Genomic DNA, 72089 nt, shown 5'->3' with positions numbered 1-72089 from the left:
CTTCACTTTTGTTCATGCTGACAAGGAAGCTACATGTCATCTGGAGTGAAGCAGATTCGAGGCATCGACTGGGAACTAGTTTACATGGAGTATGCAGTAAAAAACTTACTGAACTTTTGCCTCATTTGGAACATTTGTTTTTGGACAGAGAACTGTTTACAGAGACAAAGGACAGTCGATTATTCGGCTCAAGAGGACAATTGATCCAGAACTATTGATCTACGAGCAGAGACAGCAGTATCCAGAAGAAATAATGATAACAATGTATTACAAAATGAATTTTTGCTTCTTTAGATGATCGAGATGGGAAGCCAGGACAGTAGCATCATTCTCCCCCATGAGGAGAGACATTCATATTGCCCAAGGAACAAATGCTGCAAACTCACTTACAGCTGTATAAATTATACATGCATTGTATTCATTATCATACTGTTGTCATTAACAATTAGAACTGCATTGTTTATAGGCACACAAAGTGTTCAGACCCCGATGCATCCACTTAAGGATGTGAGCATGAGACCTACAAAGGTGCCTAGACCTTACATAGTCATTCCTGTTCCTAGAGAGAATGATAGAGTGACTGAGCTTGAGATGAATGATAGAGTGACTGAGCTTGAGATGGGTGTGGTAAGCAATAATACACATACAACACTTGTGTTAACAAATTAATTAAAACAGCGGAGACATGGTCGGCAAAGTAAATCAGATAAGGGATGATGTAAGTTATACCTACACAGAGAATGAGTGAAACGACACCTGGTCTAGTGTCAATGATTTCAGAATCACATTTCAGAGAATGGGGAAAGCCTAGACAAACAACGACGAGAAGCTTTTTACCAAAAGGAGTTAAGAGGCAAATGGAGAGGACTTAACGTTCAAAGAGACAAAAGGCTAAAGAGCGTGGACAAACCAAGATGACACCTGCAAGCACACCTGATCCTGTGAGACATGATATCAGGATAGTGCCTGGGAAGACAGGAGCAGAAATTCTGAGAGACATTTTCCTGCAACATTTGTATAGTGACAGGATGAAGCATTTTGCACTATGTCCTACTCAAATAATACAGACAGAATTGCCCAGATCAGTGACGGAAATGCCTGAGAATCCTCCAGCAAGAGGAAGCTATGCAGAAGTATTACGAGATATGATGGTGAAAGCTCATATCAAAAGGATGAGAGTCAGAAGGAGCACACAAGAAGACAATAATGAACTGAATGACTACCTGGATAGCGCAGCCCATTTGGGAAACAACATATGGTACCAACATATGAAGGAAGTTGGAAGACGAACTTCAGATGAAGAATGTTTCGTTTGTACACTCCTATCATACAGCATGGGGAAAACAAAAATCTTCATAGCTGTGAAATAGATGTTAAGACAGCATACTGTCTGACACATATAGCAATGTGCACAACCAGAGGTCAGTTTATGGGAAGTGATGCTTCGCTCAAATGGGCGATTGAAGCAACTGATCCAAATGAAGATGATTATGTCCAAGACATAAAAACGAGAAATAATGGCAAAACTAAGAACACTGTGATCAGATATGAAAAGCCTTGAGTAAAAGGAGCAGAGATCAGAAGAGAAGAAAACAAACTTGACATCAAAGGAAAATCTACAGGAGATGCTTGCAGTTGGAAGAACAGAAGACAGATGCAAATCCGGGGAACAGTACTGTCACCAGATGTTTGGGATAAAAGAGTGGTGATCTGCAGAGCATGGATGATCATTGGATACTCTAAGGAAACAATTGAAAATGCACAGATGATATGGAAACCATTATGGCCAAGGCTTGCAAGACTGTTGACATGGGTTGAAGACATTGAAGGACCTTTGCAGATAGTGCCATTGGATTCTCCCAAGCTATGCTTCAGAAACAATGGTAGAAGGAAAATGGGAGAGAATCAAAACTGCGGACGAATATTCGATGCAGCAGGAAATGCATGGAACTGCAGTAATCATGTATCACTATTGGGTGTGTGGATCCAAAGCAAATATCAGATTGCCAAAGAATTGGGGAGTTATATGTACATTGGTGAATGTCCACGTAGCAGCATTGGTGAACCCAAAAAGTGATCTGAATATTGATCATTTCCCAAAAGCAGATGCTCACCTGAGAAACTAGAGATCTGTGCAACTAATAGGTCGAATGAAGAGAGAAAATTACTTCTCTGCCAAATCGATAGAAGCCTTTGATGCCATCCCATATGAACACAGGTTGTGCAGCCTGACCTCATCGGTGTTCGCAACAATCCTGATGCCAATGATTCAAGTTGGAGCAAATACTAAATGTTTGCAGATAACCAGATGAGAGTTACTGCAGACCATCAACACGACCATAAAAGAATTCAATGCAATCAGAGAAGAGCTGAAAGCAATCCGACTGATGACACTCCAGAACAGATATGTCTTAGACATGATCACAGCTATGGATGGAGGTGTGTGTGCAAAAATCGGAGAATCATGTTGCACATTTATAGCTTCACACGACGATGAAAATAGAACCTTAACAGAGGCCATAGGCATGCTAACAAAACTACAGAATCAGATGATAGAGGATGTTGACGAAGCTGACGATGACAGTTGGTTTGGAGCACTGTTTTCATGGGCTCCACAATGGATGGCAGATGCATTCAAGTTCCTAGGAGCCCTGTTGGTGATGATAGTTACTTGGATTCTGTGTGAGCAAGCTAATAATCTCACAATGCCAGAAGACTGCAAAGAAAGCCATAGGGATGAAGATTATGATAGATGTTGAGTCAGGATGGAAGCCCAAGGATCTGACCGATTAAGAAATAAGAGACTTTGTGAAGGCCAGCATTTATGCACCAGACGGAACGAAGTTCCTGTATTCCAGGAATCATAGAAAATATGTGGGAAGATGGATATATTGCAGCCCAAGTAGAGAATGTCAACTAATGACATGGAACAAAGATGAGCACGTAAGAGCAGCAGGATGCTTGAAGGGAGTCATAAAGATATGGACCCCAAAGAAGCATTTCTTCAGACCAAGATGTTTGGATCCAGAGGATGAAATAAATGTGGATACAAAGAAAGAAGTGAGAGTGGTCGATGAATCCCCCAGAGGGGGGAGTGAAGAGGAAGTGTCCAATATCGCCCCCACTCCAGTTGCCCCCCTCGTAGTGCCCAGTACTTTCACACCAACATATGTGATGTATGATGAACAGATAAACTAGCAGAGAGCAGTGCTTGGGCTCTGCTCAGTGCCTATCAGAATGACAGCACCTATTGAAGTACTGACACCTAAGAAAACCTGGACAGTATGGTATCCATTGAGAAAGCCATATTTACAGTCGAGACAAAATTATGGTTGTCAGAAGGGAATACCCAAAGAAGCCAAGAAAATAATGAAGGAAGATGAATGGTGACATCATAAGAAATCAGACTGATGCAAATATAGAAGATGTAATGACCTGAGAATGATGACAAGAGACGAGAGACTATGGATAAATGTCATTTTGAGCCCGCGATGAAGAAGTTGATGTTAAAATAAAGAAACTTAGGGTACATGCATGATGAAGATATTCAGTCAGTTTAAACATGCACAGATGCAAAGTAACCGCAAGAAGCAAAGAAATCATGAAGCTTCCCTATGCTTGATAGTAAATAGATTGCGGCAAACACCAACATATACAAAGATATACCTCCAAAGTACTTCTGACATATAAGTATAATTCCACTATGCACATGAGCAGAATTGAACAAAGGTTACTAAAGGCCTCGGGAGGAGTGTGTCGCAGCAAGAAAATCGAGAATCAAGGCAGAACAAAACCCAGCTGAAGATGATCATGCCAAGAAGCTGAGGTCTTATCTGGCTGGAAAAGGCTGACATTGGATACTATTAAGGAGAAATGGACAGAAGATCCAGTTCAGAAAGGTCAAGATAAGCCGCAGATGGTGGAGGACTGGTAAAAACAAATCAAATATACACACAGAGACAGAGAAAAGCTGATTTCACAGTGTCCAGTCACGTGACAAGGCAGGCTGGAAGAGTGAGACTTTCGCACATACGCATGGATCTCCGCCATGCCCATAGTCCTTAAAAGTTCTCAAGACCACAGAGCACACTCAAGGCCAAACTACAAAGCAATAATTGACACACGGCTACTGAAGGGATGATTGATTGTAACATAATTGGTGGGGAGCTGGGGTGAAGACGAGCTCCTCTGCACCTGGATGTTCTTTCTGCATGCTGCTAGACATAGATGGAAAAGTATGAGTGTGGTTGATGCCAACCCAATCATACTTGGACCATGTAATCTATGGTCCTATAGTGAGTAGAAACAATGGGACGTTGTACTTTTAGTGACGTTCATAGTGGCCATTTTGAAGGGAGGGCTTAATTGCCCCACTTGACATTGATTATCTAATCCCCTCTACCCGTTACCATATACAGATATAGCACCTATGTTAAAGTTAACTTCCTATAACAAATCACATTGCATGTTAGGTTTTTATGAAATGGCGTGAAGAATGATGACAGCAATGATGAATTATTGCTATAAATACTGTGTTTTTTCTAAAAGTAAAGAGAGCTAGAAGATCGAGCGGTTGCTGATGTTCGTTGTACTCCCCGTTTTATGAACTTGTTATTAAACAGATTCCCTTTGCCAAACTATTGAGTTGTCATAGTTATTTGATACATGAGTATGAATCTGCAGCCCCATCTATCTCAAGGGTACTGCTACTCATCTTAAAGGGCTGTTTGGAAATCCCCCAGTCAGAGGACTGGCTGGAGAACATCCAGTTAAATGTTTTCACCTCTTTACCTTTTCTGTTGCATAGCACTCTGGAATGACCTCATGCATACAGGAGATTCTTGGTGGGGACCCAGGATTGGTTCATTAAGGTAGGCTTAGCCTTCACCAATCCTTGTGGTCCATTTGGCTTTAAAAGATGGTCAAGCTCCTCTTTTGGGCAGATCATCTGAAGACTTTGCAAGGAGTAACAAGAAGAGCTCATTGGACCCGTGCTGAAGGTACAGCCTGCCTCACAGCTTCCGCCAGCGAAGGAAGGCCAATATTTCCAAAGTGTGACAGAAGATCCCTCCCCTTAACATCTCTCATGGAACAGAGGGGGATACTGAATCCAGAGGACCCTCCAGCAGTTCCAGAACTGGTACACAGCCAGCACACAGAGTGCCCTGCTAGGCTCTGCAAGCAAGCTTCCTAGGTGGGAAGTGCCAGAGAGTCTATGAACTGAAAGAAGGACAAGGCCGGTGCCGACAACACTCTCCTCAGCTTTGGGCCGTCCGCCTTATAGGATGACATGAGCCCAGTGAAGAAACTAGGTGGAGTGCATCGACAAGCAACAACCAGCGTCCACTTCAAATGACATTTATGAGCCAGTCAAGCCCCTCGAGGAGCAACCGACTGCACTGCTGACTGTTGTCATGCTGCAGTCGCTCACATCTTCCAAAATGCCTTGACCAGTGCTTCAGACCCACCAACCAGCACTGAGACAACGATTCCTGACCCTGAGCCACCATGTAGGCCAGCCCGCAGATGTCCGTCCAGCTTCGCCCACCGAACTGCCTGCTGCCTGATACCCGCAGCTCTTTCCAATCTTGAACTCTGTTGCAGGAGCTGCAAAGGGCCCAGAAACTGACTCAACCCTGTCAAGCACAAGAACTTCTACAAGCAGAAGGTTCATTGTGGGCCTGTCCCCCTGGTCCTTCTACGAAGGCCCCTAGTGACATTTTACAACCCATTGCTCCTCTTGTGCTGAAACCAAGTATCCTTGAACTATTGTGATTAATTACTTTACCGACTACCCCCCTGTCAGTATCCAGAGGACATCCCCTTTCCTTCTTGATACTGTATGTTCTCTGTATTTCTTTACAGGGTGGGTTGTATTTTGTAGTGTGCTAGAACTGTCTGTTGTGATAATAGTACAATAGATATTTGTATACAACCTTGACTGGACAGTCCCTTTATCATTAGGTAATAATTGTATTTTTGCTGTGTTGCAACTAACCAACGATCCACAACCTTGCAGAAATAATCCTGCCGTTCCATCCACGTTCCAAAAATTGGACATGGAGGTCTATCATTTGCTTGGGTTTCCAATCTGTTTGGATCCCTTCTGGTGTACTAGGGGTGTAGGGCTGATTTATGATTTAGAAACCGATATTCATCCCTGGACCACTGGTGCCTCGGAAGTTGATTCATCACTGTCTGTATGAGGATTTTGGTAGAGTTATCAATTAAAATGAGTTGATCTTACTGATATTGAGCAGGTTCATCCAGAAATGCCCAAAAATGGTGAATAGAAAATGCTAAATGCATGTATAGTGTGTATTCATCCTGAAAGAAAATGGCGAAATCCCATTATACCGAATGGGAGTTCCAGGGGTGTCCCCCGCACCCCATGCTCAGTATAGTGGGATTCAGAGGCTGCAGAGGTGTCCTCCAGTTCAGTCAGAAGAAGTGCAGCGCCATCACTAAAAAAGAAAAAAGAAGAAAACAAGAACCCTGCGGCGGAAGTCCTGACCCACTTTAGGGTTGGGAAACTACAACCGCAGGGAGACAGTAGCATCAAGGTTTGGGAGTGATAGGAAGCGGCAGTAGAGGAGCAGGTAAGTGTGGTACAATGGGTAGCAGTTAGGTATAAGGTGTAAGGCAGACCGGGTGCTCCATGTGAGCACTGCATATAGTGTACATTGTGTTTTAATTTTTTAATTCAGTGTTTTGGAACACAAACATTTTATGTAATTTTCATATTGATCCGGTTCATCCTACCGATATTTGAGGAATAAGGAATAAGTAGTGGAGGTTGCGGTTGCTAGCAAAAGGACCTTAATGGTGTGTGCTGTGGAGAGCCAGAAGAAATAGTCAGATGACTTGATGCCATGATTTAGCAGGTTTTGTTTCAATAAAAGGGAAAACGCTGATCCTGCTCTATTTCTAAGAGGAAAATACACCAACTAAAAACTAATGGTGCTTGTTAAAGTCCAATAAAAAGTCTTCAATCCGAATCCCAACTATAAACTACCCCTGCCACTTAGAAAAAAATAAACAGAAAAGAGGAGACCGGAACACAGTCTCAAGGTTAGATTTCTGCCTTGCCCAGCCTTGAAGCTTTCTCAAGAGTTCGAATCGTGCTTCCATAGGCTTTCTCTTGTAACAAGTTCCTTCTCAGGTTAAGGGTGTGGAGTAGGCACTGGCCTACTCAGATTGTTTCAGTTGTCACAATCCTGCCCTTTTCTTTAGCTTTCAAATAAAACAGATGTTCTCATTTACTTCCACTGATTAAAATAGTGCCTTCTCCCCATTCGCTGTCTCCAATTTTCATACCATCATGGATATCCTCAACTAGTATACAGAGGAGATATGCCATTGTTTTTCAGACTTACCAGGACACTTGCCATTATGTGTTTCTCAAACTCCCTTAATCTTGGAGGTTCTTCCAAGTTACAACCAACAAACCTGTATTCCTTCTCTTCTGATCTGTATGGAGCTCTTGCTCTGTCAAGCTTTTCAGGTTTCCTTAAGCCTGTAGTTTCTTTCAACTTTCTGTATTCTTTCTTTCCTCCTTCCAGCCTCACTCCTAGGCTTTGTTCGGTCGGGACTCTCACAGACTTGTGACTTCATAAACTTTCTAATATCAAAGAATTACAACTTTCTTTCCCCAGCTTCATACCAGGGATTTGCCCATTTGGGACTTTGAAGCAAAGGAGAATATGAGGTCACGGATGCCTGAAAGCGTTCATGGGTTCTTTCCCCATCTTTACACTGGGTGCTTGTTCGATTTGGACTCTCAGGCTCCCGTGGCGTCGTAGGATCTCTTAAACTCAATATAAACTGTCAGTTCCCCTCAACAGTATCTTCTCTGTGAAAGGGTTCGCTTACCTGTCACAGCGTCCGCCGACAGCTGCCGTCCGTCGTACGTGGAGTTCTGGTCTTGGCATCTGTAGCGAGGTCCCCCGCATAGCACTGCATCATTGCGTTCATGCCACCAGAGCAAATAAGGACTTCCCCGTTGTCGCCTCCCCTTGCAACTCTGACTGCTCCAGATGGGATGCCAGCGTTCTAGCATTTGGCTACACTTCGGCTCGCTTCCTAGCTCACTGTTGGCTCTGCATTCGGACTTGGCTCTGCCCCTTCCGTACGTCCCTTCCACAGAAGTACATCACTGCATCAAACTCATTCCCACCCAGCGTAGGAGGTTCCCCCCTACACAGTCCTCCCCGTGTTAACCGACTTCCTCGCAGAAAAAAGGGATGTGTTCCTTGATGACAGCAGCGCTGCAATGGAGACCACCATTACTTTGAGGTAAAGGATGAGAAATTGAAGAAGTATCGCTGTTCGGTGGCATGAAGATATTTATAAAGATGGTCTTCTCTGCATCCATATAAGCAGACATGGTGTGCTGGTCTGGGAAGTCCGTCTCGAACTGGAAGTCCTTGCCCCACAACGTAGCTCCCTGTGAGGTCCCACTTGACCAAACTCCTAGAGAGGGTATTGCAGAGCGGGCTCACCTCGTTAGCCTCACAGAGGATGGCTCCCCTCTGGGGTGAAGGGACAAGTTGACCAGATTTGTCACAGTGGCTTGGCTAAAGGGCACAGTAAGTCAGGAGGAAACGAGATTGGTGAAAGAAGAAGATGGTGCGGCAGAATCAAGAAAGCAGACTGCTTCAGTATTGGTAGAGTTAAGCATAAAATAACAATGCATCACCCATCGATGCATCACAAAGAGAATGGAAAATACGTGGACAGAGAGTGCAGGATAGAACATAGGGAAGGAGATGAAGATTTGCGTGTTGTCCACTTAGAGGCAGGAGGAGAGCCCAAATGTGGAAATCAATTGGACTATGGAGGAGGTGTAGTGATGCTAAGAGCAGAGCGTTGGAGGGCACCAATAGGGAGAACAATTTAATCAGAAGTTGCAGAGTTCCAAGAGATCAAGAAGGACAGATGTTTGTGTGCGTGTGTGTATGAAATGTGTGTGCGCAGGAGAGTTGAATGAGTTTGTGTGCATGCCTGTGGGTATGTGTGTGTGTTTTCATGCATGTGTAAGTGTGTGTGTGTGTCTAGGGCCATGCCACGTTTATGTTTAGAGGGGCGGTGCCCTCTCCGGCATCATGATGTTCTTCACAGTCTCATGCTGCCTGTACTCCATCATTACATCATTTTACAGTGACACTGGTATATTTTTGGATGAAGTTAACATTAAATCGTGTTTAGCAGGGCTGATATATTGTGTGGACACAGACATCACAGACATATGCCAATGTTATGGAAGTGTTTTACAGTGGCAATCCTGGTATATATTTGGGCAAGGGCAGCATGAACGACCAATTCGAAAGATAGGAGGGAGCTCAGTCAAAGGCATTTTCCTGGATTTCAAGGTCAGCCAGGCTATGAGAAGGGGAGAGTAATCTACTGTATCAATGGTGACGGAGAGATGCAGTAGAATTAAGATAAAGGATAGTTCAAAACGTTGAATGTTTTTCAAAAGTCATTGGAGCACATCGCAACCCTAACAAGTGCCATAGAACAATTAATGAACAGTACAATGGGCAGTGCACATACAGTAACCGAAATGCTTACATCATCACCAACCTGCATGCCTCCACACATTTATGTGCAGCACTACAGCAAGGTAACACTTCTAAAAGCAACACTCCATTTGAGTGCCTCTGCAGAAATCAAAACCCAGCTAGTCTAGCAAAAATGTAAAACGCATGTGTACTCCATACCACACAACCTGCAAGAACATATTGTGTAACACACATTGTAAAAATATAAAATGAAAAGGGTAACATGAACTTGGAGAGGCATGATGCCCCTTATCATAGAAGGCCAAAGTCCGGTCCCTCCAATGTTGAGGTGGCGTCATTCCACTGACCCCTCAAGGGCATGGCATGTGCCCAATTTGGGCAATATTTACCATTCAGCCTGTCAAACAGAAATGGGACTCACCTCACTCTGTATACATGAAATCAACCTTGACATAAAGACACAGAGAGCATGCTATCTTATCAACTTCAAGGGAGCAAAACAATCATATCAAACTAGGTACTCTCTCATGTGACCACTAGCTCTAACCTTCTGGCAACCAAGACTTAGACATTCAATAGGCAGGCCCGTGAACAGTAATAAAATGCCACTGTGTTGATATCTGTATACGTTGTGACAGGGTCCAGGACTGAGGGGGGCAGGGACACTCCAGACCTAATGCAGGGGACCTATCTGGGCAAACATCAGAACTAGCGACGTCCAAGAGGTGGAGACAGGCATGTGTTGGGCCCTAGTCCCTGAAAGACCCTCTTGTGCATTTAATGTAAATGTCGGGCCACTCTGTGCGCCTCATCATGAGTTGGGCGACGCAGTAAAAATGTGATGGTAATAAGGTTTGGGTGTAAGGTGGAGGTAAACCTCCCGCAAGAAGCTGGAGGTAATTCCTCCACATTACAGCCCAAAGTCGTCCAGTTCGGCAATATTACTACAGGTCGAATTACTGGCAACTGCTGAAATTCCCCATGGAGTCCTCTGGACTCCATTTAATGGGGACTAACTCTGCCTACCACCACTTGTAATCCAGCAGTTAGTAATACCGCCAGACAAAGTGGTGGTAACAGTAATAGTTTGGTGGTATCTTGGCAGATTTACCGCCAAAACCCATAATGAGGCCCTATGTCAAACAGTCTCTCCCAGTACTGTTTTTGGCTAGAGTTCTCTTTTATCTTTTTCAGGACAGTAACTCTCAGAACCAAGAAAACTTGGGCTGGAACCAGGGAACGGAATTGTGAACAGAAATTGAACTAACTGGGATTTTCTTGCCAAACAGAGATGCAACACCCAACCTACCCTACCCAGATGGACCCCTAGGCAAATGATTAGGCAACAGAAAAGAACTGAGAATGCAAAGCGACTGCAGGCAAAAAGACAAGACACAGAAATAGTCCCAAAAACAAGTTGGAAGCACACTCTATTTTTATTTTGCATTTTTAAAGTGCTCACAAAGCCCGTGGACAATGAGGCGCTGTTACAGGAATTGTTAGTTTTTTTTTTTTGTTGTCTTAATTGCTTATTTATGACACGCTTAAACACCCAGAGGTTTCTAAGCGCGGACCCGGGGATCGAACCTGTGTTGCTTCGTGTTGTCTTGCTTCCAAGGCGCGCACGTTGCGCTAAGCTATCCTCCCGGGACAACACACACATGAAGGAAATTAGATTGAATTATAACTCTCCTGGTTACAGATGCGCCAAACTAGGTCAATGGTTTGATCCAAAAGTATTGTTTATTGTTTCCACAAATACGTTTGTGTTTTAATGAGTCATTTTAAGTGAATTGCCCTTTTGTGGTGACACGTGTTTCGGCACACCTTTAGTGCCTTTATCAAACCAGGGATAATTGTGACAAAATTTTTTTTTATAACATAAATAGTAATCCCAAGTTAATACATGAAACAATAATCACGGAGAAGTAAGAAACAAATGATGAAAAAATGCGATTTGATAATCCAAACATTGTCAAATTTCATAATATTCCATGTGTGAAACAAAGAGAAAAAAAGAAAAAATTGAGAGAGAAGATATGGGAGAAAATACGGGAGGGTAATGCATGGCCGAAGGCCATAGGTCATAAGCCATGCACCCAAGACTCTAGGCCCTGGCCACAACCACTACAGCATAACACACCCATAGAATCAAACATCCATCAAATATCCACAAATCTACAGTTTGTGTACTGTTTGATTTGTATAGTTTGTATGTTAAGTTTTGGCTACGTCATGTAATTAAGATTGTTGAGTTTGGTAACAAGCACTGCAATATAATGTATCCATGGAAGTAAACATTTTGAGTTGTGGTGTATGGTTAGATGTTTGCTTCAATGGTTGTTTTATGGAGCAGTATGTGTGAGTTGAATTATGATATACTTACTGTTTGATTTTGTGTGATTGGATATATTTTTTCATGACTTGGGTAACTGGAGCAGATATTCCTTTTCAATTTCTCTGAGAAAAGAAAAGATCATGTTAGTGTAGGTAGTTTATAATGAGTTTTTGCATTGCATAATAGGCATGTCTGCATTATTTCGACCCTCATATTTAGTAGTTTACAAAACAGTGTACTGTGCAATTTGCTCAGTTTCTGTGTTTGTTTCTTAAATCATTGGGACTGTGGGAAAACAATCCATGCTAGATTAAAAAAAAAACATTTTTGTTATGGTACAATACATTTCTTTCTTTCTTTTCAGTGTTTATTTGTTGTTTCTGGCTAATGTTCTATCTGTTGGCTAGTTGCAGACTGTTAGATACCTGTTGATGTATTCTAACTGGTTATAGTTTTTTATTTATATTTTCAAGTTGCTCATTTATCTGTTGGGTTGTTGAAGATTTTTGGGGCGGTTAGATACCTGTTGGTGTATTCTAACTGTTTATTTCTTCTTATATTTTAGTGATATTGATTTATCTGTTTGGTTGTTGCAAAATATTGGGGCAGTTAGATATCTGTTGGCGTATTCTAACTGTTTATAGTTTTCTAATTGAAGTTTCATTATTGTTTATGTACAGATTAGTTATTAATTTTGGTTTTAAGAATATTAAATAAACGTTTATAAGATTTGCTGGTAATCTCTGGTTTAGAGTAATGGTATTATCATTACATTCAAACCATCCACAATACTTTTTAATATATGCAGTGTAGTGACCTGCATTGGTTCTGGCTCCTGTGTGGTAGATTATACCTATTGTTGTGAAGGTTTTCTTACCAAGTGATACTTGACCATGTGTGAATCCAGTCAACTCGCAGTTGTTTTTGGTACCATCTCCATTGTAACGTAGAAGCATTAATATTACGTATTTAATATGTGTTTGTATTTGTAAAGTGGAGAGATTATCTGAATTGCAGGTAGTACATAATCTGCCATAGTTTGCATTTTGTACAAGTTGCTGAAATGGAACGGATTCACAGTTAGGTATGGATACATGCACAAAGCATTCATTAGGGATTTGTTCCTGTGCCATATTGTTGCAGAGAGTGCATGTATGCTTCCACATGTATGAAATCTGGAAGATTTCATTATAGGTATGTTTTTGTTTTCCAGTACTTGTAGTAAGTACATTAGAAATTCTTGTGGCTCTTCTTGTGAGTTTATAGTCAATTTCACCATTCCATCACAGTAGTCCAATTGTTGTCTTATTCCATGAACACTGTATGTGTTGTCAGGATTGTTGCTTGCATTTGTATGAAGGACTATCATTTGCAAACACAATTGACCTGTACTGTGTAAGTAAATGTTGTCAACAATTGGTGACAATTGGAATAGAATATTTATTGCTACATTTATGTAGCAATTTATACCAGTTGTATTTGAAAATTTGAATGGACCAGATAGTTCGGTGTCCAAGTCATTTCTTCGGAGTGTGTGTTGCTTCTTTGAAGAAGTACCTGAGTTACTTTGAGTAGTAGATTCTTCTTTGGTTGTAGTAATTGATGAAGTACAGTTTTACTGCAGAGATTGTGTCTTAAGGTTTTAAAAATAGGTTCACCTTTCACTGGTGTCAATTGAAGGAAATCTCTGAAAACAATAATGTGTTTTCCTCCAAAGAGCTGTTCGTAGTTTGTTTTGAGTACTTCTTGTAATCTGAGGTGAATCAAAGCCAACATTAGGTTGGAGACCATGCTCACTTAATCTATTAGTAGCATTTTCATTTGTTTTAACACTATGCGTAGTTCCATTGCAGCTTCTGTAGAGTAGTAATCGGTGTAAAGTGACACTGCCTATGTTGTAGGCAGCTAAACCTGTGGGGGTAGTTACAAGAGCTGAAAGTTTGTTGTTTGTCAATTGTTGAAGGAACTTGCTTATGATTTTGATTAAGAATGTTTTGCCTGAACCAGCTTGACCACTGACGTATAGTAGTATAGGTTTGTAATTTTGGCAGGTACATTCTTTATTTTCATGTTGTACACCATGTGCAATTTCTTTTGTTACTTCTTGAAAAATGCTACGCTGCTCATTGTTCAGCTTTGATTGCAGTAGAGTTAAGTCTTCTGTATCTTCTTCATAGTGACACATGGTGTTTTCTACTTCTGTCATGGCTAATACTGCCTCATTTGCTATTAGTGGCTGTCCCAGTGGTTCTTGGCTTCCTGTTACAGAAGGTTGACTACTGTCAGGAGTGTCCTTGTTTAGTTGGGCCTGGCGTTCTTCTTCTTGTTGCTGTTCATTGTGCAACATTGTTTTGTACTGTGTAAAGTTTACATCAGTTATAGTGCTTTCATTTGCTTTGAAAGCATCTTCATAGGAGTCATAGATATCTAGTAACTCTTCTTCTTTTCTCCATGGTTTAAAAAGTTGTAGCAGGGACATGTAATATAGTTCTTTATGTTGAGGAGTTTTTAATGACAATTTGATATGATTAATTAAGCTTCGTTTGGTAAGTTTCACTGAGCTGCCTTCACAATTTGTCACTCTGTATCTACCTTTGTTTTCATCTGGTTTTATATTATTTTTGTATGTGAAGTTTCGAGCTATGTGGTATAGACACATGGTTTCCACAGTGGTACTCCTATTTGGGTAGTATGGGTCTAGTAAATTGTTTCTCAAAATATCATGGCTGTTGGGATCATTTTTGGCTATTGTTTCTATGTCGTCGTATGATTTGAGAACTCTTTTTCTAGACTTAACAGGACCAAGACTTAGCCATACTATATTTTCTGATTTTCCATACAAAGCAGTACCGGTTAAACGGTCTGCAGCTTCATAGGAGCCACATTATCTATGAGAGAGCATTTTTATGCCTATACTGTAGGATTTCTGAGATAGTGTTTTGTCTGATGATAGGTCATCCTAGAGGTCTTGAAGCTCTGTTTTTTCTGCTTTGGTTAAGTAGGCTCCAACATATCGTGCAACTGCAGTGGAAATCTCTGCAATGTACTGCACATCTATGTTTGCATTCCATAAGAAGGCAATGATTGCATTGTAATCATTGATATATTTTGCTTCTTCTGTTCTTTTTATGTAATATGTGTTCTTAGGTGATTTAACTTTAACACTATGGGGGTAATTCATAGATTTCAGCACAGAGGCAGCGCACGCGAGCAGCGCAGAGAGGGAGCGTGCGCCAGCCGTGTGTGCTAAACAGCATTCTGGCGCACCGCGTATTCATGGAATTTCCAAGCCATAATGAGCACTGGTGCAGTGTACATCCCACAGCGCCAGTTACGCCCCCAAGAACGCCCCTTGCGCAAGGAAAAGCCATTGAAATCCCCAACGCAGCGCAAATGGCCACGCCAACCCTGGACCAGCTTACAAGGCCGCTACACTGCAATCGCAGAGCGGGGAACGTGTATCCCTGGGGTGCACTGGAATCATCATACGCGATAGGGCTTCGGCAAGCAGGGTACGTGTATTACTGGGTTCGCGGGGAGTTTCACACGCGATAGGCCCTGTGCGAGCGGGGTACATGTATGACTGGGGTTCGCGGGGAGTTACACACGCGATAGGCCCTGTCTAAGCAGGGTACGTGTATTACTGGGGTTCGCAGGGAGTTTCACACGCGATAGGCCTTGGGCGAGGGGGGTACGTGTATGACTGGGGTGCCCCAATGGGAATTGGCAGTTTGTGTCCTCCCAGGTGAGCCCTCACCACCCTCCCCAGGGCCTGCAGGCAACCCACACCACAGGGGACTACCCTGCACCCCTGGCCATGCCCCGCAGGCAGCCCATCCACCCTGGCCATGCCCCCCAGCCAGCCCACATGTCACCATGCACAAGTGAGCACTGACACATGTCCCCCTGTACCCCGCCCACCCAGCAGTGACAGGCACTTGCCAGCAGGCCTTGGCTCATGTCCCCCTGCATCCCCCCAGCAGTGACAGGCACCTGCCAGCAGGCCTGACTCATGTCCCCCTGCACCCCCCCCCCACCAGCAGTAACTGGCACCTGCCAGCAGGCCCCGACTCATGTCCCCCCAACACATCATAAAGATGCACAATCATGGCCCTCATGTCCACCAAAATCACACAGCACGCCACCCCAGTCTTGAGATGCAATGAATTTCCCAATCCACCCCACACTGACTTGACACAAACCAAAAGTCAACTATGTACATCAACACATGTCCATCACACACACACACTGGGTGCCATTTATTGTGGAAACCCACATTTTGACATGCATGAACCCAATGGGCGAATACCACACATGGAAGTAAAATATGAAAATGTATTATGAACAAAATGAATGTAATAAAATGAAAGCATAAAAAAATTTCAAACATGAAATTAAATGCATGTCCAAAACATACTAAAATGAAATGTAGAACCAATCCAAAGAAATCCAAAAGAAAATTCATCCAAACTCTCCGTCCACCAAAGCAAATCCAAAGGAAACGTAAAATGTAAAATCCATTGAACCATGGTGAATAAAAAAAAAAAAAAGCTCTCACAAATCCAATGTTCAACTATGTACAACGAATGTTCAAAGGGTCCATCAGCCCAACGAAAGAAATGAAACCCATCAAACAAACTACCTAAGAAATAACTATATACAAAATTGTGGGGCATAGTCCAATCACCCCAAAATAAAGCAAAACGAAAATGAAACCTAACACTAAAAACTATATACAGTGGTGGGAGGCTAGTCCGATGGCTCACTTTCCGATTTCCCAGGCCAGGGCATCATCGAACTCCTGCTCTATGTCTTGGAGGCGTTCCTCTTCCATGGCTCCGAGGGTTCGCAGGGTCGATGCCATGTTCAACTCCAACTCCCTACGTATTGCCTCAAGGCACTTGGCCCGCCTCAGCGCCCTCCGCATGGAATTCTCTGCCCTGACCATTGTGAGCCATGCATCTTCCGCCCGCCGCCGCTCCACACCTATGGCCTGGCCCAACCGCTGCCACACAGAAAACACTCCCAATCCTGGGTCCTCCTGCCCTGTGGCCGATGCCTGCCCCTCAGATGTTGATGGCCCCGAGCCATCATCGCTCCCACCTTGTTGCTGCTGCTGCTGTGCCTGTGCCCTGGCTCTTGCTGCCTGCACGTCCTCCTCCGGCTGGGGTGCAGTTGTTGTGGTGGCCACCCCTGCTGGACGTCCGACTCCCGACTGTGGCAGGGATGTGTCCTCCACCAGCATGGCCGCTGGGTCAGAGGCAGCCCCACAGGGTACCCAGGTGATACATGGGTGGGAAGATGGCATGGAGTATGACTGGCGCATAGGGGGTTCAGGTGAGGAGGGGGTCGGAAGAAGGTCCATCATACGGAGGAATCCAGCCCTGGTGACCCGTGTCTTCACGAAAACACTGCAGGTCACCTCGCATACCCTGTTGACGCAACGACATCCCAGCCATGACAGGCTCAACCTGGTCCCGGATTGCCACGTCCGCAGGGAGAGGAAGGCCAGTTGTTGTGCGCTCATCCCCTCCCTGAAAACGGGTCTGGACGTAGGCATCCCTGCTGGTGCAGGATGATGCAGTCACAGGATTACACACAGGCACCTCTGCGGCGGCCTGTGCTGCCTCCTGTCCCTGCCCCTGCACTGCACCACTAGCACCAGTGGAATCCCCACCTCCAGACCCTGTGTGTGTCCCTTTCATGGCCTCCTCCTCCACCAAACCCCCCACCAACCTGGATGACTCTGTGCCATCTTCCTCCGTCAGACCCTGTGGGGTCTCAGCTGCCCCTTCTGCTGCCGAGGATTCCACCTCTGACCTCCGCCTCTTGGACCTACCCTCGGCAGCTGTGGCCTGGGACGGGGCACCAGACTCCTCACTCCCTGACGAGATGACAACCTGGGAGGGGAGTCGGGCCTTGCGTCTGCGGCTGGTGGTGCGATCCCTGCCGCTTTGCTCCACAGCACCCTCTCCGCCCTCTTCATCAGTTGACGCTGCAGACAGGGAGAGATAGAACACAGGCATCAGGGCACTGTACAATGGACTGATAAACACACGACAGTTGTACATGAGTGGCAGTGTAAAACTTTAGACATGGCATCACACTCCCCAACACATGTCATTTCAACTCACACACATGAGCAAATCAACAGGAATATCGCACCAGTCAGCACCACCCATACACAAACAACATCACGAGCAGCCGAAGGTGAGCCTGACATCACATGCAACACAGGGAGTGCACAACACATGCACACACGCCACCAGACGTACATGCATGTGTACATCTCCACCAACTGTCGCAGTGATGAGATCGCTATCCATGTCACATCTGGCATTCAGCTTTCTACATGTCAGTTTCACATGCATCCATGTTGCATCACAGTTGCACACTTGTCAAATACACACACATGCACATGTGCATAGTGCAGATACATGCAGCAGGAACCAGCATCCATGTGTGACACCACAACCATGCTACAGTACATACACATAATTTATTACATGTGTGCACCTACAGCATGCTTACCAAAACATACACCATTGTTGTGTCTCACACTTGAGAGGAATCACATGTGGCAGGTTCACGTCCATGCACATACGCATCCATACATGTCCCTACAAAGACATATGTGCAACCTGCACACTCCTGGCACACCACAACACGCACAGCATCCAATCAGTACGCATGTACACTTACCGCTCGACTCCAGACGGGTCTGCCTCTCAAGGACCTGGATGTGGAGTGCTGGGCGTATGCGTTCCAGGACCCCCATTTGGTTGTTGGTCAGGTGGACCCGGCACCCCTTGGCATCCACTGATTTCAACAGGTGCCCGGTCTTGTTGAGGGTCCTGGACCTGAAGTCCTCCCAGCGCTTCCGGACGTGTTAGATCTCGTGGACTGCCACCCCCTCCTCGTTGATGGCAGTCACAATGTCCATCCAGATCCTCTTCCATCCTTCATTGTCGGCGCGCAAACTTCCAAAGAGGGCATCATACTGCCCCAGGACTTGCTCCACCAGGACTCCAACTTCACTGGCACTGAAGCTGGTGGCCCTCTGCCTCTCTTGCTGGGGGTTGCCAGTGGTGCCAGATGGTGTTGTGTCCTGCATGGCAACCCCAGAGGCAGGTGTGGGTGGGCAAATGGGTCCTGGGGCTGGGCTGTGGAGCGATGGTATCCCAGTCGGGAGTTTTCAGTTCCAGAAGGGGTCCCTACACTGCATCCCTACAAATGGCTGACGTGCAGGCAGCAAATAGCAGGGCATGTGTGTTGTTGCGTGGCCAGCTTGATACGGAGTGATTTGGCATGTAAAAGAATTGCACGTCAGCGTGAAATTTGAGGAAAGGCCCTTAGCGCGTAAGCACGTCTGTGACATTACGCGCATGGGCATTTCCCACAACACTGTGCATGTTTATTGTACACATGAAAAAACTGCACGTCTGGGTGTCACTGCGTGTGATTGGAGGAAAGCCCCTTAGCGCTTAGGCACCTAAGTGACGTCGCACATGTGGGCTGGCTTAAAACATACGCATAGGATGCCATTTCCTTGTACTTGCTTTTTGTGGAGAGCGAGCGGGTGATTCTTGTACTTCTTGTCGGTTCACACGCGATTACTTCACAACGGTCCCAGTTCGTACTCCCTGTTTCCTCAGACAGCATTCAATTCTTCTTTCGGCGGGGGTGTTGCCAACGCGCACACATGCATATTTTCACGTTCTTTTTCAAGGCAGACAGTGAGTCGCGCATGAATTTTCCAACTGTGGTTGCCCCCGTGTGCCGCGTACCCCTTCAGAGGTCATTGTAGGCTGTGTGTATCACGCATACGCTTATTTTTGTGTTTCTGGGTGCCACAGCGTAGTGCGGGTTCATTTTCCACGCACGTGGTCTACCAGGGGTTGCATGCACATTTATTTTTGTTTTTGGTGTGCCTGTGCATTGCGTGACCCGTCATCTTCCCCCAGGGGTCACAGACAGCCTTGCTAGAGCACTAGGGTGCGAATTCCATCTAGTACCCTACCCCTTTCACCCCAATTGCCCAGGACAATAGTTTACTGCAACTCCCATACGCACAACAACATCAGTGCCATGGTTGGGAGGTGACCAAGCAGTAAGGGAGGCAAAGTGGCCGAGCTCAAAGAGGTGGGCGAGGTGGGCGCGGTAGGGGACGTGGCCAGGATTTGCAGGGTGACCCTAGAGCCCAGTGTGTGGAGGACCAATGGGGGCCACTTATGCCCCGCCAATGGTTGTGGGAAATGTAGCTGAAACCATCCCAGCTCAGCCCTTGTTAAACCGGCCCATTTTGTCAACTGAACCAGCACAGGATGATTCCCAGGCTGACTTCCAGGTCACCAAGTCTAAGCCACGTGTGGCAGTGAAAGTTGCTGTCACCACGCCACGTGGATCTGGGGCAGCAATGTCATCTGCCGCCCCAAGTAGCCAGGGTGAGAAGGCTGCAGGGGCAGCTGCAACTCAATCCACCCCAGCTCCAAGTCTCCTAGCCGGGACAGTGTCGGTCCAAGTCCATCACACCGACGTTGGTCAGGCCAACATCACCCTGCAGCCAATGCCTGCACCGAGACCTATGGTCATTGTGCCTTTGCATACTTCGAGTACCCAGTCCACCTGCGCTTCTGCCCCTACCAACCAGAGCAGCGCAAGCCACTCAGGATCCGCACCACCTTCCAAGAAGAAGAAGGGTGCTCTTGCACTACAGGCTGGGACCCCAGACACAGCTACACAGTCCGGCACGTCAAGGAAGCTTAGCTTCAATGAAGCCAAACTAGATGCACTTGTGGGCTATGTCTTAGCCCATAGCCACGAAATGGTGGTGACTGCAGGGTGCAAGACTACGCCTGCTCAACATAGGGCCCACTGGCAGACCATCGCAGACCACATTAGTGCCCTTGGATTTGTGAGGCACACAGCTGATGATTGCTACACGCGATGGAATGACCTGAAACACAGAGTAAAGAACAAGCTGGCTTCCAATCATGCCTCTACTGGTGACTGGCGGTGGGTCTCCACCAGAGGACAACCAACTCACTGAACATGAGTCTGTCGCTGGAACCTTCGTCACAGAGGAAATGATCCGAGGCGTGGGAGACCTACCAGATCTTGAAGCATTGTCCAGTGAGTGCCCATGCATGTGTGTGCAATCCATGTGTATGTTGCTTAGGTGATGTGTTCTGATTGAGTGCCAGGTGAGGCTGTGTAGTCATGACTGGTATGGGTCAACCATGTGGTTCCTCCAAACCATTCCCCGGCCTTGGGTTTGGGTATGACAGTATCCCTTCTGACCACAGTAGCCAATTTGCACCAGACTACTGCAGTTGCCCTTCAACCGTCATCTGGCAACAACATTGTTTGCAATGGTTTCCTGTTCATTCAGCCTGATTGTTTCAACGCTTTTTTCTGCCCTACTGATACAAATGTGAAATACTTCTGTCATAGATTACACCCCACAATGGCCCACATTTATTACCTTGTTATCGGAATGATTTAACCATTACCATGATTGAGTAATGGCCAGCACACACAAATATATGGGCCCTGTTTGAATGTTGAACATGACTGTTGTCTTCTGTCATGTTGAAGTGACCAACCATTGATGTATCCATCTGCCTGCCATCACTGTATAATTGAACACTGGGTCTATTGCAGCGTGTAGCACATGCGTGTTTTGTAACACTATTTTGCACGTTGTATCTCATGATGTCCATCTCACATGGATGGGTGACAGTTTTTATTTCCTACCATATGGCTGTACTTCTGAAAAGTACCATGGCTATGCTACGTGCCATCTGTGTGCTGGCATGTGTCATGTATGTGTATTGGACATGCCACTCACAGGCTAATGTGTGATGCCAGTGCTATCCAGCATGCAGCAAATGTGTTGCTTTTCCATCTTGGAGTCCTCAGTGTCTTCTTTTTGCCTCCCCTTCCAACTCATTGATAGTGCATGCATGCCAGGGTTATAGTCATGTGGGACATGTGTAATTCATGTACTGGATCTCTGGCTTGTCAGGCCTATGTGTGTGCCATGGTGCTCATACCTGTTTCCATTTGTTAACTTTAATGTTTTTGTAGGTGATGAGGCACTTGATGCTGTTGAGGTGGAGGAGATGGTGCAGACCCAGGAGGGATCTCAGCCACAACCGGGCACCAGTGGAGGACGTGGGGTGGTGGTGGGTGAAAACCCAATCCTCCTGCAGACCATACTGTCCACGCGTGTCTCTGGGTACACCTCCGCAGACCTTTATGATTCAGGTGCTGAATCGGACAGAGAGACATATGTGCCGTTGCAGGTGAGTGTTTCTGGCAGGGATGCTGTTCTGTCCAACCCACATGCACTGGGGGTAGACCCCTCTATCGGGATGTCAGTGTTGGTAACTCCGCCTTTGGCGGTTACGGATGCAGGGTCACACTCCACAACATTTGCTCCTGTTCCTGGGCCAGCAGATCAAAGGGGGTAATGCAGTCCTGCAGCCTCAGGAAGTGTCAGCACAGCAAGGATCAGATCGCCTTGCCCCAAACAGGTGTGGTGCCCGCCGACGTGGTGGACGTGCACCACCAGGCAATACTGTATGGGAGAACTCCATGTACAGTATAGCAGCACAACAGGGAGCATCGTGTGAAATGATGGCTAAGGCAATGGATAGGGTGGCCACTTCCATTCTCCCCCCTGAAAGGCAGATGGAGCTCCAGCAGCAGGCAACAGACTCCATTTGCAACTCACACAGGGAGGACATGTTGGCCTCCAACAGGGACCGACGGGTGGCACTGGAGACTCTGCGCGAAGCCATATCTGTAGAGTCACAGGGCCACAGGAAATCCCTGAGGTTAGAACACCAGTTCCTCAGGGATGCTCAGGGTGAACTTGAGGCTTCCCGAAATTTTAGATCAGAACAGCAGCTGGAGCAGCTCACGCGTTCACTCTCAGCAGAGCTCCAGGCAACCCGTGAGGAGATCCGGGGATCACGCGAGGCCATGCAGGTAGAAATGCGGGCTACCCGTGAGGTGCTGCATGGGGATCTCCATACCATCATCCTCCAGAACGAAACCTTCCACACCCGCATGCTTGCTGCCATCGAGGACCATACCAGGGCTTTGCGTGGGCTGCCTCCCATATCACGGCCACCTCCTGATGAAGCAGCAGAGGGTGAAGAGAGCAACAGCAGTTTTCCCACTGTAGCGTAGCCGTGCAGGCCATGAGCCCATGGAGGTATTTTTTTTTCTCAACATCCACGCATGTGGGTGTTGGGGTGCACCCTGTCCCCCAACCTCCTGGGTGGCCTCCCCCCCCGGTCCACACATGGCCATTTTTTTTTTTTACAGTTGCTTTGTGTGGCTCCCGTGGGCATCCATTGTGTATTCCATCTGGGCACATGCAGGCTTGTCCTGTCATTGGGTTAGATGCTTGGGTTCCTGACACAGTGACATTGGGCTCCCATGACCTGTGTGAGCAGTCTGTAGTCAAAACTGTGTGTACATCCCTAGTGGGGATTCTTGTTGGATTCAACACTGAATGGTGTATTGATATGTGCTTGTGCATCCATGTCTTTCTACTTATTCACATGTACCTTCTTCATGTCTTCACAAGGCCGTCTCCTTTGCAAATGCAGTTCATGTTGTATGCAGTACACTGACGCATTTGCCTGACAGCAACACTCTGTAGTTGGAAGGGGTCGATGTGCTGGCTTAGTCAGGTTGTGAGACTTGCACTACTTTAATTTTGGACTGTCATATATTGCCACTGTTTCATCCTGTGTTGCTGTTTTGTGGTGCTGGTAAGTATTTGTTCATGTGTGCTGTTTCTTATTGATTACTGGGAGCATATTGTCTGTGGCCTTTTTCCATTAGGGACAGTGCACTTGTGTCATGTGTTGTGCATTCATTTGGTTGCTTTCACATTGCATGCCATGCCATGGTGTGTTGGGTAGCTGAGATGGGAGGGGTTGGGTGACATGGCACTATTTTCATGTGGTATTTTGCAAGGGGGTAGTCATTCATGCTGCATGAATGTGTGTCTTTTTGTCACACAGCATTGGTTGTCTTTAAGTAGGTAGGGATGCACACAATGTAACACTTCCAGGTGACCAATCTCAGGCTGGTATGGTTGTGACAGTTGACTGTCCCTTATGTCATCATCATTGATTGTAAGCTGGTATGTGCAAGGGCTGTGTGCAGTCCACAGGGGTAGGATTTCAGGTGAAGTAATGAGCCACCAGCTGGGTACGGGCTGCCTCACCACGTGCCCTTTCACCTCCCATGCGCAGCGGCCGTGCATGTGGTTGGGGATGTGGGGGCACCACCATGTCCACCGGCAGGCCCCGGCGGGTTGCAACATTGTGCAGGACACATGCTGCCACTATGATCCAGCACACTACTGGGGGCGCATATAGCAGCTGCCCACCAGAGCGGTCAAGGGAGCGAAAGCGTGACTTGAGCACTCCGAATGTGTGCTTCACTATGCCCCGGGTTGCAATATGGGCTGTGTTGTATCTTACCTCAGGTGGTGTGGTGGGGTTCCGAATTGACGTCATCATGTAGGTGCTCAGAGGGTAGACACTGTCCCCTGGGGAGGTGATGATGGGTATCATTAGTGGGGTTGTCACATTACTCAGTATCTGACATGCATGTGCAGAGGCATTTATACTCACCAATCAGCCATGTGTCGCCATGCCGCCCAGCTTCCAGGTCTCGGTTTAGGGGTGACATTCTGAAAATGAAACTATCATGGGTGGACCCTGGATAGTTGGCATATACTGAGGTGATGAGTCCCTTGGCATCACATACTACCTGCAAGTTGATGGAATGCCAGTGCTTGCGGTTTCTATAGATGTGCTCAGTTGCCCTGGGAGGACACATGGGTGCAATCAATGGCACCTAGCACTTTGGGGAAGTGTGCCATCCCGTAAAAGTCCTGGACGGCAGCTTGCCTTTCTGCAGGTGTTCTGCGCATGTATGTGTGCCTGCGGACTGAGGGGCGTGCAGTCATGATGGCCAACACCTGGTGTAGGCAGTGTGACTGTGTGGCCTGTGACACCCCCCCCACTATGGCACTTCTCTGCTGAAATGAACCAGTAGCCAAGAAGTGCAGTACATTGAGCACCTTTTCAAAGGGGCCAGTGCTTGGGAGCACAGGGTGGGTGATGTGAGGTCATCCTCCCACTCACTCACCAGGTCCAGTATTATGTGTGGTGGAAACCTGTACCTCCCATACACCTGGTCATCAGGCATCCCAAAAAGGCTGGTCCTGGGTGAAAAAATGCGGGGCCTGGCTATCCTCCTCCTCCTGCGGTGTCCCACGACCACTGCTGCGAGGAACGGTATATTCATCATAGCGTCTGAGCTTGTTTGTTGTTTGCGCGCACTTTTATGCTGCGCGGGGCCACTTACGCCTGCTTCCTGCTGGCGTACGTGTTTCTGGATTAGCACGTCTTTTTTGGTGCACGCCTTTCCCCTGTTCGATTCTATGAATACGTGTTGTTGGCGGGCGTGTGGGCGTTGCGAGCATTTACCTCCTGTACTTCCCCCGTAACGCCCACATTTTCATGCATTGTTCCCCATTCCGCGTGTTCTGCCCCGTGTTCCACCCACTTTTGTTGTCTGCGCTGCGCTATGTGCGCTTTTGCTGTGCACGTAGCGCATGCCGTTTAATGACGTGTGCACCCACGTGCGCCACCCACGATTTTAGCGCACATCCCAGGATTTACACGTGCACTGACTTCCATGAATCGATGTGCGCGGCTTTGGCACGCTTCCGCTGTGATTTTCACGCTTGTGCTGCGATTTTCACGCTTGAGCTGCCATTTTCGGCGCACATTAATTCCATGAATCGGCCTGGAAGTTGTTTACTTGACCTGTTGTTGTAACTGGTCTAGGGAAACCAAAGTGGCATTTGGTGTAGTATTTCCCTTTGTTTTTGTATTTGCGTCGACAATATTTCCCACATTTGTGTCTTTGAAATTGTAAAATTTGTGCATGAAGATCACTATTTGTTGCTTCTGAAGGAATTTCACAATTGACATATTTTTCGATAAACTGTAAAAAAGTGGTATTACTGTCTTGACCAAATCCAAATTTAGGAGCATCTTTAATCCATAAAAGCATGTGGATATGTGGTGCTCCTCTGGCTTGGTATTCTTTTCTCCAAAAGAAGTGTTGCACTTCTCCGAGGGGAGGAACAGTTTTATTACAAATAAAGAGCAGCATAGCAATGAAGCGATGATGGAAATATCTTGAAACATTAACCGGATCTAGAGAGCAGAGTTCTCTAGGTGTTAGTATATCCATGTTTGTTTTGTTTTTGTTTGCAATGCGTAGGAAATCATGTAAATCTTCCCATGCATATTCTGCACAACTTAATGTAACAAACCAGGTGGGTGGGCCAATGTTTCTTATCATACAACGTACATCCCCGTGACGTCGGAACCAGTACTCTTTAGTACCACGCATGTTTGCTAACAGATTTGTAATGCTTGATTGTAAAACCTCATCATTTTCTTGCACTTTTTGTAGTAACTGCGTAGCTGACATATTTTGAAAATCGTTACCTGATTTCAATGTGTGTGCAACTCTGTAGCATAGAGTTGCTAGTTCACTTTCAAAGAGTAGGTGGAATATGTATTCCACATTTTGTCTAAATCTGAGATCTTCAGAATACATTCGTAACAAGCGGTATTCTGATGCTGATATCTGAGTGGGTCTATCATCGTACCTTACTCCTTTCCCAGTAGGAAAGAGTAGAGGAAAAGCATGTGCTTCTATACTTTTTCCCATATGCTGATTGGTGATCCTTTGGTTTGTTGCATTTGGTACGTTTCTAGTGCATCATCTATGGTGTCTTCAGAGTGGAATGAATGAATCGTAAAATGGTCTAAAATATTGGATACTGTAGCAGGATCTAGAAGTTCAAAGTATTTCAGGGGTTTCCCTCAGGTTTTCATCAATATTAATTTATTTGTAGTATTCATTATTGTCTTTTAGATATTGTAAGGCTTGTCTAACTTTATGTAAGTCTACGAGTTGTTGCCAAATTTTTTTGTCTTTTGTAGGTACACCATTTACTAAGACAATTAAAGAATGCTCTATTGGACGTTGCACTCCTAGAGTGTATACATTTTCTTTCAGCTCTAATGGTAAATAAACTACTTTGCCACGAATGCCTTTCACTAATTCTGAGGGAGGTAATTTTGCTTTTTTTGGTTGAAGGCATATTATGGCTTGAAATGGATGCACTGTTTGAATTATGATGTTCTCATATAAATTGAGTTGTTGCAAGGGTTTTGGTAGTGGGAATAATTCCAAGTTATTTGTGATAGCACGTGAAGGAGTTTGGTTGTTGTCAGGTTTTGCAGTGCAGTAACTGCAAAGTATTACGGGGTCATTTATTTCGTATTTGTTTTTTGCTATAAGGTAGAGAGTTAATTGAAACCATTTTGAATCTTCATTGTCTTCTATTTTGTATGTTATGTCTACAGTTTTTGTGCTACTTTTATAAAAAGTTCTGCGGCAACACACACACACATGGTTTGGTACTTCAGCGGATGTACTTTTAAATGTTAGTATTTCTTTTTTGTATGTGTGTAGTAGAAGGTTGCCATTTGTAGAATTGTTCTTGGTCTGTTGTAAAGTTATTGCATTTTTTAAGTGGCTTTCACTTCCAAAATATTTTCTCTGGATATGCTCTATTTCCTTGAGTAGGAAGAAGATGTGGAAGATTGTTATTTAAATTGTCTAATGCTGAAGCTCGACATTTAGCGTAGTACAGTTTATGGACTAGATTTCTTATAGTTGAATGCTGTGTTGATATCATTTTGATATGATGGAAGGTGCTTTTGCAATAAGGTCCTGAAATGCAGGCTAATGAATGTCCTTGTCGTCCTGTGTGTTTATGCACTGGATAGGTATACATATTTTGTAGAAGTTACATTTTGAATTTGTCTTTGCCTTTTACATCTTGATTGAGGAACTGGCGTAAAGATTTGAAAGATTTTTGTCAATGTTACACATTGACGTGCACGGCCATTTGTACACTGGACGTTTTGGTTCAGTCTGATGGAGAGGTGATACTGAATTTTCTGGGGATATTTTTGTGAGCAGCGTTTTTGGTTCCATAATTGTATTATTACGTTTTTCATACCCTTGTCCTTTGCTATGTATGGCAATTGTGTTTGTTTACTTTTGTTTGTATGCTTCTTCATTGAAATATGGTTCTGTGCTCGTGGTGTGACTCCATTCACCTCCACAGATATTTAAGAAGTTATTTCTGTTGACATTCCATTTATTGAGAAGTTTTTTTTTGTAATTTAGTAGTTAGTTTTGTTAGTGGTTTCATTCTGTTTAACACTAAAATGAATAACTTGCTTTTGAGAAGGATTGCACTGTCTATGAGAGCTCTAAGATTAATTTTATACGGTAGGTTTTAAGGGTTGTGCATGATTTCTCTCCTGTTTTTATACGTACTTGCTTTTTGGTAGGCATTCTTTGGGGTCTGTTGAAAAAAATATGGGTTGGGCTGTTCTGCAATGTACGTGTGCTGTGTGCATGAGTGTCTGAGTATGATGGTAAGGATGTATGTGGTGGTGTGTGATTGTGCATTGGCTAGCTAAAACTAGTTGGGAAGCCTATTCTTGTATTTGTGTGTTACTATACTGGGGTTCAGATGACAGTACAAAGTAAGCTGGTGGTGAGGAGAAGCACTAAAACTAAATCTAATGGTATAGAATTAAAACAGTTTTTTGTTCTGCAATACTAACATTCTAGGAGCTGATTTATTGAATTTGTGCGCCGAAAAACAGGGATTTGTGCGCCAATCTGCCTGCAAATCCCTGTTTAACAAATGGGGATTTGTGGGCAGAATGGTGCACAAATCCTCATTTTTCGGTGCACAAATTCCAATGAATCAACCCCACAGTGTGTTACAGTAACAGTAAGAATATATTGGTAGTATTGTATTTACTGTTTTTGTTTGGGATGAGCAGGTTTCTTCTGAGTTGTTGTTTGTACTTCAGATGCTGTTGCTTTTCAGGAGAGTGATCTTCACTGCAATTGTAAAAGAAAGAAGTTAGTAATTTTGTGTGTTGATAGCACTGATGTTAATTTTGACGTTGAATGTTATGTTTTTGTATTATTATTGTTGTTTGATAACTGAACATATTGTGTGCAGGCAGTTTACTTTGACTACGTGCAGCCTTTATATTTTACTTACAATATGTTAGTTCAACATTCTTTGCAAATGAGTAGAATACTAAGTATATGAAACTCACTTGGTTTCTAAGGCTGTGTTATTGCATGTTAGGAGATATAATGATATACTTGTTTTGCAATTTTTGTAAGGTAAATGGCAGAAACTGTATAGAAAAGCATAGCATGTATGCGTTTGTGAAGGTGTGGGTAATAAAGCAGAAGCATGTGATGTACAGGCAGTGGTGTTATGTCAGCCGGAAGCTTTTCAATGATAGTGTCTATCTGTGTGAGTGTATAAAGATGCATGAACTTATCCTGGCTGTGTGTAATTTTATAATACACTATTAATTGTGTTTCTACAATTATACTGTTATGTCTACCATCTTTTAATATTATAATTTTTCAGATAGTTGTGTGTGTAAAAAAGAATTTAGATAGCAGACAGGTTTGGAAGTGACAGTTGATTATAGCAGATGGGAAAAATAATAGTAAGTTTACTTTATATGTTATACAGGTTAAGTGGCAGTTACTCTGTTTATATGCATTTATAAGAGTTGTACATGTACTCTGCATAAAATATGCATACATGTGTTTTGTATTCATGCATGTGGATATGCATGCAGCTGCAAGTAGAAATCTTGGAGACTTGTACAGTAGTTTTTGTAGTAGGTGCTTTCCAATGATATGAGACTTGTACTCAGAGTGATCAATAGTACATTTGAAGTGCTGAACTCTGATGATGGAGTTAGATTTAGAGGTCTTGGATGTGATTGTTGGATGGTTGTGTGACTGCTTAGCTGTATCTAATGAGGGAATGGTACAGAGAGTGAAGTGGAAAGGGTAGAAGGGCTGTCTAAGTGTTACGCGGTCTGCAGACACCGCGGCCGTCCACGGACAGGGCGTGCCACATTCGGGGGTTTCCAGCAAATCCAGCATGGAAAGGGGACTGTAGGGATTAGCCAATCAGGTGTTGAGGTTGTGGATTTGTGTTGAAAGAGGTTGTGTGTAGTGAAGATGGCAGAGGTGAAGAAAGTCAGGGTGTTGGTGCTTGGAGATATGTTTGTGCATGGTTTACAGCAGTATGCTCAATGCAGGCATGTGGCAAACAATCTTGATGTTAAAGGAGTGGAGGTGGTGTGGAGCACTGTGCCTGATTGCAATGTACAGGGAATTGCACAAGGTTGTGAAGATATGCGCAGGATGAACAGTCCCCATGTGGTAGTTTTGCGCTGTGGTGCTTTCTATTTGGGCTATGTCAGTGCCCCTACTTTGTTGGCAGATTTAAAACACTTGGTTTAAGCAGTAATGAACATCCTTCCAAATGCCAAACTTATTTTATCTGGATTAGTATCTAGGGCAATATGGGACAATAGTTCTGTTTTTTGTCCTCAGCAAAACATTGCTAGGTGTGCAATCCACCGAAGCATGTGTGCTTTCATGCTTAGAGCTGGTATGTTCTTCTGTAATAATGAGAATATTGATTCCAGTAATGCTGTTTATTTTAAAGAAGATGGCATTTATTTATCTTTTATGGTAAATACCATGCTGTTCTGAATGTAAGGGTTGCTTTGGAGAAGGTTATGTGAAGATTTTAGGAGTAAAGTAAGAAAAAAAAGAAAAAAAATACAAAATAACAGGTGTCTGTCAAGCATAAAAAAAAAATAAAACGGCTCTTTACAGAGCCAACCTCAAAGGGAAAATGGGGCACACTATTTAAATTTAAATTCAGCACGCTCAGATTTTCGATATGTCTGCGGACATGGCGGTAGTCCACGGACAGCGCATATTACATAGAGGGATTTTGGGGTGGAGGGGCATGCAAATGAGAATGAGTAGAGCAAGGGATTGGTCAATAAGGTTTACTGGGTGTGTTGTGTAAGGAGAGAGTTTGTCAGAAAGTATTTTTCCTGAGAGAAGAACAGATAGCTATGGCTGTGTGTTTCAGAAAACAGATTATCTGGATTTTGGGAGACTCATGGATACATTGGTTGGTGGTGCACGCAGAACGCTGCGGAGTAGCTGCACATCTTGGATTCCCTCATGTGGAAGTGGCTGGACTTGGTACCTCTCTGTGCTACTTTGGAGACACAGCATCATCCAGACATAATTATAATTAATTGTGGAGGGAACAGTTTAGGACATGTGTCTGGAATTTCTTTGCAATTTGCAATGAAAGAAGGACTTGGGAAGGTCATGGACATGTTTCCAAATTCTCAAGTAATTTTTTCTCGTATTGCGCAGCGACAAATGTGGCTGCGTTCTTCTTAATTTGGTCCACAAATGGAGAAAGCGAGGCGCAATGTCAATAAGACTGTTTGTGCCTTTTTAAAAGATGTTGGCATGTCCTCTTTTCACAATGAAAATATTATGTTTTGTAACACATAAATTTTTCGCAGAGATGGAGTCCATCTTACTCATGCTGGCAATCAGATTTTTCTGAGAAATGTACAAAATGCATTGCGACCTTTTTGGAATTACAGCAACCCATTTGAAGTAGGTGTTCACCATTTGAAGTTTTTCAACCACAAACAAACACCATCAAAGGCTCTTTTCAGAGCCACCACTTCCACCAGAGAAAAGTGCAATGGTTTTGAAAGGGCAGCACCCCAAAAAATAAATGTCTGCAAACTGTCCGCGGACTTTTAAAACATGCACAGGGCCCTGCACTATTTATTTGTCACTTCTATTTTTAAACTGTGAAAGGCGGCTCTGAAAAGAGCTATTTTTTGGGGGGTTTTGTTGTTTCATTTTTTTCTTTTCAGACAACACACAAGGAAAGGAGGGGAAAGGAGGGTAAGGAAGGGACACCAACCACGGGGGTAAGAAAGGGCCGGTGGAGAGAGGAAGATGTAGGGTGGGCCTTATTTAGGTAGGTAGAAGACCTTCTCATCCTCTGTGACCGCAGCCTCGAAAGCACTCCGAAGACTCTCCCCCCTGCAGAGTACTGCATTGCAGTACATACACAGTATTGTGACCCTCGAAAGATAAGGGTCAACAGCATCTTGGATGGCCCGTGAGGCAGCTGGAGGGATGCGGTGTCCCACAGGAGTGTCTCTTGTGGTGACAGAAGCAGAAACGGAGGATGTTGTAGAGGAACTCAACCTACTACGTTTATCACAAGGTACAACCTTGCGAATAGCCCCACCGTGGAACAACTTTAGGTGTCGCTTCATGGATGTCGTACCAAAGCTGTACGAACCAGGCCTCCCACGACTCAGCACCATTTTACACTGGTTGCAGGTGACCTTATTCGCATGTGCTTTTGGCACTCCACCATGAATGGTAAACAACCGCCACACCCAAGACTCATGGCGAGTGCTGGTAGTAGGGCCTTCCACTACCTCATCCTCTTCATCCTCTTCATCCTCCTCCTCTACATCCTCATGCCTGTTCCTCTCTGCAGGCCCTTGGGAGGTGCTGGTGGTGGAGGGGGTGCGGGTGGTGCTGAGGCACAAGTAGCACCAGCTGGAGCAGCAGCAACCATAGATGCCATCAGGTTTGATGATGGGAAGCAGCAAGAGCAGCAAGAACAGCAAAAGCCAAAATAGACAATGCTCTGTCAGGTAGCCAAAAGCACAATGATGAGCTCTGGGGTGTGGCCTTTTATAGGGGTGCAGGTGCACGCTCCGCAGACATCCACACTGTCCGCGGACAGATCAAACACCCCAAAAAGGCTCAAAAAGTTCCAAAAAGTATGCAGAAAGCCAGGGTCATTGACTGGGATATGTGCAATGGTGAATTTTTACTGTAAAATACTTTGGATTGTCCATAAAAGCACTTTTAAAATGTTCGAGGACCCGGACAGTGTCCGCAAATCAGGACACACGCTCAGCGTGGGTGCGGTCACATGATGACATTGCGAACACATCCGCGAATGGGACGGGTGTCCGCAGGACACCAAATGCATGGGAACGGTCGTGCGGACAGTTACAGACAAGCGCGATGTTCGTAGAACTTATGGGTGTGGTGCGCATGTACGTAGATGTTCTACGGAGAGTACGGACAGGTATGGTGTCCTTAGGACACCTCCATTTTGGTTAATTGCGGACATTCCGGACACCGAGTGCATTCTAAGAACAGTTTGATCTTGCTTGCGGACAGTACGGACAGGTATGGTGTCCTTAGGACACCTCCATTTTGGTTAATTGCGGCCATTCTGGACACTAAGTGTGTTCTAAGAACAGTTCCATATTGCTTGCGAACAGTACGGACAGGTATAGTGTCGTTAGGACACCGCCATTTTGGTTAATTGTGGACATTCCGGACACCAAGTGTGCTATAAGAACAGTTCCATCTTGCTTGCGGACAGTACGGACAGGTATAGTGTCCATAAGACGCCTCCATTTTGGGTAATTCCGGACATTCCGGACACCGAGTGTGTTCTAAGAACAGTTCCATCTTGCTTACGGACAGTACGGACAGGTATAGTGTCCTTAGGACACCTTAGGACACCGCCATTTTGGTTAATTATGGACATTCAGGACATCAAATGTGTTCTAAGAACAGTCCCATCTTGCTTGCGGACGGTACGGACAGGTATAATGCCCTTAGGACACTTCTATTTTGGATAGTTGCAGAGATTTCAGGACACTGAGTGTGTTCTAAGGACAGTTCCATCTTGCTTGTGGACAGTACAGTCAGGTATAATGTCCTTAGGACACCCTAACTGCCTTTTTTTTTAAAAAAAAAAAGACACAAAGGACTGAATTAAAACACACATAATATTTTTTTATTATATACAGATATAAAATTTATGAAAGAGACGGGGAAGCAGAAACTGACACAAATAGAGGGGAATTGGGGGTTTGGAGAGGATGGATGGGAGGGGATGAAGGGATGGACATCTAATCATAACGTTTTTCTTGGTGGTGAGGGTTTGGGGATAGTTGACTGGGACATGGAGAGGGGCAACAGGTGCATGTGGGACAATGATATTTAATTTTTTGTTTTATGTGGTCCTCCACAAAATGTTTTAAAAGATTGAAATGTTCCATAAGCATATCCATTTGTTGTTCCATGCGCTGCAGAGTATTTTGTAATGTCTCTTTTGGTATGTTATTTTCAATGTTTGTATGGTCTGGTAAAAAAATATATATATGTTAAGTACACATAAAGTAATGATTATTAATTTGCTTATATAGAGAAGTGTCTACCATTAGTATCACTGTCTTCACTCAATTCCTCACGTGGGTAATTTTCTTCAAGCCATTCCAAAGTACTGGACATTCTTGTGTAAAAGAAAATATATTACTTTTAGTGTACCTAATACAGAAAGTTTAGAAATATATAAGAACAATGAAGTTTACTTACTAGTTTCTGGTAAGTTTTGTTGTTATTGTTGTGTAGGTCTGCTGTTGCTTCTTGCTGTGCAGTTTCTGCGAGGTAATTATGTTGGAGGCATATCTTTTCTGTTTTGGTATATTCCATTTTAGTACATATGCTATTTAAATGGATGGTTGATGTGTTACACATATATAGGTTCCACTTCTTATTTATTATTACATATAATGTTCTTATGTGCTGCTTTTTGAACTTGTTCAGTGTTTATATGGCATGATAGACCAATTTAAGATACCCCCTGAGTTTTTGGGTAGTGTTGATGTTGTCCGCGTCCGTCCACGGACATACACACAGTCCGCGGACATCAAAATCACTAGCTGGGGGTTCAGTATGTTCTATGTTACATGTATATGAAGTAAGGAAATCCTAGTAAACATGTATCAAATTCACACTATGAATATATATATTAAATAAAAAAAATTGATAAAGGGAGGTTATGGTTAAGTTGCGCTACAAAAACCTATGAAATTCAGTAAAAAAAATGTGTTAAAGGGACGTTGTGGTTAAGTTGCGCTACTAAAAACCTATGAAATTCAGTAAAAAAACTTTGTTAAAGGGACGTTATGGTTCCAAGTAAAACCGAAAACCCCCTGAAATTTATAAGTTATGGTAAGCTAAGGAACCATAACTCGCGCCACCACCATGCATTGCTAAGACTAACACCCAGGACATAAAAGATGACATCACAAATGTCATTTATGACATCACTGATGACATCACATGTGTATTTAATTTTCATGAAAAGTCTGTACAAGGGGTTCTCATTGTAATGTTGATATAAATGTGTCAAGGGTCATTGGAATAAATATCATGAGGTATGTAGTGCATTAAGCAATGCAGAGTTACGAATAGCATTCTATTATGAAGTTCTTTAGTATACTTAGATACTCATGTAGAAACATAGGCATTGTGTGGAGCATACATGATGGAGGTGCAATATTAATAATCTTGCCATGTTAAACAGTAAAATGATAAATGCTTTCTTATTAGAGATTTGGTACTGTGATACATTTAAGAAGTAGCTAATAAAACCCAGTTACTACATAATTGCAATATTGCAAACAAATCAGAAACAGACAACAACACATAGAAATATGAATATATACAGGGAAAATGAAGTAAACAAAAAACAGCAGTATTACCAGACAATCTTCATAAACTAACTGATTATCTTCATGTACAGAAATGATTGCGCTGCTTTAAAGCTACTACTTCCTAAGTACAAGTATCACATATTGTGACTGGACCCTAAGGAAAGTAGTGTGAATTCAATGTATACAAATATGAGCATATCCAGGGAAAGTACAGTAATAAAAAACAGCAGAACTATAAACAAAAAGTGATGATAACCTTACTGATCATCTTCATACATACAAAGCATTGCTGTCTTCGAGGTCTGTGTTTTCCCCTATGTATATGTTTCATATGCTGTGAGTGAACCCCAAGTGAATAACTGTTTGAACATATTTGAAGTATAAGTCTACAAATATAGTACTCTTTGAATTTTTTAGTTTCTGACTGTTACTGATCTACATATGTCATGAAAGGAGAAAAGAGGGAGCCAGACATGTGATGTCATCAGTGATGTCATCAATGACATTTGTGATGTTATCTTTGATGTCCTGGTGATAGTCTTAGCAATGCAGAGTGGTGGCACGAGTTATGGTTCCTTAGCTTAGCAGAACTTGCGAATTTCAGGGGTTTTTCGGTTTTACTTGGAACCATAACTTCCCTTTAACAAAGTTTTTTACTGAATTTCATAGGTTTTTAGTAGCGCAACTTAACCATAACGTCCCTTTAACAAAGTTTTTTTACTGAATATATATATATCACATGGCCTGCGGTAGCGGCCATGTAGTTATGGTTAAGTTGCTAAACCCATAGGAAGAGCACTTTTTGGGTGGCTTATAACTTCACTCCCCCTGGACGAATCCTCACCAAACTTTGCAGAAAAAGTACATGGCCCACTCCAAAGTTTGATGAGGTTTGGTCAAGGGGGGGGCAAAGTTATGGGGAGGTCCAAACATTTCTTTTTTTCCCATAGACATAATGGGAAAAAGCTTTGTTCAAGCCTACAGCCCAAACCGCTGGACAGATTTTCACCAAATTTGCGGCTGGAGTGGCGCCTTGGTCCCGAAAGCGTGCCTTTGTTAATTTGGTGAAAATCCGTCCAGTAGTTCTTTTTAAAACGACCAAAGGGTAAGTCAAAAAAATGTGTGATATCTATGTCTGCTCTGCGGACACACTTCCCTGTTTGCTCCGCGGACAGGACACTGATTGGCTATTGGGGCTACGTTATGTCCGCGGACAATCACCGTGTTCGCTGATTGGTTGGAGTGAAGCGTGGGGTGCATCACATTTTCTCGATGCGCCCGCCATTTTGGATTTGCAGACAGCGGCTAGTGTCCGCGGACATCGCGATAAAAACATATTAAAAACACAGCATTGCACTTGTCAAAATTATCAAATAATCTCTGGGGAGATGAGGGGTGATGAGGATGGGATGGGATATGGCTGAAAGAAGCAAAAAAATGGGTGGTTTTTGCCACGAAAGTCTGCAAACAGTTCGGATATTCGCAAACAGTCCTGGGAAGTTCGGGGACACTTCAAATGTCTGGGGGCAGTTTTTGGATGGCACATAACTTTGGCACCACTCAATGAAACCACTCAATGAAACCGCATGAAATTTTGCAATTATATTTCCGACCTTATTCTGAATGTGTTTGCAAAGATTGGTGGGATTCTGGCAAAATTAGAGTGGGGGTCTCAAAATAATGTAAAGGCTTATAAATGAGGTGCCATTTCACAAATCTACACTTACATTGGCAAACTGATAATAGAACTAGATATAAATGTTTTTATGAAGTTTGGTGGGATTTTGTCAAGAGAGGGCAAAATTAGAGGGGGTCCCAAAATATTGTAAATGTGGTGCCATTTGACAAATCTACACAAAGGTTTGCTAAAGGATTATAGATCTAGATATAAATGTTTTCCTAAAGTCTGAATGGATTTTGTTTTTTGACAAGTGTCATAATGTAGGTACAAAATTTAGTGATTTACCTTTGGTGATTGAGGTGTAGCCTGTGGCCATGGGCAGTGGCCAGATTGTCTGGGTCATGGAATTCGGACAATCAGGCTACTGGCCATGACCATAAGGGACAACACATGGGGTTAAAGTGGCCATGTCCACCTGGGACTGGCTTTGTGATAAAGTTATTCGAAATGTTATATTTCTGAATGTAATTCTAATGCAACAATCTAATTTCTAAACAACACAATCTCAGTGCATATTTACATTGTTGCTTATTGGCCATTGTATTTAACGGCTTCACATAAAATTTACTTCGAACTAGTTTTCTTTTATAAATGGCAGATTAAAACACTTTATTTTCTTCAATATGAATAACCAGTATTGGTATAATAGAAATGTTACACAGAAAAATACATTTGCTATCTATTTCACTTTAGCAATGTGTTCCCATGTGCAATGGGGTGTGTTTCGGTTTCTAGCATAAGCTTGAAAATGAAATACTAGCTCTGGTAAGCTGTGATATCAGTTTAGAATGTACAGAACATTGATTTATCTTGGCTACGTATCCACCCAAGGTTCAGATTTTCTGAAAGGACAACTATCCTCCCAATTCTCTTGGATCATATCTTTTTTTTTTAAACTTTATTTTTAAAGTAATAGCACAACCATGGATACAACAAAAAGGACCACATAAACATATATAGCTGAGGCAAGGATAAACCATAATACCCACTTAGTTGCATAGATCTTACTGCCTCACAGGGGCACAAGTCACTGAACCATAAATGTTCCACTGTCGATGAGAGGGACCGTTAAAACTCACCAAATTCTCTGGCTGACATCTGGCCCTGCAACCAGCCCGTCCCCCTGGGCAGCCACCAGCATGGTCTCCAGCATCCCCTTGAGTTCCAACCATGAATCTGGGGGTCACGCACTCTGAAGCAATTGATTCCAGTAATTGATCTCCATGTTGGTGGCTCAGACCAAGTATCTCAACCAGCGTTGGATGAGCAGAGCGTGCCAAGCATAACATACTGCACCTCTCAATCTTTATAAGGCACATTGCCAGGATCTTCGTAGAAGACTTAGACAACTCACGATTTCCCCCCAGCAACCACACCATGGGTTGAAGAGGAACAGCCTTCCCCACCACCTTGTTAATGACCCCCAGAACGCCTTCCCAATAAATCTATATCAAAAGGCAGGACCACAATAAATTGAAAAACTCTGCAACCTCCAGACCACATTTCGTACACACATTCATGCATTCGGGGTAAAACTGGCCTGTCCCGGCTCAAGGTAATATCTTGTATTGTATGAGCTTATACCTGGAATTTATTGTCACGTTATGGGTATATTTTCACATCCAGCGTCACTGCTTATCGTCTAAAGGAACTCCCAGATCCCTCTCCCATTTAAGTTTTGCAATTGTAAGGCACTCCAGGGCCTGACTCGGCATGCACTAAGTTATAACGCGTAGAGACCACATGTCCCCACCTTGACGACAACCCTATATACTTTAGCAAAAGGGGCATCACAGGTTCAGCCAGGAAACCTTGACCCCATTTGCAGAAGGCCACCCTCATTCGACGATACTGAAAAACAGGTTGCAATTCCCCTCCAATTATCTCAGTAAATTTGCTGCTGCCTGACAAATGTCCCCTCTGGATACATGTCCTCCAGTCGCACAATGCCCAACATTCTCCATGTGTCAGCTATCCATCTGTCACACGCTGGCAAAAGGGCCGAGGTCCCCCACAGACCAACTTCTGGCACATATAGATTTCTTGTGCCCACGCATTGAAGAATTCTCATCCAGGCATGGATATTACAGCTTACTGGATCGTACTTACATCCATCTCACCTAACCCAGGAGATCAACAAGGACTGGAGTATGTAAGGATATACCGATGTGCGCTCTACTCGTAGATGGGGATGCAGAGGGTTACCCGGCATCCAATAAGATTCAAAATGTGCCTGAGCTGCAAGGTAGAATAGCTCCATATCGGGAGCAGAAAGACTCCTCTGCTCTAACAGCCTTGTGAGGACCTCTCACCGGATTCAGTGATTTTTAGGGCACGAGGCCAACTGAATCCACAGGGACCAGAGCTGCTTTTAAAATTCTGGACAACACTACACCAGAATGTTTTGAAACAAATATAGCATTTTGGGGAGAATAACCATTCTAGCCAGGGATACCTTGCCCCAGACTGAAAGGGGCAATTGCCTCCACCATACAGCCTTATGTTGTAGTGCTATCAATACACCCCAGTTATTATCTACTATGATACGTGAATGATTTCGACTCATAACTACCCCCAAATATCTCAGGGATGATTCCTCCCATCTATAGTCTGAGATATTCTGTGGACACACTGTACTGCCATTCAAGGGGAACAGGATCGACCTAGACCAGTTTATGTCCAGCCTCAAATGCGATCCAAATTGAATCTGTTCATCAGTCAGTGGCAACAAATTGCTTCTGGGGTTCCTGATATACAACAGAATGTCATCAGCATAAAGAGAGAATACCTCACGCCTAATGCCAATCCCTATTTGCATGAAGCCGTCTCAGCCTAATCGCCAAGGGCTCCATAGCAGTAGCAAACAGTAGCAGTGACAGCGGGCAGCCCCGCCTGGTGTACCTCCCTAAGGTGAAGAACTCACCGGTTGCCCCATCGCAAAAATGTTAGCAGTTGGTCTACCATATAACAACTGAACACGCTTTAGAAAAATAACCTGATAGCCCCATAGCCTCTAGAACTATAAAGAAATATTGCCACGATAAGGAATCAAACACCGTCTCGGCATCGAGCAGGGAGCCATAAATACAAGTAGACTATGCAGGTTCAAGGCTGTCGATCTTCCCGGGAGAAACCAGACTCATCCAGCTGTGTATAAAACATGCCTGTTTGTTAAGCCATGTCGCCAACTCTTTAGCAAAAATCTTTGTATCTAAATTAAGAAGTGAGATAGACCCATAGGAAGACCTCTTCACTGGGTTTTTTTTTACCCGTCTTCAGGATTAGAGTAATCAGGGCTTCACTCATCGATGGAGGCAAAACACCCTCCAAATATGCCTCCTCCCAGACCCTCACCAGGTAAGGTGCAAGCTGGGGCGCAAACTCCTTATGAAACACTGAACTCAGGCCATCTAACTGCAGAGATTTTGCCAAGGGGAGATCTCTAATGGCCGCCATAATTTCTGCTGCTGTAATAGGCAATGCAGCTTCCCAAGGGCCTCACCATCCGACCTCCCAGGATGATGTTCGTGCACATAGTCCCATAGGTCAGATAACTCAAACCTCTCACACTGCGAGTACAGTCCAGTGTAGTACGTTCTTAATGTCAACAAGATTTCTTTGGGGGAAGTATTCAGCACCCCAGTCTCATCCTCAAGAGCAGCAATATTCACACCACCTCTTTCTCCTCTTACCATCCAGGCTAGTGCTCACCCTGGCCTGTCTATTTCACCATGATTTCATGCTAACTCGGGTGCCCTGAGGAACTGAATTTCTCTTGTCACATCCTGTCTAAATTAGTCCAACTTTTCCCTCAACGGCACCGAGTCCATCCTATCTGATGTGTTGGCAGCCAGAAGTTCCAAAACCTTAATCTCTTTCTCCAAATTGGACATCTCACAGTGCACTGACAATAACACCACCATCTCAGTGCCCAAGCATACCCCTCGTACACATGAAAACTTCCCAGACCAAGTCCATCTGGGGCATGTATCCCACATTGGTCTCAAAGAATAGTGAAAGAGCCAAGTCCATTTCCCCCCTGAAGGCCACATCAAGCAGGGCATGTGGCTTAAATCTCAAAAGGGGCCTCCTAGGTATCTTAACATCAAACGCCCTTGTCCAACACACTGCGGAATGGTCTGATATTGCTCTCAAAAGCATGGTATACGACAGGGTCCTCCTTATTAGTGCCGGACTAGCCAACACTAAGTCATTACGTGAATACATGTCATGCACCGAAGAATAGAAGGAGAAGTTCGACTTGTGAAAGGCTGTAGAAGTATGAGAAGGACCAAGAGGTGGCATGGTTGCGGTTATAAACTTTCATTGAGCTTTGCAAAATCCTATCTATCCCTAGCTCTATGAGGGGTTTGCCTGCCTCAACCTAAAACTAAGGAAATGCTAGAATTTTGGTCAAGTAATATTCAATGTCCTTGTCCAAAACCCTACTTCTATCAATTACATTTAAACCTAATAATACTAAATAAAGTAAAGTCTTCCACGAGGAGAACGACTCGCTTCTCCTGGTATTTGGCATAGTTGAAAATCCAAGAGAATGTCTCCCTTCTCCTGACACAGTTCAAACACAAAAGATCTTCAACAAGGAGAATGCCTCTCTCCCCCTGGTACATTCAGAAAAGTCCTCATAAAAATACACAAGCCAGGGGGAATTACTCCCTTCCCTTACGTCTGTTGCCTTCTGCATTGTATCAGCTTATACTCTTTTTACCAGGAGAATTTTTCCCTTTTCCTGGTGTCCATTGCTTGATCAGTGGCCACAGACTTTAGACCAGGGGGAACGATTCCCTTCCCCTGGTTCTAGGCACGCATCTTGCAATCTTCTTAGTTCCTGCCAACTCAACTGTTCACCTGGCCTCTTCTCCCAGGTTTTTTACAAAATCCCAACTCTTTCTATGTGAGGAAAAGGGGATGTAAAACGGCCAGAGGACTACATTTGCGGGGTAAGATGGCCCGAGGACTACATTTTCCATGATGACATGGGTTTTTGTGTGCCGCGCATGTGCACGCTACTTAAACCCCTCCCCTGCTTGTGCTGCCGGTTGGTGATTGTTGGCATGGCAGGTGGAGGAGAGCAGGTTACGGAGTTCATGGACCACGGCCCCAGGTCGTGAGGAGGTGGCAGGACACAGCTGGCGAGCAGGGTGTGTTCCCGGAAGCCCCTGGGAAGCCTCTGTCCCTCACAGAGGAAACAAAGCAAACTATGGCAGTGTGACTACTGGAGTAGCATTGCCTGGGGAGGTGCCGGCGAGCTCCCCCCGGCCTCAGTTAAGTGCACACGGGGAAACAGGGTGACTGTCATTAACTTGTTGGTAAGCGCCTCATGCTGTTCAAACACACATGCTAATTACCAGCACGATGCAGAGCGCTACAGCACAGAGCAGTTGGTTTCTGCCACGTGCCTTTCACTGCAGAGTATCTCAGGAACTTAATCTGGGCACGCCGTGGAAAGCAGAAGCTAGGGCTTTGAATGTTCTCTGCATTCGGATATATAAGCGAGGGATGCTATATGTTGTTCGTGGCTGCTTGCTCTTGTCAACTCCTACTGGGAAGAAATGTGTTCAATGCATGTTGCTAGCTCCAAATGCATTCAATGGAAATGACCTGTGCCAGGTGTTATGGCAAGAGTGTCTGAAGGACCAGTGGGGGTACTATTACTGTATGCAAAATGTATATGTTGTCTTCCTGCTTATGTCACTTTCCATGTTGTGTGCTATAGCTGTTATCAGGAGGTTATTCTGATAACACATCATGTTCTTATGTTAGTCGCTGGCTTAGGACTGAAAGATGTTTGACACAGGTTCTAGGGGCAATATCCTAATCAAGAAGGGTGTTATCCTGACAACAGGAGTAGGGATAGGAGGTGTTTGTCACTGTACATGACTGTGTGTTTTGTTAGGCATGATTTTCCCCTTATTCACCCACACCTATCCAATTCAAGAACCCTAAACCTCTTCCTGGTTACCCTAAACATCCCCAACCTATCCACAACCTCTCCCTAAGCCTCTTCCCCATATTGGCTGCCCTGAGGTTACCTGTGCATACTGAAATCAGAACCCTGTGCCAACCAAGGTGGGAAGGGTCAACTGCATTTGGCTTCCGTGGCTAGGAAGGAGTTGTGAGATACTCCAGGGGTGTGACATTCTATGAGTTTCCGTGACTATCCGCTGGTTACTGAACCGAGAAACATGTTCTCTATATGGTATTGCACTTTCTTTAGGGTCCCTGACTCTTATACATTATTCAGTGGTCTTCTTATGGCCACTGGGTTGAGGATATTCTCCACTGTTGCTTCTTTCAACTATTTTAGGGTCCCGGTACCTTGTCTGGTGTTCATTGGTTTCTCTCTCTCCACTGAGATGAGGAAGTACTCCTCAGATGCACTCTCTAGTCATTATAGGGTCTCTGACTCTTCTCTGGTTGTCAGTGGTTTCTCTCTCTCCACTGAGACGAGGAGGAACTCCTCGGGTGCACTCTCTGTTTGTTATAGAGACCCCGACCCTTCTCTGGTTGTCTGTGGTTTTGCTCTCTATGTTGAGATGGGGAAGTATTCCTCAAATGCACTCTCTATTTGTTATAAGGTTCCTAACCCTTCTCTGATGGTCAATGCTTTTGCTGTCTCCAATGAGACAAGGAAGTATTCCTCAAATTCACTCTCTGTTTGTTATAGGATCCTTGACCCTTCTCTGGTGGGCAGTGGTTTCTCTCTCGCTCCACTGAGACGAGGAGAAATTCCTTGGGTGCACTCTCTGTTTGTTATGGGGTCCCCGATCCTTCTCTGGTGGTCATTTGTTTCTCTATCTCCACTGAGATGAGGAAGTATTCCTCAGATGGACTCTCTATTTATTATAGGGTCCCCAACACTTTTTGCCCCACTTTAAAGCTTTGCCACATTGATGGCTGGAAGCTAAGACCCCTCCACTCTTCCCTTGTCCCCACCGGTCTGCCCATGCTCCCCATTAACTGTTGGGAGCTGCATGCATGGTGCCAGTTCTTCCAGTTGCTGAAGCCGGTCTCTTCCTGGCTTCTTGCGATCTTCGGTGGTTTCTGTGGTTTTGCAGCATTTCCGCATCTCTCATCTCTGTGCAGTCTCTGCTTCATTTTGGGATCGCACAGTCCAGCCCCTACGGGAAGTCACTCCACTGCCTAACCTTCTTCCACCGGTCCTTGGACCCGCTACTGTCGGGCTCTCTGGAGACGCTCTTTGCTTCCCGCTCTCATCCTCCAGTCTCTTGTCTTTGCTGCTTCTGGACTGCCACGTTTGGCATCTTCCTCGCCTCTCGCTACTGCGGGACTGGCTTGACCCAGCTAGGCTGGATGGTTTGTATAGTCCTTGTACTTGCCTGGCTAGTACTTTTCAGATCTTCTGTGGCTTTACTAGAACATTCTTTGATAAACAGTGACAACAACCCATTCACAGAACATATCAGGTGTTGGCACCGATATATCAATGATGTGTTCATGGTGTGGAAGGGTTGCCTAGATTATTTAGCATAATTTCTGATTTGGTTAACTGAACAAGACCAGTTCATTAAATTCACTATGGCCTGTGATGGTGAGTCCATGTCTTTTCTGGACTCAGAAATCTCAAAATTTACAGAAGGGGTTTTACGAATGACTCTATTCAGAAAACCAACTGACAAGAACACCTTACTAGCGTATGAGAGATTTTCATCCATCAAGTCTAAAAAAAAAACTGCCCTATGGGCAGTTTTTAAGAATACATCATAATGGCACGATGTCTGACTTCGACAAACACAGTAAAGAAGTTAAGGAAAGATTAAAACAACGTGGATATCCGAGTCATATGTACAAACAACCTAAGTCACAAAGAATGACTACATCTACACCATGGTCCCTTGCTCCAGTGGTAGGGCACTTTAAGTGTGTTCAGTGTTCTGTGTGTAATCTTACAAAGGACACAAAAGAGCTTGACCGGTAAGGTGTAAAGTGAAAACTTCAATAATTTTTTTATTGTTTGATTAAATAGGCAATATATGGAATTAAATGCCCTTGTGGTCTGATCTAGGTCGGGAAGACCAAACGTGAGATCAGACAGCGGATATGTGAGCACTGCTCTTGTTTGAAAAACAAAGTCTCGGACAAACCTATGGTGGCACACTACGAAGAGAACCAACATAAATATACTGATACATTCTGGTTTGTGACCCAGATCATTATAGAACCACCATGAGGTGGGGACCAAGACCTAGTCTTAACGAAAACTGAATAGAAATGTATTCACAGACTTGATTCAGTCAATAAGGGCCTCAAAACAGCCATCGAATTGAGCCTTTTCTTACACTTGCATCATCATTATTGAGTTTGCCAACACCAACCTATCTATGAGGTTTAACCAAGGAGATACAATTCTGCTGATACATTGCAGAGGGACTAGTGACTGTGTATAGGGAATAAACATGGCCCCCGTTTACTTACCTACAGATGTATGGTTTGACAATACATCAGCTCTGCCACTTTCTACATTAACATCTTTTAAATTCACTAGGAGTAGAGAGATTCTTTTACTAAGATATCAAGCTGTTGCCATTTGTATCTATTGTGTGGTTCACCCACCTGTTGATATACACTTAAATATGGGCACATGTGCACAATAATTTAACTGGTTATATGCACCTGTGTACTTGCACATATCTGGCACATCTAGTGGTAAATAAGTGAATGAGGGCAGTTAGATGATGTTCGACTTCTGTTATCAGATAATCTGCATCATGTACTCAAGCGATATATTACATGGCCTGCGGTAGCGGCCATGTAGTTATTGTTAAGTTGCTAAACCCATAGGAAGAGCACTTTTTGGGTTGTTCTCACTGGAAGAATCCTCACCAAACTTTGCAAACAAAGTATATGGCCCACTCTGAAATTATATGCAAAGTTTGGTGAGGTTTGGTCAAGGGGGGACAAAGTTATAGGGGGGTCCCAAAATGTCTTTTTTTCCCATAGACATAATGGGAAAACATTTCTGTCGCACCTAGAGCCCAAACCGCTGAGCGGATTTTCACTAAATTTGCGGCAGGAGCGGCGGCTTGGTCCTGAAAGCTTGCTCTTGCTAATTTGGTGTAAATCCGTCCAGTAGTTTTATTTTAAACGACCAAAACGTAAGGCACAAAAATTAGTGATATCTATGTCCGCTCCGCGGACACACTTCCCTTTTCACTCCGCGGACAGGACAACAATTGGATAATCGGCTTGCCTCATGTCTGCAGACACGTGATGTGTTGTCTGATTGGCTGGGATGAGGCGTGAGGTGCGTCAAATTGTTTTGATGCTCCCGTCAAATTGGATGCGCTGACATGAGCTAGAAGTGAGCATAAATCTAATTTTGGGGAGTGTGTTGGTGTGTATGAGTGCTTGGAGAGGGTGGGGGAGTAAGAGATGGGTCAAATGCTGTATTTGTTTAGGTGGGAGTAGGCTGTGATGTGTTAGCGGTGTCTGCAGTCACTGTGGTTGTCCACAGACATACTAACACTCGGACATACTAACACTGGGCGCACTACTGGCTATTTTACTTTAGTATGATGTTGGTTTTGGGTCATTAGAAGAGCATTGGGTGAAGAGGGTATGTATTGAAGAGTTTGTACGTTGGTTGTAATTATATTTTTTAGAATGTTAATTGAAGTGGATAGTTTTTAGGTGGATGTATTATGTTTTTGGAGTGTGGTCTTTTGGTAGGTGTTTGTTTCTATGGGTGTGTTATGCTGTGGTGGTTGTGGCCAGGGTCTAGAGTCTTGGGTGCATGGCCGAAGGGTACTACCCTGCCAAAAATGCAGTAGGGTAATTTCATGTACAGTATTCTCCACATAGGCTGCGGCCTACAACAGGGACACTCCCGTACGGCACCAGAGCTTTAAAACACCCTTGTAGACCATATGCTGGGGAATGACTCTTACCTGCCAAAGGGCATTGTACTGTGCATGTACTACAATGTGGTACTCTACAGAGGGAAGCTACTTTGAAGTGCTTGGGAAGAGTGCGTCCGGGAACATGACAATGAGTGGCGGCTATTTAAGTGAGGGCCACCCAACATTTCCCTCTCTCTGCACGTCCCCTATAGTATCCCTGTAGGTACTGGCCCTTCCGTACCAGCCCTCGTCTTTTGTTCCTTTGGTGGCATGCGTTACAAGACCAAAAGAAAAAGAAATTAACTGGAAAAGGAAAGAAAAGAAAGCTCCTTTCAGAGTTCAACAATGGAAGTGGCAATGAAGGAAGCCAGGGTGCTGCATATCGTATAGCCTTCACAGATTTTGCACTAAATAAAAGGAGCAGTGGTACTGTGGAAAACACTGCAGTCGAATTGGGTAGACGTGGCTTGCTGTTGAAAGAGATTGTTTTACGTGTTACAGTACATTTTCAAGAGCTCAAGTGCACAACACCTACCACAAACATTCTTCCTAAACTTCCGAAAAGGGCAGCAAGGCAATTTATGTAGGGCGTGCAGAAATCGTAAATGCACTAATATTAAGAGGAACGCTATTTGTGGGGAAAAATCTTTGTGCTGTAACACGTCAGATTCCCATTTGTAAAGTACGACATTGGCACAAGTCGTAAAAAGGCACAAATAGACTTCTTCGCAATGTACCACGCTTTCTCCATTCTGGACCAAATGAAATATAACGCTGCGACATGAGTGTCTGCGTAGTGGAATAAAAATGTATGCAGGAGATCGGAAACAGATGCATGACCTGGTCAAGTGCCTCCTTCAGCGCAAACAGCAATGAAAATCGTGTTGCATGTTGTGCAATTTTCCCTCCACAATGAAGAACAATGATATTGTTGTGATCGCGCATCACCAAAGTGTCACACAGACAAACCAAAATCAATCACTTCATTGTAGGTACTCCATACGAGTACAAATCCACATGATGCAATCCACAATGAGCTCCACTAAACAATTTGTTTCCATTCACAGTCAATCAATGTATTTAGAACTCCCCCACAAAGCATACGCTGTGGCTCGTGCAACACACAGCCATAAGCGCACCCTCTGCATTTCGCTTGACAAATACACTGTGTACCACAGTATGTGCGTGCAATCCACACCCAGAAATCTTATTGACCAATCCTGTGTCCTTCACAGGTCCAATTCTATGGCCGCCATCTGCAAAAGGGGTGTATGTTGCACGTGCAACCCTGCAACTCTCACGATGTCTGCAGACTTTTCAAGTTGTGCGTGCGTGGGAGTGGGGGAATACATTTCAACCAGGATACGGGACCTTGTCAGTAGTGGCAGCTCTGAAAAGAGCCTTTTTTGTTCTTTTTGTTAAAGTTGCTTCCTTAAAAACACAGAATTTTTGTGTTTTGTACTTGAGCTCACATTTACAGTAGGGTCTTCAGTGCAGCCTGTATATTGGAAAACAAAATATCATTGCCACTGGTCAACAAAGAAATTCCATTAGCTTTGAAAAGGTGCATTTATGGAGAACCAATGTTGTCGTTCTCACGGGAGAACATCCCAGCAGCACTCAAGAAGTCACACACGCTTCAATTGATTAGACCCCTTCTGACCTCTGGCTGGCGACAACAATCATTGGAATAGTCCCTTACTATTCGTGGTGGGATACATGAGAAAAGCACCTTGGCAGTGGGAAAAATGTGCTTCACTGCTTTCATCAACTTCTTGAGTTGACGGTACACAAGAGAACAAGCCATGGAACCCAAATGCAATGCTCCATAATGCACGACCACAGCATACACAGTTGTGAAAGTGGCCACTCATCGACATTCAGCAAGGAGACCGCCAAAATTGCCCACATCGCAACAGCACCACAAAGCGTCCACTGTGCTCAATATAGTGCCTGCCTCACAGTAATCAGACAAAGGCCCTCATTACGACCCAGGCGGTAAGGGGTTTACGCCGGCGTAAACATCGCCGACCCTTACCGCCTGAGTACGAGTTCCCTTAGCGCCATGGCGGATTTAACACCTGCTTTTAGCAGGTGTTAAAATCCATGGCGCTAAGGGACCTTGTTGTTAATTACGCCACCGTAATTTACGGTGGCGTAATTAACGCCTTCCCCACTCCCATTATGCCCTATGGGGCAAAAATGGGAATGGGGAAGGGTAAATGGGGATTGGGGACTTACCGCCCCGCCAAGGTCGGAATGGGGCGGTAAGTCCGCCAACCACCATGGCGGAGTTGGCAATTTAGCGCCATGGACCATGGTGCTAATAGCGCCATGGTCCTCCGCCAAGGTCCTAATGAGGCCCAAAGAGATTTATGGTTTGTGGTAAGTTAATTTATTTCGAACCCTCACCACAGTCGAAGGACTGAATTCTAAATGGCAAGTGCTATGCGACTGTCCTTACACTTTAGGCACAGGAAACAAGAAGACCTGCACCCATTTCCAGAAAGGCCATCATGATGTCACCCTCCAGAAGAAAGAAAACCCCTTCTACACAATCGTATTGCTCAGTCTTCCAAACCCTTGCTGAGCAATTTTGAAAACACACCCAGCTTAGCCTGCCTACTGAATGTGCATCATCTCTGATTGCCTCGCAAACACTGTTTGACTCGCTTTCATCTTTCCTCGCTGAGAAAATCAATGCTATACATTTTTAGTTTGGGCTATTAGGTGTCACTTGGGACACCTATAATATCCCAAACTATTGTATTCAAGTACGGATTCATGTGTACACAGGGATAAGGGATTCTGACAAGGGGCACACATGACTGACAATTCTTTTGTTATATTTCTGTTTTATTACTGGATAGGATGCATACAAGTTGCAAATTCTAACAAGTGTACATTGCAATTATTTACACTGCATCAGGGACTATTTTCAAATGTAATAACTTGATTATGTTTTTGAACAATCACTTTCAGATGAGCCAATTATAACACCAGCATGCCTTAAAATTACAACACTTTCTTCTCAGGCTGCAGCATCTTGTCTGAGGGTGGCTTCCTTGGCTAATCTTTGCGAAACACAGTGATCTGTCCTTCTGCACGGACACTGCCGGCCAACCGGAGATGTTTTGCAGCCCTTCTACTAGTGGTGCTGTTGTTGCCCAACTGAATGAAACCTTGCGATGGCTTTCATTTCATTTAACTCGAGAGAAAGACGCAGGCAGACACACTCCCCTTGGGCACCTGGTCCCAGAGAGAGAGAGATTAGGATTTACTCTCCCTCACCCGGATCCAGCAAATGACTGTGAATTATTTGAGAAGTGAGGCGATCCTCTGAGCTAATTACTCGGGCAAGTTCCTCGTCTGGTCCATATATAATTTAGCGTGCTCCAAAAGAAGGGCTAGCAGCCAAATATATTTTTATGGGGTTCACCTTTTGCAACCTTCAAACCGCACACAGAAGAGAAGGCCCTTTAAATACCCTTTCTTGGTGCATGTTTTAAAGTCCCATATGCTGAGAATGCATAGATAGGCCCTACCTAGTGACAGCAGGGATGACACATTGGCAATTGTGATTAGACAGTAGGCCAGTGATAGGCAAAGGCACGAACAAAAACGTACATGCTGTGGCCTACAATATGTTCTCCAGAGATCTGGATTCTAACCCCTGCTTGACCAAACTCTGTGATTCTGGGCAAAAGACCTTGATTCCCGCATCTGCCAGAATTGGGGACAGATTGGACAATAGCTAACCTATTCCTTGGTACATAAAACATAACCCTTGCTTGACCAAACTGTGTGACCCTGGGCAAGAAAATAACTCCTTGTACCGCAATTCCTGTATCTACCAGGATTCCTGTATCTGCCAGGATTGGGGACAGATTAGACAATAGCTAACCTATTCTTTGGTACATTAAACCTAACCCTTGCTTGACCAAGCTGTGTGACTCTGGGCAAAAGACTAACTCCCTGTACCTACGTTCCTGTATCTACTAGGATTGGGCACAGATTAGACAATGGCTAACTTCATTGTTATGAAGACACAATCTTGGCAATCTAAACAGGGCCTAATTATTTGGGCAAATTCTAATTTTTAGCTTTACATTTTTGGGTTTGGTTGACAGCTGTGGTGTTGTATCTATATCTTGATTGCCAGAGATCAGAGTATAAGGATGTATGATTAGTTATACATCTCCACTTGCGACAGCCAACAGCAGTCTTCATTTTGCAATTGTGAGTGCCAAAGTAATAGTTTCCACACTTTTCAAGGTTTGCTCAAATGTGTTCTTTTATTTTTCAGTTTTGCATAGGGTATGTAACCCTTCAGATTTGTGGTCTCTCTACACGTGTTTCACCCTTTTTATACCATTCAAAATGGATCATCAGGAGAGTTTTTCTAAAAAACTAAGTTTTATACATTATGGAAATAATTTGCAGTTTTCCACTTTGTTATTCACAAAAATTCATACTAACTTAAAATTAAAAATAAGATTATTCATAAGTAATGTATAAAAGAGTGATCCATAGGTTAGCACATTTACCTTTGCTCTTTTAGAAGCATTCTTGAAGGGATACGCTTGTCCCTCTGCTGGCACCTTCAATTGATGCACAGTTTAGTGTGCTTTCAACGCTTTTAAATACGTTGTTTAATTGAGCGTGTGATGTCATCACGTTCACGTTTAAGTGAGCGCAATGACGTCATTACGTTTTGCGCGTTTGTCGGCCATTTTGATTGCCGATTTAGTAGTTGGTTCAAGCTCATTTTTCTTGTTTGGCAGGCAATTGGTTTGCTCGTTTCACGAGTGCCGTCACTATGCTTTCGTATGTGTGATGATATCATCTCGTTTTGCGGGTGTTCGGCCTCTTTGCATGCCGAGTACGCGCTTGTTTCCAAATTAATTTTTTCAGATTATTATTTTTTACTTTTAACTTTTTTTTTAAAATACATTTTCCATTAAGTTTTTCAAGATAATTTTTTGGGGCAGATCATATTTCAAGTTTCCTTAAATTTGATGATAATTGTTTTGCTAAGGTTAGCTTAATAGTTCTTTTTGGAGAGAGAGTTGCCAAATTTGTCTGGGAATACATTTTTGTCTCTTTTGCACGATTTGTGGACTTTTAGTATCCCCTAAGAACTTTTTGAAAGGGGAAGGTAAAGGGATAGAAAAGGGGAAAAAGAAATACTTTTTGTTATAGAGGGGTAGAGAAGCATTGAGATGATACAACATCCTCAAGAATCATTCTCAAAGTTTAAACATCCTTTTCAACGAATTAGTGCGCACTTCCCCACTCTTATTAGGTGCGTTGTATTACACCCAGTTGAAAAATTCATTGCCTGAATTTAATCCGGTTTCACACGTGTCCATAAGGCAGATCCATTTGGATTCTCTTTGTCGTAGGATCTGTGCTTTATTACCACCTCTGGGTAGATCTTCAATTTTGTCCAAACCATATATTTTCAGTTCATCCACATTCAGTCCTTGGTGTTCCATTGTGCAATGTAATGCTGTGGGGTATTTTAGATCATGGTTCCTTATTGCTCATAAGTGCTCAAATACTCTTACTTTTAGACTTCTGATCTACCCAGAGGATCTCTTGGCGGCCTTTGACAGTCAACCATTCCAGTCTTATGAGTCACCTTTAGTCTTATTTTGGCATATCCCGATGTGTTCTTAAATGTATAGCTTGCTTCTTGGCTGACAGGGAGATCCAAGTTAGATCAAGCATTTTTCTTTTGGTCCAATCGACCTTATGATGTGTGCACTTCTTAAATGATCTGTCCTCTCTCCAGGGCCATTTAATGCATGCCACATCCCTCACACATCTCATCATGACACACAAAGCCTCCTTTCAGACCTATGTGGATGGCACTCAAACCACTTTCTGTCACAATCTCATGATCATCTCTCCATCTCTGCCTGCTTAATCCAATTCCAAGATTTGATGATTCCCAATCGCCTCTATTTTATCACATCAAAAATGGAGAAAATGTACTTTGGGAATGCAACCCCCTTCCCTTCCATTTGCCTTACCTCCCTCATTTGGGTGCCCGGCTTTCCTCATACTCTGAGCAAAGAACCTGTGCCTTCTTTCCAGCAATCACCTATCCTTTGAACCTCATGATCAATGTTCAGGAACGCCTGAGGAAGTCTTGTTTGTGTCTCCATATCCTCACACACATCCTCCCTTTGCTGAACCCAAGTAGCGTCTGCTGCTTCCCTCTCACACTTGTATTACTGAAAGAGCCTCCTACTTGGCTTCCATGATAAAGTTCACCCACAACTTCTAACTATAGAGCCTTCTACTTGGCATTCCCAATAAAAACGCCCCCAACAACTTCTAACTATAGAACCTCCCAACTTATCTTCCATATTAAAAACTCCTAACTATAGAACTTCTTATTTAGCATCCCTAATAAAACTCACCCAAAACTCCTACTATAGAACCTCTTACTTAGCATCCCTAATTAAACCAGCCCAACAACTTCTAACTAAAGCAAGGCAGCTAGGATAGTTCTGGTTGTTTAACCTTGGGACCACATGTTGCCTGCTCTTCTCTCCCTGCACTGGCTCACTGCATCAAATATTCAAGCTTCTGTATTATGTAACAAAGTGGACCTCCAGTACTTCAGGTAAGTTACAGGTTCCTTTATTGTCTTCTTCTCTAAGCTAGGGATTCGTCACCATAGGGTGGCCTTGTACAATCCAGAGGCCAATGGATTAGTTGAGCGGATGAATGTTACAATCGTGGCAACAGCGCTCAACCCCAAGGGAGCAGGGGAACACTGGCAAATCAACGGCTCACTAATCAATGCCGCCACCGTACAGCAGAACAGTCCTTGATGGCATATGCAGCGCTGACCTGGCCCTGCGAAGGGCCAGCCTCCATACAAGGGACTCCACAGGCCTACAAGTGCAGGCCCACCTGGGTGTGGGGGGAATCTCGGGGGCGGTGTTTCGGAAGGCTGCACCCCCCCCAGCAGCGCCAAATCCACCTACCATCCCATCCTCGTCGCCAGTGTAACAATTTTCACTACCACCAGATCACCAACTTGCACACGCAGGGGTTTCCTCTTGGCAAGCTGAGATTCCCAAAAACGGGATTGTTTAATGCGCACCTTGTCAAGAACTTCCTGCATGTTGATGCAACTTTGCACACCACCCCCAAGAGCGGCTACCCGGAGTTTAGAGCCTGGTTTCCTACCTCGCATTAGTTCAAACGGAGATACACCAGTAAATGATGATGGTGTAACCCTATAAGCCTTTAGGGCTTCAGTCACCACACTGCACCACGGCAAACCATTTGCGAGGGCCAACTGAACCGCCCCTTTCACGAACACAGAGAGCTTACAGAAACAATGGTCTTGTCTGTCACAGACACAGGCCTATGGAATAGTGTCTGCCCAGACTCCAGGATATTCAGGCAGAAGAACTATTGTGGCTCCCGCCTGTAGTGGAAAAAAGGCTGAAATGTGGCTGCAAGCAGCACCTCCCTTTGGAATGATCTACCAGCTCCCATTGGAGAAAGGAAAAGAAAGAAGCTAAAAATGTTTGTCGCCGGGAAACTGTTTAGCTTGGACTCCTGAATTGTGAGTATTCTACTTTGACCCTGACTTCCCTTGAACCTCGTTATGCACTCGCCCACTGCCTGTAATTTAGCTCGCTGATTGCAGTCATGCATTCTGCCTTTTATTGTGTTCCCCCTGCCCCCCTCTCCCCTTGGGATTAGCAGAGCAGAACGTTTGCACAGCCTGGGATGATCAGGTTTGCCTTTCCCCTCCCTTCACTTTGGAGGTGCTAGGAGGCGACTCTAGAAAAAGTCAATAAAGAAATGAGAAGTGGGACAAAGGGGCAACGGTCTGGAGCCCAAATGACCATCCAAGTGCCTCTTCCAACAGCTTTGCTTTGCTTCTCCAGAAAGTTGGAGAAGAGGTTCTAGTGAGCTCAGCAGAAAGGCGCTACCCACAGAGAACCTCGGGGGGCAGGCTTTTGTGAAGTGACTGAATGGGGTGCACTTTGCAGCACAGACCGGAAAGATCAATGCACGGTTCAGGCGTGAAGCGCCAGTTCGGCACACCAGAGGACATGCACTCAGGGGCGACCTTTCGAGTGCAGTGAAGTAATTCCCTGGCAGTTACTCGCCGATCCACCTGCAGCATGTTTAACGCGCCGGATCTGAGAGATGCTGTGTTTGGGAGTTGCACAAGACGCCTTCACACCAGGACAGACTTTTCGCATCAGGTTTTTCCGATGAATGCTTCTTCTTGTGCTGCAGATGCCAATATAACACCTCGTGATAGCCCTCAAACTGAGCAAACTAATGATGCGCTCAGAGACTCCCCAACTGTCCCCGCGACATCGTTTCTCGGCTCACGCTCTCGCCGCGCCTTTTCATCACAGCCAATGCAATCGCTCATGCTGGCGTTCACAAGGCTTCCGCTTCCGAGTTCACGCTGAGCCCGTGGTGTTCTGGGAAGTGTTCCATTGTGGCTTTAGCACAGAAAAATTAGTTGGCAGCACTTTTCATTTATCATTTTGATTTGCAAAATCTTCCTGCGTTCAAAAATCAAAAGAAAACCAGTCCCGTGAAAGCGTTTCCCTCCTAGTCAATGCCCCCCAGCCTCATAGTGATTTTCGGTTCTTATAACCGGTATGTTTTACTGCAAACTAGTCTAACGAGCACTGAAACCGCACACATGCCTTTGAGCGCCCATTCATTTTCCTCAACAGGGTTTCACAACAGAACCATGTTTTTGATCATTATATAGAACTATGATTTGGATCATCATTTTTCATTCATTTGCAATTACTTGGATGGCAGGAGGCATACTTTCCATTATTTTGGCGACTGGACGCACTCATAAAGCTCTCTCCTCCAATGCCAGCACTAGATGTACTCATTAATAAGAACAAGCAAAAATGTCATGATTCTGATACAACTCTGATCCACCCAAGTTATGCATGTGGATAACATGAGGCAGACACACGGAAAACGTGGAGGGTTTTCGGAAGAAGCCGAATTTGATGGCACACATATTTCAGTTGTGCACGTCGATGGCGTGATGTCATTTCCTGTGACTTCATATTACACGTTTGGTGCTCAAAGAAATGGTGTGTGTCCAGGATGTGTGAAAAGTCATTGTGAGTTGTGTGGGGGGGGGGACTGACGCAGGTGCACATATTTATAGCACACTGCAGCCTGCCATTAAGGTATGAGTCTTCAAGAACTATGATCTTCTTAATAACGTGGGCAAAGCATGGCATGCTGCAGATGCCAGCCTGGTTCAGTGTCACCAGGGTGGTGCCATCATCGCCTCCTGTGATAAACCCAACTGCAAGTGGCAGAGAAGCACGCCACTCACGGATCACAGCCTCATGATTGTGTGGACATCTGATGCTGTGTCGTAGTGAATTTTGAGTTCCCAAGTTGTGCTTATTTGTGTATTGTGTGCTGTAGAAAAGGAGGCCCTGTGGGCTCTTACAGCCATGTAGTCAGTGCTCTGCACACTTGAACCCGCCATCATTTTGACAACACTGCGATTTAGCGAGGTAACACAGTCCTGGAAAAATACTGTTAGCTCTGGGCCTTCCACCCGGGTGCAATATGTGCTACCACTTCCTGGGGTTCCATGTAATAATGTCCCCTCAAAAATAACACAATGCAAAGAAATCACCAAAAAATGGCAGTGGTTTGCAGAGACATTATTAGATGGAACATGCGGGGGACATCGTGCAACCCCCAAACCCTTTTTTTTTCAAGGGGAGCAGGGGACACCCCCGCAACCCCCTCTCCCCCTGTTCCTATATATGATATGGTATGATATCGCACTTATAGCGCACCTGTACACAAGTGTTTCAAGGCACGACCAGACAAGGGATGGGGATCAAAGGGAGGACAGACAACGATCCTACTAGGCCAGATGTCATTCAGATCGCGCAAATGGTCACCTATATAATGTTGCCACTACCTTTTCCCAACGACATTATGTACTGCAGCCATATATATAGGGATATAATTACCTGATACCTTCCTAGAAACCCAATTTTCAACAAACGAAAATAGCAGCAGGCCCACAGCAAGCGTGTTTGCCTGTGTGGCCCTGATTTGGCAAGTAAGCAGGGTCTTGGCACTCATAAGCACCCCTTATTCTGCAAAGCTTCGGTTGGCGTGGGCTGCTGCATACTCCCTTCATTGACCAGGGTTCACACGCTCTGCCCAAGGATGTTCCCTACTGTTCTTAAATCCTCAGAAAACACCAACAGGAATCTGGGCACAAGAGGGGGAAAAAGCACAACATTTACCAAAATATTAGAAGTTAAACATTTGATAAAGGCACACAATGGGTAACTACAAATTCGACACAATTCCATAATTAAGTTTTGAAAATAGCCAAATATGAGTAAGTATTCATAAAAGGAAGAGTTAAGCCATAACCCACCTACCTTCGTGGGGCACTGCTGTGGTCGTTATCACATCTTGCCAAGGCCGCCTTGAACTCTCTTTGGAAGCAGTAGTGTGACGGTTCAAAGCCACAGCAGTGCAGCCTCCAGCCTCCCCCACTACATTTCAGGCGGTACACCAGGATTGGGACAGGGGAGCAACTAAAGTGGGAATGGCAAGGCATTAATGGTTCTTAATGGAAGGGGCCCTAAGAACAGTAATGACTGGAGAATGCTAGTGGAAATGGATTTCAGAGCTGTCAGGCACTGTGGCGTTTATGGCGCATAGAATCCACATCTTTCGCCAATTTCTATCCGCCAGGTGAAATGTGTGGTTTTTCTCATGGATTATAAGTAACTGGTTTCCAAAACAGCCAGGAGGAAACATCCCAAACTATAACTATTCCATATGGTGTCCTCAGCATTCTGGCGTGCTCTGTTTACACTCATCTGTTCCAAAGGAAGGTCAGGGATGGAGTGAGGAAGGGAGAGGGAAAGAGAAAGAGATAAACAAAGAAAGAAAGCAAGAGAAAGAAAGAAAAACAGAGAGAGAAGGCGAGGAAGAGAGAGAAGGAGAAAAAGAAAAAGAAACAGAGAGAGAGAAAGGGAAGGAAAGAAAGAAAGAGAAACAGAGAGAAAGAGAAAGAGAGAAGGAGAGAAAGAGAGAGAAGGAGAGAGAGAAAGAGAAACAGAGAGAGGAGAGGAGAGAAAGAAAAATAAGCAGAAAAAGAAAGAAGGAAATAAAGAAAGAAGCAAAGAAACAAAGAACGAACGTAAGAAAGAAACAAAAAAAAACAAAGGAAAGCAAGAAAGAAAGACATTAGAAAGGTCGTGCTAGTTCCCAACAGTATTGATGGGGACCCCCACAATACCGGCAGCCTCCAGGTTTAGAACGGGAAGCCATGTATTCAAACATTCCATGTTTGCAGTCATCAGTGGGGCTTGCCTTAATGAGACTGCACACAGGCCTAATAGGCTGAAACCATACGCTACTCGACGGTATGTTCAGTGTGAGCTAAATTCCCCAATCAGTGGCCCTTTCGGGTGCCTTATTACTGCTGAAATGCGAGGATTATGTTGATGTATATCATTTCTGCCGGCATCGGTTTCCAATTGCACTGATGGTGTCTCACTGCTTTAAATGGCAGCACGTGTCCCCGCTCCACTCAGGCCTACATGTGCACAGCACGCTCTGATTGGTTCTTCCGTGGCTATCTCTGACAGATCACACATACCTCGATTGATTGGCTGTCAGCGCGCGGGCCCACGAGACTATCTATCTGGGCGAGAAAGGTGCAAAACTCTATAAATAAAACACACGAATAATAAAGCCGTTCCCAGAATGCACTGCGGTGCGCGGGCTGATCAGCTTTATTACATTCTGTTTTCAGCTGAGCGCAGCCCCTGGTCTCTGCAGAGAGCCGGATGCGAAAATTACAGGTGGGTTCACTCCGTTCCAGGAAGCCCTCGGGGTATTAAAATGCAGGTGGAATCGCGTCGAGTGTTTCATTAAAGTGCTCCGGGAGCTAAGCCTGGAAGGAGGCGCATTGTCAATGCAGCACTTTACAGTCAGCTCATTCACCCCCCAATATAGATAGCCCCATTACGGGTTTCGGCAGAACCCCATAAGGAAGCTCCCCGGGGCTGAAACCATTAGCACAACTGACTGTGTGCGGAAGTATATCTTCTGTAGTTGCCCATGCGTGACGGGCGAAATACAAAGTGGCATTATTGCATATATATATATATATATTTAAAATACCGAGGTGTTGCTTGTTAGTGCTAATTGTTTTTTTTATCAGTTATTTAACATTGGCCCACTTCTCAAAACGAGGGTGTTGGTGTGGGAGTGCTGCAACAACAGTACGACAATATCTGTACATTCAAAGAACTGGGGAAGGAGGGGAGGTGGGCAGAAAAACACTACCAGGCCCACATCACCTGCATATTGCCATAGCAACGGCAGCAACGAGAGACTCTATGTAGGCCCTCACTAAGTGGCAGTTCTTTCACTTACCACTTGACTGTGTTGTGTAAAACCTGACCGATTTAAAGGTAAAAAGTGAGGTAATTTTCTGCAGAAAGTTTGTAGCTGCAATATTTTGTGTGCAGAATTGCAAGACTTAGGACACTCATGCTGAATTATAACAGATCCAATATATTTTTTTCCGCCAAGAGCACTACATGGAGAAAAGGGCCAAGATCAGAAACGTGGTGTCAAGGTTATATGCCGTCGACTGGTCACAATATAGCTGCCACACAAGACAACTGTCCGGACATAACGTGACAAGATGCCTGCAGCTGTCCACATCACTGCACTGCATGGCCTGCTCTAGAGATAGACAGGCAAGCCACACCACACCGGCACCTTGTTCTGCACCTGCCAGGCGGTGGACATTGAACTGCAGCAAGGGTGAGCGATGGTGTCCACAATGACGTCACTTAAGGTTTGCATATCCTGTAACTGCTGCTCCGTGAGCCCTGATACCCTCGGGTCGGGTGCGCATTAGAAATGAATAAACAAACTTGCAGAGACCATCCACCCCTATCCTGCCTTTTGCGTCACCCCTTGCTGTCCCTGGTAAGGTGCCTCCTCTGATCCAATTGCAAGATATCTTGCTTATTCTTGATCCTGACGACAAGGGAGGACGCCAGGGCCAGAGACAGTGCCAGGATTGGTTTAATGGAGCCATGCCACCATTGTGAGGGGTGCAGCATGGAGAGTACAGTAGTACCACAGCCTGCCAGTTTGTGGCTGAACAGTAAGCACTTCCTAATGTCTGTTCACATTTTGCTTCACAGCTGATTGCAATTGAGGTTTCCTAATTTCCGCAAAGAGTGCCCAATAAAAACAACTGGTTTACGCATTGGAGGGACAGGGACTCCCTCTCCTTGTCCTGTGGTCCTTTTTCACTTGTGTTCTGTATTGTTGTCTCCCCAGGAGTCCATGTGGGACTCCTGGCAGTGCAGCTCTTCCTGTTTTTGGTTTGGTGTACAGACCCATGGGATACCCTTATGGCACCCATGGGTGGGGGTGCAACCCTGTGCCCCTAATGTGTGATTTTGGGCACCTGTGTGTGGCCCACAGAGAAGGGTATGGGATGGTGGCAGCTCCATGCTGAATTTGACAGCTGCTCTGAGTATCCTCCATTTTGGGATACCCAGGCCCTGCCATTGGAATCAGTTGATTCCTGATAGGAAACAAGATGGCCCCTGTGGCCTCTTGCTTTCTATTGCCTGTTACCCTGTTTTCCCAAAGTCCTGGGAAGCCCTGGCTCTGTCCCTTCTGCCTGACTGGCTGTTGGGTGGAAGTTCCATATATGGTGTTGTTGGGAAGTCCAGGCCAGACTGCCCGGAGCCTTCCCAGTGACTGTATGTTGTGGGTAAACCCTGTGGGTGGGACCTGGATGAATGGAGTGTGTGACCAATATGCACTTCTTGTTGTGGCTGTCTGGTTTCTGGTATGAGAGACAAAGACTGAGACAGCCCTGCCCAAAACTGGTATGAATGCAGTGTGTAGTGTTGAATGGCTGGGTACTTGTCCCAATACACATTCCTTGCTGTGAGTGTCTGAGAGGGAGGAGTATGGCCTGAATGCAATGTATGCCTGATTAGCTGACTGACTGCATGAATGCCCTTCTGTATGATTGGCTGCTGAGTGTGACCCAGCAGTGTGGATGAGAGGCAGAATTGTATATGTGGGGACCTTTCACCACTGGAAATCTTTCAGAAGCTGAGTCTACACTTGAAGAGTAATTGGAACTGCTTATCCTTGATGCCCAGCTGGAAGAAGAAGAACTGCTGCTGCATTTGCTTCGACCCGATCCGAAAGCTGTCGAGTTCGTCGAGGACAGATCTGAGAAAGGACCTGGCGAGTTGCCCTCTTCCCATGCTCCGAGGGACCATCGAGCACTGCCAACCTTCTTCGAAGCTCCCTGGAAGTCAGACCCTCAAAAGGCTGCCGACCGGAGACGGGGACCGTCAAGGAGAACGAAGTGAAGCACCCGGACATCGATGCTGTCAAAGCTAATCGCCGTCGACCAGGGTTCGGAGTATCGCAGTAACCGCTGGAGGCCCGTCGAAGCCGTGTTGCCCAGAAGAGGGGACCACTTCATGCCGTGCCGCCGACGACCAGAGCCGCCCGCTCCTTTGCCTAAGACTGTTGAATGGAAGGACTCCCCTGTCCACACCGTCGACCACTTTATACTGCTGGAGAAAGTCGAGGACGCCGACACGTGCAGAGAATCCACTGGTGTGTTTCTGGCTACACAAAGACCACAAAGACTTTGACGACTCAATGCCCTTGTCGGGCCACAGTTCTTCAGAAACTCTTTGCAGTCCTGAACTATCCGACACCAAGGTGCACCGCACACCTCATCCTCGCAGGACATCGCTGACGAGCACCGCCTGGATCGATGCCGTGGTCTCAGCACCCTAGAACTTTTCATCGATGCCGTTGACGCCAAGTTCACCTTCTTTGACGCCTCTCGACAATCCGTGGCTCCTGCTTTAAAGGGAGTCACTCAAGAAGGATCCATTGACGCCTTTTCGAAGAACTCTGCTCCACCAGGTACATTGGGGGAGTAGAAACATTATAGAAGGAAATAAGACTTATAGAACAATATATGGACTGGGCTTGTTATATCTCTTTATATTAACAGGTTGCCCAGGTGGAGGGATCTCCACCCAGAACTGTGTGTAGGTAACAGGCCAGTATTCTGCTAATTGTTCTAAACCAACTGCGTTCCTCCTATTTTTATTGTTGGTTACCTTTATTAAGTGATCTGTGTGACATTTGACCAAGAGTATAATTGATGCACTTTAATGAGATCTGATAATACTTGTGGTACCACTTTAGAAATGTATATATTTACCATTGTTGATTTTCTGAGCACAAAGTGAGTTATTGCTATAGTGTACATAACCTTGAATATTAATTATATAAAGACTGTGTTTTCAGTAATACAGTGTATGGACATTCCTTTGTGGGGGCTTGGGGACTACACTGTACTTAAGAACCAGCCTGCATCACCTCCTGAGAAGCTAGGCCTTGATTGCTCATCCATTGCTATCTTATAGAGAATCTTGGCTGGGGTCCTCTGTGCCTCTCCTCTACCATATAGAGAGCAGGGGTACAGACACCCCCTTCCAGTCTTTACAACTGGGTCTTATAAATATCTTCAAAACGCCCCCAGGGCAACACTACTTAAATCGTTTTTGACCTTGTTCATTAATGCTGGCACTCGTTAACTTCCTCACCTTCAGTAATCAATATTACATCGATAGCTTTGAATTTCCTTAATTTTAGAGGCTCAACTGATTAAAGGGGTAATGTATATTGTATATGTATGATATTAAAGTACCGCCTACTATAATATCTCTTGTAACCATCACCTGTAACTAATGTAATTAATGCACCTCCTTAACTGTAACCTTGTTGTAACCAAGTCTTCATGTAACCAGCACCCAGATGCCCCCGGGTTTGGTGCGTTCAACAAATGTCAAAATAAATAAATAAATAAGTAAACAAAAAAAGTTTATCGATGATTTAATCCAATTTATTAAAAGAACACACACAATGTAATCCAAACAAATGAATATAAATCTTTTTCTATGTGCACATTGCCAGCACACCATCACTGTGTGAGGTGAATATTCGATGCAGTGAATCATTATTCACCCACTAAGTGTCACATGAGCGGGTATTATCTAGATTTATTTTTTATTATACACAGGTGTTAATCATCTAACTATACACCTCTCTAGCTGATATGTGTTTTATTTGCCATACTTGTGGCAATAATGTCTACATTATCACATTTGATCTCAGGTTGTACTTCTACTGAAAATGTATACACATTGATTTACACGGTTTCAGCCTACTCTTTACATTATTCTGTACAACTTTCATTATGGCCTTCTTCAGGGTATGTACATTCTGAACATGTACAATATTACATTTGAGCCTAATCACAAATGCCACAACACCCCCTAATAAACATCTAGGGATGTGTTCCTCTAGTTCAAAGCCACATCAACAAGGCATTGTGGGTATGCAAATTAGCTCAAATGCAAGCATTTTGCTCCAGAAATTACCTTTTATTTGCCATACTTGTGGCAATAATGTCTACATTATCACATTTGATCTCAGGTTGTACTTCTACTGAAAATGTATACACATTGATTTACACGGTTTCAGCCTACTCTTTACATTATTCTGTACAACTTTCATTATGGCCTTCTTCAGGGTATGTACATTCTGAACATGTACAGTATTACATTTGAGCCTAATCACAAATGCCACAACACCCCCTAATAAACATCTAGGGAAGTGTTCCTCTAGTTCAAAGCCACATCAACAAGGCATTGTGGGTATGCAAATTAGCTCAAATGCAAGCATTTTGCTCCAGAAATTACCTCTGTCTTAGAGGGCAGTGCTACTTTATACATAGCTCAATCAACACAAGAGAGACATGTCCCTAAACTGCAAACAATGACATAACTTGTTGCATTCTGGCATTTTGGGATGTGTGACTCAGCTCAAATGGAACATTGTACTTTCATGTTTGAGGTGAAAGGGTTAATTTCAAGCCTTTCTCCAGTTTTGGAAGATGTTTCACCTACAAACTGCCCGAACAATAAACAAATCACTTAGTTTGTGTACGGAACAGCTGATGAAGTGTATTCTCATTTGTCGCATGAGTGTGAACATCATTTTGCATAATATCGTGAACACTATTGGATTACTCATTACTCATCATGGCAGTAATACACGCAGCCAATGAATTTCAATTCCTACCGATTCTTCTAGATGTTCTACTGTTCTTATATATTTCACCAACTCTTTAACAGCTGTACAAATGAAGTAACCTTCCTTCAGCTATGAGTTACTGACGCCTTTCAACAATGTATTAGACTATTCTGCAGTTCATCAAAGGCACTTTTGCTATTAGCAATCTCTTACCGTTGTCACTGAGTTAATCTTTTCATGGGTGGAATGTGTATGTAGGCTTCACTGCTGGACTTCTTCTCCATGACCTATTTGGAAGGGCACATTTCGGAGGCTGGCATTCATACAAGGAAGCAGGCCTTCCTGCACACCAAGTGCTTCTAATTAGCAGCCACGAGATCCAAGTGAGTAGGTACACACTCAGTGACTTATTCTCTGAGGTTGCATGCTAAGGGTTGCTTTTCTGAGCAAAAAAACAGTAACTGCCACGCGACAGCACCGTAGCGCTGCCAGTTGCCTTTGTCGGCTCTTCCTGGTATGCGCAGAATGGTGAACGGTGATCTGCCTAACTACTTCGAACATTAAAATCACCAGGGCACAAGAAAGAAAGAGCAGCTCAAGACCGGATATTAAACTTGCAAGAAATTAGAATTACCAAGATAGGCCCAACATGGTAGGTATCCCTAATCATGAAGAACGCACTGATTATCCTTAGGGCAAACAATATTTCTTCTCTCACATTTGTGCCAGCTATTCTGCCATACTGTTAAAATTCATTATACTGCTGCATTAAAAATGCAGAGGTTTAAAATTAAGAATTCATCATGTTAAACAATGCACAGGAAAGTGGCTCATCTAACTTTTAGACCTACCCAGAGGCGTTGCTAGGGGGGGCAGAGGGGGCTATCGCTCCGGGTCTTTTGGTTGTAGCCCCAGATAGAAGCTCAGGGGATACAACCAAAAGACTAGCTAGCCCTGGGTCCCAACAGTCTCACCCTTAGCCTAGCCCCCGATCCTTTCCAGAGCTAGCAACACCCCTGAACCTACCTCTTCCAAATCTCTTTATTGTTCGTTCTGTGAGTTTCACATATGAGGCACTGATTCACAAATATTATATCCAGCAAAAAATATTTTAAATAAACATGTTCTGCGAGAAAACATCTGAAAGATTAGTTGAAATGACGTAAATAAGTAGAGCCACGTCAGTCATGGACTGAAATGCTGAAAGGCTGCTGCTGGGAATGGAGAAACAGACTGCTCCTGACTGAACACAGACACTTGTGTGCCACTGTGTTCAGAAGCAATGGGGTCCCTTGGCAAACACACACATTTAGTAGTCTGAAAACCCATCCTTTCTTAACCAGTGATACAGGTGTACCAGAAGAAGTAGTGGAACTGTGACTCCGGCAGGGGACAGAGTCGGAAGGAAAGGGGCAACGTGAAACCCATTTTTCAAGGGTTGCAGTCATGCTGGTTGACAGCCAATTGAGTTGAAATAGATTTCAGTTTAGCTGTAAATGGTATACGGTGGTAAAGTGGACAAGCGTGCTTTAACTTCATGAAGAGCAGATCTGGAATGGTGAAAATGTTTGCAAAAAGTAGTGGAGCTGTTAACAGTAAAAAATAAAAGGAGTGGAACACTGCTCCCGACCGTTCCCGTTAATTTCGACCACTGTTCCTACCCCTCAGGAGCAAGGAAAATGTAGGTCGACTGGTCTAATTTTTGGCTGGAGCATGAGCACACCACGCACTGCATTTAGAGTTATACTGCCAAAGTAATTGTCTGGGCAAAACAATCAAGAGGAGCGAAACCAGCGGCTGACACTGGCTAGGATGGCGTTCCACCACATCTGCTGGCAGAGGCTTGTGGGCTGGCACCGCCAAGTGTATATGAAGTCTGTCTATTGGTTACTTTTTGTTACAATGCAGAGACCCAAAGAGTTTGCCACAGGAACTGGTGTAGGCACTGTTTCCCAAGTGGGGGTTTGCACCCCTTTTCCCCCTCAGCCTATATGCAATGCCGGCCGGCTCTAGGATGTGCCTCACACCAGCGTAAGAATTTCAGCGCATCCCAGGCCACATGCTGCATGACATGTTTGCAACGCACTGGTGCGTTAAAGCAACAGCAAGGTATTCTCAGTGTCATTTGGTCCCCCTCCCCCCTGACCAAACCACATGATGATTGCCTTCAGACCAGTTACAGGGATCCCCGCTGGGTGGATGCCACTGCAGCTAATTGTGGCAACACAGAGTGGTGTAATGTTATTGGGGGCTTTGTGTCGCTTGCTTCAGGATACTGGGGCAAAGGAAACATTCTATCAAGAAGGTTATGTGGCTTTGCTCTCTCCAGCCCACAGGGCTCCTAGGGGTATTCAAAAGGAGGTCTCCTTATTTAATCTATTTTTTGCGGGGGCCATTCCTGATCGGAATCCAATGCTGTGTGAATTTAAAGCAAACAATCAGACCTGCCATTTGCTCAAATATTTTGCATCACACAAAAACCTGCTTTTGAAGGCTCTGCCTCAGTCATGGACATTGAAAGCGACCTGGTCTCAACATGATAGTAAAAGAGCCAAATAATGGACACACCCCACTAGGGAATGAGACCAGGAGATGGATTGCAAGTTGAACAAAGTTTATATAGAGTTGTGCATGCAAAGAACTCTGCAGCCCTGAGAGTGCCCTGCTCAATGATACAAAGGCTGCACATTATAAACACAAAAATCGTCATGAATTACGCAATGACATAGAGTACAAAGCTAGTTCAAGCATGATTTGTTGTTCAAAATAATTGTGACTTCATAAGTAGGAGGTTTAGGGAATCTAATGGTATGTCTTTATTGTTCATGACCAGAATGGTGGCCCGTTTGAGGAGGGCTGCCTTAAACGGAACATGAACATCATTGTACATATATAAGCCAGCGATAGAAAGTTACCTTGCGCGATGCAATCACCAGACTACTTTTTCCAGAACCACTGGAAAGCCATGGCTAAACTGCTAGGTAAGACACATGGGGCCTCATTACAAATCAGGTGGTCCGGAAATAACAGTGGCGGTAAACCAACCGCCACCGTTGTTTCCAGACCGCCTGATCCCGACTCCTGCAGGCGGGAAGTGATGTTCCTGCCAGGTTTGACCTGGCGGGTTTAACACCGCCTGCCTGCAGGCGGACGAGGAAACACCGGCAGCATTACGAGATGCTGCCAGTGTTTCCATGATCCCCATTCCCATTGAGTCCCATAGGACTCAATGGGAATGGGGATTAACACCATTCCGCCTCCGTGATTCCCGGGAAACCGGGGTTGTAATGCCCCGGTAATTCCGGGAATCATGGAGGCGGAATGGTAATACGAGTACGGCGGTAACCAGGCGGTTTTACCACCTCGGTTACCGCTGGACTCGTAATGAGGCCCAAGGTGTCTGCTCCACGGTATGAAAGGAAGGCGAACAGCATGTGGGACACACTTGGGGACACACTGGGTTTCAATGTCTCAGTGACAATGTCTCTGACTGCTAGATTGAGAACCGTGCAGGAAAGCAGGGGGGGCAATGTGCTGCATGTCGGCAGTGCAGCGCTGACTGAATGCCAGATTCCTACTTGGTCTTCGGGTGGGCGGCATTCCAGTCACATCCTCCAGGCAGGAAGAATACTATGTAAACCATCGACAGGATTATGTGGGGGCAAGGAGTTGCTGAACTGGCCTTGTTTCCCACTGAGTTCTGGTCTCAGTGTCCTTCACAGTCTGGTCGTGTGCCGCAATTCCCTACAGCAAGTGTTTTATGAACTAGCCCTCCGCCTTTCCCCTTCCAACTTTCACTATGCACCCTTTGTGATCTCATGTGGGGATATGGAGAGCAGAATATCTTCTGCCTTTGGGGAAGTTGGTACTTGTCACAAAAGATGTGATTTTGTTCTGGGTGACTGTGCTTAATTCTGTCTGTGAAATAACTCTGTACCTCCAGGTGCCAAAATGAGCACGACAGAAAAGTCCTGTTTCTTTGATTGTGTTCATTTTGGGACTATATTCTCAATGTCCCCGAATCTCCTATGTTCTCAACATTTCTGGCTAACTTCCTTCACAGTCCTACTTTGCCTTCTTCATATTGGGACATGGGCCACAAATGGAGACACTTCAAAGTATTTTGTATTGTAGTTATTCAACAAGATGGTGCACCCTTCAATCACACACACTGCACTGAGTTTCCAGAACAGAAAGTGGAGTCATCCTTTCTATGTGTTTTCCTTTATATTTAATAATATCTGTGACCCTGTTGTATGTCTATTTGATTGCCCCAAGTCCCCCTTCACAAAAGGTTTCCTGTGAGAGCAATGTCCATGATCAGGATGAAATCCTGCTCTCAATTTTGTGTTTATTAGCTTAGGTCTATGCATTATATTTTCGACTGGCTGACATTTTCAGGATGCTCTGCATTGCCAGGGAGAGACCGATTCTTCTGTGTCAAGTATGTGGAAGATAGGTGAGTATTCTGCATCAGTCTGGCACAGAATACTCACCTATCTTGTACACACTTTGTTACTTTTTTGACTGAGTAGTGAAGATCGGTCTTAGATGTCTGCAGCCAGGCCTCACTTGTTATATACTAGAAACATTGAATATATGAGAGAGGCGCATTGCACAATGTTCGCTTACCTTACATTGATTCTTATGCGAGGCGTGCCGTGTTCTGTGCCCAGTCACGTGCCTCTTCACTTTCAGGCAATCAGCAAAAAGTGAATAGGCCACTCAATATGCATCGTGGATGGAGGAGCGATGAATGCATGTTTCCATGTGCTCTTGCCAATATAGTATTATGGAAGGGGGTTGGGTCTTGTTGACTAGAGGTCATCATGGTAGGGACCTCTCGGGATGGGCTCAGAAATAACACGTTTTTTTAACTGGGGGACCGAACATCCCAGACGGAAGGTCCTCAGGTGGTGGCAGACGTTTCCCTGAGTAACGTAGGGCAGAGCCATCAGAGCCCAGACAATGCTGACCTTGTTTAGGGCAGAGAGGTCAGCCAGATGTCTTGTCTGTGTTTGTAGTACTCATGGGTAAGGTGGGCTTGCAAGCAGCTGGCTTCCCTTGCTGAGAATGGACCTGGAGTTCATGCTTCACAGGTATCCATTGGGCTGGTGAAATAAGAGCACAGACCATCCAAAAGACGGGCAAACTCTGCTCGAGTGCACGGGTGGCTATGCAGATCCCCGCAGCATGGGGACCTCCCGATGAGCCACAGCACTAAGAACAGCTCCTGTTTACTTTTCTCTGTTGGTGCAGTGGTACGTGGTTGCTCAAAGGAAAGAGCATGGGTTATGTGGGATGGTCAACAGAGTCCTGAAGTTATCCTTGATTTCACAGTGGCCCTATGCCATACACCAAACATCCATGTACAGAGATTACAGACTTGCGTGGTTATGGTTCTCGGGGTGTGCAGGATCTCATGCACTCTAGCATCCCTATACCTGAACAATCCAAATCCAACTATATGGTGGAGTAAGAATCTAAATGAGTTGTGTGCTCCTGTGGGGGACTTTAACAAATATGTGATATTGTTCAGCGGGCTACAATGTGTAGCAATGTGATGCTGAAAGTTGGCAGACTAAGCAAATAAGAGACAGTGGCGTGACACAATATAAAATGGTCAGCCAGCATTCAAGCATTTTATGATGTAGATTATACGTTTTTGGCTTTATTTACATGTATTTGCAGAAGTGGAAATCCCAGTGTTATGTGTCGTCATTGTGTATTTGTGACATGCTCTTGCAGTGGTGCTTCAAAGCACGGCAGACAGTCGGAAATAATGTCAAAGATCAAGATGTAGAGGACCATCTTCAGGGGACCGTGGCGAAAGGGGTTACAATCATTCGGGAATTTGAATGCAGAGTGTTTCAGGTTGCAAAAGGCGAAAGATGATGTTTTGAGTACACAATGCTCTCATCTTTATGAAGAAGCAATGAGTTTCAAAGGGCGAGTTCTTTCACAGGAAATCGGGGTTATTTTGATACTCTTTTTGAAATTTCAAAACAGTGGACCTATGTCACCTTTTCCGGCAGATGACATGAAAACAACAGTTATCAAATTGACCTTCAGATCCTAACTGTTTCTACTGTACAGGGGTGCTTTCAATTGTTTATTTACCTGTCTTCATTCAGCTTTTTAAAGGATAATGACTGATTTCTCCCTTTCTATTATAGTGCGTTACATACAGCCCCACAATAATGCTATTAAATATTCTCCTGAAAAAGCCGTCAGCTGACCCCTCCTGCCTGGCTTACTACCAGTGCTTTAAGTGGGGTAAGAAATTGAGGGGGGGCCCTCGTTTGGGGGCGTGGCTTTCATTGTGGGCGTGGCCTAAAAGTGCACAAATCATAGTAAGGTGCGCAAACAAATATATAAATGTATGTGAGCATTTATATGTTTGTATGCGTACTACTATGGTGTGTGTACTTTTCAAGCCATATTTTATAAACATAGCAATGTTACATATTTCTATGTTTATAAAAGGTGGTTTGAAAAGTGCACAAACGATAGTAAGTTATGCACACTTGTGTGCTTACCTTACTATGGTTTGTGTACCACAAGCCACCTTTTATAAACATAGAAATATGTAACATTGCTATGTTTATAAAATATGGCTTGAAAAGTACACACACCATAGTAGTACCTTTTATAAACATAGATATTTGTAACATGTTTCTATGTTTCTAAAAGATGGCTTGACACGTAAACAATTCAAGGCATGACGGACAAAACAAACCGCAAGGTGGCTTTGTCCGTCGACAAAGCTTTATAAAAGATGCCTTGAATTGTGCACGTTTCAAGCCGTCTTTTATAAACATAGAAATATTTCTACCTTTATAAAAGATGGCTTGAAACGTACACAGTTCAAGGCATCTTTTATAAAGCTTTGCCTACGGAGAAAGGCACCTCGGGCTCTGTGATCTATCTGCTATCACTGAGCCCGAGGTGTCTTTCACCCTCTGCGAACCCGCGGGCTCCATGATTTAATCTGCATATTAGATCACGGAGCCCGCGGGGGTCAGTGACCTGGGGAGGGAAAACAAAGGGACAGTAACTTCCTCTGATGACCCTGATCAGAGGGAGTTACACTAACTGACAGAAGTGCCGCCAGCCTCAGCGTCGCTGTGGCTGGCTGGCACTTCTGTCAGCTTGGCCAACATAATGACGGGCGCATCTCCCGTCGCGGCTGTTGTGTGGGACGGGGGGCCCCGGCTGGGCCCCGGCTCAGCCCCACTTTCTGGAGACTGCCGGGGCCCGGCCCCGGCAGGCCCCGGCCCAATTAAAGCACTGCTTACTACCATCCTATCTCCATTGCCCCCTTCCTGGGCAAACTCTTGGAGAAGTTGGTCATCTCCCAACTGACCCATCACACTGAAACTGTCTCCAGGGCCACCAGTCTGGCTTCAGAGCATTCAGAAACATGGAAACTGCTCTCCTGAACACCCGTGAAGACCTGCTCTCAAACCTTGACTCCATTTCTCCTTCTGTTACCATCCTCCTTGATTTGTCCTCTACCTTTGACACAGTCATTCATGCCACCCTCATCAACGGCTCCATGATAACCTTGGTATCACTGATTTGGTTACGGATTGGTTGACCTCCTTCCCATCTAATCGCCCTTCCCAGGTGCAACTTTGCCATTTCCTCTCCTACATCTCACTCTCTATCTGTGGCATTTGTCGGGGCTCTATCCTATTGCCGTGGCTCTTCAACATCTACCTTGCCCCTCTGGCCCACTTGATTTCATCCTTCTCTCCTCATTTCCAGTGTGATTCTGATGACACTCGGCTCTCCTTCAAGCTTCCCTCCACTACCTCCTCTCTCATACCTGACTGTCTG

The sequence above is a fragment of the Ambystoma mexicanum genome, chromosome 6p (assembly GCF_040938575.1).
Source record: "Ambystoma mexicanum isolate Mex_15411 chromosome 6p, UKY_AmexF1_1, whole genome shotgun sequence".
In the NCBI taxonomy this organism is placed as follows: Eukaryota; Metazoa; Chordata; class Amphibia; order Caudata; family Ambystomatidae; genus Ambystoma; species Ambystoma mexicanum.
Note: the sequence above shows the minus strand (reverse complement) of the source record.